Below are 72,089 nucleotides of genomic sequence, written 5' to 3'. Positions count from 1 at the left end.
AGGTCGTTCTGCCATCTCCATGATACGCGAGCCTTAACCTTTTCTAGTATTTAAGCCGAGAAATTTCTTCATTCGGGCAATTGACTTCCCAAGCAGCCTGAGTCCGAGGACTTTGCAAAACCTGGGTTTTGTTCAGAACGTATGCGTTTTATCTTATGTACTTGATTTTTCCCCAGAGGCTTGAGTCCGAGACTTGGGTTTTTATCGGTACTGGGTTTTACCTTTTAGCTTGGGTCCGAGGACCATGCGAGCCTTAGGTTCTGTCCGAGACCAATGTCTGCACTAGTACTTGGTTTTCCCTTTTAGCCTGAGTCCGAGGACCATGCAAGCCTTAGGTTCTATCCAAGACCAATGTCTGCATCAGTACTTGGTTTCCCCTATCTTTGAGCATTTCCCGAGGTGCCCAACAGTGATTGTCCTCGGCCATGGCCGCTGCTCGGCGTCGGCCAAAGTACCTGGGCCCTTACACAAAGCGGCCCTGGGGCCACGAACCCACCTAGCCCATGAATTAAGGGATATTTCTGCAACTTCTGGCCACGTGGTACTCTTTGATGTCACGATGACCGAAGTGCGCCTTTACGAGGCTCTTTAATCTTGTGGTTGCAGTTGATGTTGGAAGTTGAGCCAGGACTGTTTTGTCTGTAGCGTTTCTCGGGACGCCACATGAGTTGACTGCCATCACCTTGTCTTTTCCAATAAATGGGAAGGAGAGAAAGTTGCTTTATATACGCACAAATCCTTCAGATTTTCTCCCACATCACAGCTTCCATATCCGGAGTTCTCCCTTCTTGGCATAACATGTTGAAAGTGAGGGTTGGGAAGAAAGAAATGTCTCCGCCGCAGAAGCGCCGTGTCTTCATGAGGCTTATAACAGTAAGGTATGGGCACAGGAAGCACAAGTTCAGGAGAGTTTTCCATCTCCACCGAGGGAGAACGGCGTCTCTCCCTCTTTTAGCCAAAATCCGAAGCAGGCTCTGTTCATGCCAACACTTTGGTATGGCAGAAGAAGGGTTTTCCTCCATCAGCGCCTCTGCTTTGCGGTAGGTGTATATTTAGAGAAAGCCCCATCACCTTCAACTCCCTGCACCTTTTCTTCAACGGTGTCAGGTTTAAGTTGGGTCTCTTTGGCTGCCTGAGTTATGGGCATGTAAGGGTGCGGGGGAAGAATAAGGTCTCGGAGCTGTAGTCAACCTTTCCTCCGACATACCTCCTCGGCTTTCTCCAGCTTTCTTGTATTTTCTTTTCTTGCTTATGTAGTAAGCTTTGACGTGGGCTGATTCCAGCTTTTCATTTGTACACTGTACTATTTCTTCATCGTAATAAAAATGGAAGTTGATTTACATGTTTTAAGCGTTGATCTAATGGGCAACACAACTTTATGAACGAATGTGCTCTATGAATGTGTTGCTTTGAGAATATTTGTGATAAAGCTACTTTGAAGCATAATCTAATCAAATCTCATCTGTCAGCACTATCAGGCATTATACCGATAATTTGTAATAAATCAAACTTAAGAAACTAACCGGGATATCAGTTGGACATTCTGTGATAAGCGCGTGAATGTCGTCCAAGTCTGATGATTTATAAATAATCCATCCGAGCAGTCGACTGGGAGTTAGGGAGCTCCGATGGCGCTTTTGTGTAGTTGGTTTCCCCAGAGGCTTGGGTCCGAGGACCATGCAAGGCCTTGGTTCTGTCCAAAACTTGTATGCTTCTTTTTAGGTAGTTGGTTTCCCCAGAGGCTTGGGTCCGAGGACCATGCAAGGCCTTGGTTCTGTCCAAAACTTGTGTGATTCTTTTTAAGTAGTTGGTTTCCCCAGAGGCTTGGGTCCGAAGACCATGCAAGGCCTTGGTTCTGTCCAAAACTTGTATGATTCTTTTTAAGTAGTTGGTTTCCCCAGAGGCTTGGGTCCGAGGACCATGCAAGGCCTTGGTTCTGTCCAAAACTTGTATGATTCTTTTTAAGTAGTTGGTTTCCCCAGAGGCTTGGGTCCGAGGATCATGCAAGGCCTTGGTTCTGTCCAAAACTTGTATGCTTCTTTTTAAGTAGTTGGTTTCCCCAAAGGCTTGGGTCCGAGGACCATGCAAGGCCTTGGTTCTGTCCAAAACTTGTCTGATTCTTTTTAAGTAGTTGGTTTCCCCAGAGGCTTGGGTCCGAGGACCATGCAAGGCCTTGGTTCTGTCCAAAACTTGTCTGATTCTTTTTAAGTAGTTGGTTTCCCCAGAGGCTTGGGTCCGAGGACCATGCAAGGCCTTGGTTCTGTCCAAAACTTGTATGCTTCTTTTTAAGTAGTTGGTTTCCCCAGAGGCTTGGGTCCGAGGACCATGCAAGGCCTTGGTTCTGTCCAAAACTTGTCTGATTCTTTTTAAGTAGTTGGTTTCCCCAGAGGCTTGGGTCCGAGGACCATGCAAGGCCTTGGTTCTGTCCAAAACTTGTCTGATTCTTTTTAAGTAGTTGGTTTCCCCAGAGGCTTGGGTCCGAGGACCATGCAAGGCCTTGGTTCTGTCCAAAACTTGTCTGATTCTTTTTAAGTAGTTGGTTTCCCCAGAGGCTTGGGTCCGAGGACCATGTAAGGCCTTGGTTCTGTCCAAAACTTGTATGCTTCTTTACTTGCTTATTCTTCCGAAAGTTTTGCTCCTCGAATAAGGTGGAGGAAGTCGGCCTGATGTTTGAAGCCCCTAGGCTTGCCCATGTCGTTGACACCGTGGAACGTAGCCCCTAGTGGGAGCCTATGTTGGAATAGCAACAATGTGTCGCCGGTGATACGGGCGTCCTCATAGTCCCTTGTTCGACAGAAACTCAACCTCGCCACCGCTCGAGCTAACACGCAAGCCTCCCCACAGACGGCGCCAATTGTAAGCGCACGATTTGCGTGGAACCGCAGTTGGGTTGGGTTCGCACGTAAATGGGCCCATACAATATCATTTGTAGAGAGTGGGATCGAAAGGCTAAGTCATGTTTACCCGGCTGTGGTTTTGTTAAGATATTTATGCATGGTTCCAGTATATTTGCCTCTGAAACCCTTTCTCCTTTTTTGTAGGACTGGAGGAGCCCCCATCTTTAGGTTACATATTTTTTCTTTTATACTCGCATGCGTTCAATTTCCTTCGTCCACGTGTAGGGTCGACCCTTTCAAGACTGATACTTGTCCCATCAGTTTTAGACCTGAGTTGTTGGGGAGTGGTTAAGTAGGCTAAAGGAACACGACTCTATGAGAGGCAAAGCTCTGTCTATGACAGGTAGTATGGGCAGCCTTTCCTAGATATTTCAGATTTCTTACAAGATTATCCCTATGCCACTTTTGCCCCTTTCCTTAGTGTAGTTCTGGGCCAGTCGAGGGCTATACCCTCCTCGGCGGCTTCTCTGGCACATGGATGCTTTGCGTTATTGGGCTTGGACTACTATCTTCTTCGGCTTGGGCCTTAAGTCTTCCTGTGAACAGGTGGATCTGGTCCATCTGTTGTCGGGCCCCACAATAATATATTTATATCAAGAGATATTTACTTTACCTTTTTGTCAAAAAAAAAAAAAAAAAAACTATATATGGTATAAATAGATATTTATAAAACAAAGTACCTACATAGCCTGCAAGTAGAATGTCTTTTTTTGATGAACAGTAGAATGCCTATGCTTAAAGTAACTTTTCTAATAAATACTTCAAAAAAAAAGGCACCTACATGCTACATGGGGAGGTCCCGGAGAGTTTCTTAGTTGGCCACTATCAAACAATAATATCGGTTGACGATAAGATGGAGATGCTTGCCGACTAGGTGGCTAAAGTGCTAAACAATCCTTGTCATGAATTACGAGCATTATTATTTTTTAAAACAAAATTTATTACCCTTTGATAAGTTTTAATTAAAAAATAAGGGGGAGCTTTCTTTTTCTTTTTTGAGGGGGTGGGGGAGCTTTCTTTTAAGAGACACTTTATTACATTGATAAAAATTCTAATTCGTAAATCTTATAAATTAATACGTTAACTTTTAAACATTAAAAATAAATCCCTTAAAAAAAAAACATTAAAAATAAAATATTTTTTCATCCAGTATTATGATAGATCACATCAAATCATTAATACCATGCTAATAAGATTTAGGATAAATTGCAAATTATTTAAGATTATTTAGATTTTACATTCTGAAATTTCAAAATTTGAATTTTACTTCCTGAAGTTTAGGGGTGTTTGGATTTTATATAATGACATTTCAAAATTTGGATTTTACCCCTTAAAATTTAGGGGTGTTTGGATTTTACATCTCCAAATTCCGAAACTTCAAGGTATAAAATTCAAATACTCCCAAATTTTAGAAAGTAAAACATAAACACCACTAAAATTTATGGGGGTAAAATCTAAATTCTGAAATATCAAGGTGTAAAATTCAAACACCCGCAAACTTCAGGAGGTAAAGTCAAAATTTTGAAACTTCATGATGTAGAATCTAAACACCCTCAAATTTTAAGGGTGTAATTTGCAATTTACCCTAAGTGTCATATAAATTACTCTATATTGGTGTTTAAAACAATCTTCTAGAGTTTTTAGATAATGTCGTTGTTGACAAAGAGTCTTGTAAGTTGTAATTCAATTAGTTTGCACCTTATGCTAATTTTAATAAAAACATCCAAGGCTCAAATTATTCTTCCCTCAACTATCAAATTATCAAGAAAATGTAAAGTAGTTATTGCGTTCCAAAAATCCTGCTCATTCATTTTAAAATGAGTATATTGAATTTTACTATGTAATCAATAATGTAAATATATACCAATTAGTAATAATTAAATTTTCTTTTCTTTTTTTATACATTTTGATTGGTTAAAGACGTCTTCGTTAGAAACACAAAGTACCAATTAAATAAAAATTATATGTCGTACTTTTTGTGTTTCACTTTATGATCTACCAATTATAATATGTCATGTATTTGCATTTTTGTTCCTATTTTAAACTTTGATTATTTTATAAGGAATGTAAAAAAAAAAAAAAAAAAAAAAAATTATAATTAGTAAAATATAAAGTGGAATATAAAACATGAAACAAAAGATTTGTACTTGTGTCTATCTAAAGTTTATTGACAACATTAATCATATTCAATGTTTGTAAGTGTTTTTATGATAAAATTGATAATAATTTTAGTAATGCCCTTCTTTAAATCCGTGAATGAAATGCTAAAAATGGAAAACATCACTCTGTCTACCTGCCATTAGCAACTTCTTTCATGCCTGGCATGTGAGAGTGGAGCTGTGTAGTTTACATTTGCTACGAAATTTCACAGTAATTTCCAAGATAGTATCGATTACAGTCCGCTGAGATACTAACATGTAAAAGTAAAGTTTTCTATTGTCTTTATCCTTTTTGGCCAAAGAAAATCTTTTGTACATGCGTTTGTGGGGATTGAGGGAAGTTTCTCTATGAATTTGTAAGTTTCCGTTGAGGATAATTTTCTTTATGTCAACTCTCTCGTGACTCATGAATGCTTTGGGGATGCAAAGGCCAAATTTGACACATGGAAAGGCACTTTTTTATACCAAACTTTGACGGATCTGGCCTATTTTAAAATTTAAATTGATGGATTTGAAAGCAACCTTTTAAATTTTAATGAGTTATAGGGTTGGCTCTGTTTAGCCGCCCCAGCAAAAATTTTAATGAGTTATGTTAGGAGTATTTATTTTTAATTTGTTTACATAGAGCTTATAAATGAATGTGCCATTAATTACAATTTGAGAAGTACGGGCTATCCATTCATTAATTACAAAAAAAAAAAAAAAAAATGGTAGACTACTAATTTTGTACTTATCATTTATCCTATATTTTAATTTGGTTCCTAACATTTCAATTGCATCAATTTAGTTCTTAACATTTTCTCAAAAAAAAAAAAAAAAAAATTAGTTCTTAACATTTCAATATCGTATTAATTTAGTCCTTATCGTTATTTATTGGATGAAAATTGCTAATATGGCTAACGACCAAAATATAAAATCAATTTCTTGTCACATCAACAAAAACTAATTTTTTATTTTAACAGTTAGCCACATCAATAATTTCTATTCAATAGATAATGAAAGAGACTAAATTGACACGACATTGAAATGTTAGGGACCAAATAGACACAATTGAAAGGTTATGGAACAAATTGAAATATAGTATAAAGGATATAAACCAAATACGTAGTTTACCCTAAAAGAAAAAGTTCAAACATTTATGAATTTTGATAATGGATGCTCTAAGGGTACTTGTTTAGGAAATAATTTTAATATTTTTTTATGGGAAAGGAAAAAAAACAATTGATTTTTTTTTTTTACAAACTTTTATATTGAATAATGCTACAATTATTACAAGTTTTACTGCATTAATGCTCTGATTGTTTCGATGGAAAATCTTGTATAAAGATAGTTTTCTGTGTTTTATAGTGTTTTGTAGCATTAGAAAAAATGAGTTAAAGGAAAACTATCTTTAGTCAACATAAAATGTATGATTTATTTTTAGAAAGTGTTTGGTGTATTTTTAGTACTTTTTTAACTAGATGTCTCATTTTATTTTAAATACACAATCGTAAGTGGTAGTGGGTTTTAATTTCCACATTTTATTTAGTTAGTAGATAATGTGACAATTTCTCATTAAAATAAAAGAAGATTCTAGTTAAAAAATGACTAGAGGTAAGCCAAATCCTTTTAGAAATTGTTTTTCACTAATTTTTTTTGAAAAACAACTCTATCTCGCAGTAAGCTAAATAAAGGAAGTTAAAAGATTATTTTTCCAACTCATTTAAATTTGTTACCAAATATAAGAAAATGAGATAATTTTATAGAAAATACTTTTTGAAAAATGATTCATTTTCTATAAAACATTATCACCAAAACAAGCAGAAAATAAACTTATAAACTGGTATGTCACTAATCATAAAGAAGCAATTCAAATATTCATTTATGAATTATGAGGAGGTTGAAATGCATCAATTACATTCATTGTCACATCAGTTTGTAAGCCCTATGTGGTAAAATTTGTAATTTCTTTAGCATTTACTTTTTATATTTTCCATAAAAAAGATATTAAAATTTCCCTAAATGGTTTATAACTCATATTAACGGGTGCCTTAGGGTAATTTTTAATAAACTATATCAGAAACGTTTTGACATCATTTTTATAAGAAATCTAAAAAATTGTCAACAAAATTAATTGCTTTATCATTTTCCTATAAAATATTTCTAAAAATACCTCATAAACTAATACCTTTAGAGCATTTTTTAAGATTTCTCATGATTTATTAACTTAACAAATACTATTAGAACACTCGTTAACCAAACCTAACATTTATTTATTAAAGGGATAAAACCCTTTTTCGTCTCTATATTTTCACACGATTCTCACTTTGGTCCCTAACCTTTTTTTTTCATCATTTTTAGTCCCTATCCTAGAAAACGCTTATCATTTTCGTCCCTGTCGTTACATCAGAGATGGAACTTGCACAACTGGCAGACGGCTTAAGTTAAGAACATTAAAATAATGCCACATAAACCACGTGGCTTTCCATGTCAGCATCTAAATTAAAAAAAAAAAATTAAAAACAGAAATAAAAACCAAAAATTACATTAATTGAGATCTAAGCGTGTCTTGAACAAGAACACAAACCCAGATCAAATAACACAAAATTAAAATCTAAAAATCACAAACCTAGAAACACAAACACAAATACAAACCCAACAACATATATTCCTTGTCAACCAAACACAAAAACAACAAACACAAACCCAAACCCAAACCCAAACATTAGTAAGAAATGGGTACAAGGAGCTAACTATAATGGATTTCTCCAAATTAATCTTCTCTGAAGACCCAGACCAACCCCAAAACGACGACGCTCCCGAACTGAACTTGGCCCCAAATCCAAACCCAGATCCGGACTCGGACTCCATCGCGATTTGGAGTTTCGACGGATTGATCAAAACAATCGCATCAAAATTGGAGTCAATGATCTAGAACTACCGGCGCGATGTAGAGAATTTGGGTCTGGGTTGAAGAAAGAAACGTCGGTGATCCAAGAAGTCTCGTCACACGCCGTCATGGATTTCTCGGCTTCACTCGACGCCTGCACTTCCGTCCCTCAGGAATCGCTCGAGTTGGTCGATCAAGCCATTGACGATATCGGCTCTTCTATATGGAAATCGATGGCGGAGATCGTCACTCACGGCACGGACAAGCTCTTCATAGTCATCTCCACCAGCTCTGATTCTGATTCTGATTCCAATAACGATAGGCAATTGAGCAGTAGTAGTCAAATTTGGATTTGGGTTTGTGTTTGGACTTGGGTTTTCTAAAGATGGATTGTAGGTTTTTTGAAGATGGATTGTTGGGTTTGTGTTTGTATTTTTATTGATGTTTGGGTTTGTGTTTGGTGTTTTGGTGTGTTTGGTTGATAAGAAAAATCAATTGCTGGGTTTGTGTTTGGTTGACCAGGAAGATCTGTTACTGGGTTTGTGTTTGTGTTTCTGGGTTTGTGATTTTTGGATTTTAATTTTGTATTCTTAGGATCTAGGTTTGTGTTCTTGTTCAAGACACACTTAGATCTCAATTAATGTAATTTTTTATTTTTATTTCTATTTTTTATTTTTTTTTAATTTAAATGCTGACGTGGAAAGCCAGGTGGTTTACGTGGCATTATTTTAATGTTCTTAACTTAAGCCGTTTGCCAGCTTTGCAAGTTCTGTCTTTAACGTAACGATAGGGATGAAAATGATAAGCGTTTTTCAGGATAGAGACTAAAAATAATGAAAAAAAAAGTTAAGGACAAAAGTAAAAATCGTGTGAAAATGTAAAAACGAAAAATGATTTTATCCCTTTATTAAATGGTTGAAGTTCAGCCATCGCTTTTATTACAACATGAATTCGTAAGTTGTACAATCTTATCACTTTAGCACGTTTAAATTTTTTCGGCTTTGAGAGCGAAAGAAGAAAAAAAAAATCGATTTTAATTATTATTTGCGGCGGCTAGTATTTAAAGTTCTGGACTGCTAGGCTCCTTCTGATGTTGACAAAATTTTAGATTTTTAGAACAAGAAAATTGACCGAAGAACTTTGTTTGTTGGGGTGGATGAGTACGTAGGAGGTTGAGGCGGCAAATTTTGCAAAATAAAGGAATTGATGTGGCTTTCAAAATTTGTTTTGTTTTTCCCCTTCTATCTCTTGTTTTATTTTCATTTTGGTCCATCAAGTGCTAAAATCTAATATAAAAAATGAAAATCAAGTGCTAAAAAGTAAAATCAAATATAAAAAATCATTTTCTCAAAAAAAAAAAAATCAAAATAAAAAAGATGTAATGGAACATACTCAATTGTGACCAGGTTAATTAATAATTTGGTCTTATCTTATCAAAAGTCTTATAATCTAATAGTAAACAAAAAAAAAGTAGTATGAAAAATATTAAATGCATAATAAATTTACTACATCAACCTTATAAATTAAAGTGACAAAAAATGCAATTAGCTAGTAAGCTTCAACCTCCTGATAAATTAGTATTTAAATTATTTTTTATGATTGATGACGTAAGTTCTACAAAATAAAATTTGTAGTATCTTCAAATATAGGAAATGTTAACAAATGTCCTTAAGGACATTGGTTTAGGAACTATTTTTAGAAATATTTGATAGAAAAATGATAAAATAATTAATTGGGTAAATTACGTATTTGATCCCTATTTTATACACCATATTTCAATTTTATCCATAATATTTCAATTAGTATTTAAATTATTTTTTATGATTGATGACGTAAGTTCTACAAAATAAAATTTGTAGTATCTTCAAATATAGGAAATGTTAACTGTGGGGTCAGAGAATTTATGACCCCGGCCCATTTTATATTAAGGCCCAAGACCTAGGCCGAGGAGAGATATTGCCGAGGACGCACAATGGAAGTCCAGAACGGCCTAAGGATATGGCCGAGGACGATCTTGTGTTCGGCATCCCATAGTGCCCCTAAAAGAAAGGGCGAGCACAGTGCAGGAGCGGCCCAAGTAAAAGGCTGCCAATACTGCAATAAAGCACTCTGCACCTGACAGGACCATGCTTTTCAGCTTTTACAATCACCCCCAACCACTTTGGGTATAGGCTGATGGGACAAGTATCAGTCCTGAAAAGTCGAACCTACACGTGGACGTTGGATGAGGGATACAGGCTAATATAAAAGGAGAAGTAAGCAATCCAGATGAGGGGGCTGGGAAAAAAAGGCTAAGAACCGGAGCCTCCCAGGCCATACCGAGGAGAGAGACTTCTTGAGCGAACATAATTTATTTCCGTATGAACACCACGACCAACCATCGTCCGGTGACCAAGGCCTAGCCTTTCAAGCCCATACTCTACAAATTTTATTGTTTGGACCTTTTAACGTACGAACCCAACATCATTTTGGGGTCGTTACGAATTAAGTCCTTACAATTGGCGCCGTCTGTGGGAAGGCTTGTGTGTTGGCACAGGCGGTGGGTTGAGAAAGTCCTCCCATCACTTCCAACAGCTCGTTGTAGTGCCCTAACATAAAGTTCCATGCGGGGCTACACTTCAAATCGTCAGTAATGCGGATGGTTCTAGGGGCTTGGCCGAGGGGCTAATCCCTCCAAACCAATGTCCCACGCCTTGGCCGAGGGGCTAATCCCCCAAACTACCTAAAAAAGCTAAGTTTTGGACAGAACCAAGGTATTGTATGGTCCTCGGACTCAAACCTATGGGGAAACCAACTACTTAAAAAAGATAAGTTTTGGACAGAACCAATGTATTGCATGATTCTCGGACTCAAACCTATGGGGAAACCAACTACTTAAAAAAAGCTAAGTTTTGGACAAAACCAAGGTATTGCATGGTCCTCGGACTCAAACCTATGGAGAAACCAACTACTTAAAAAAGCTGGACAGAACCAAGGTATTGTATGGTCCTCGGACTCAAACCTATGGGGAAACCAACTACTTAAAAAAAAACTAAGTTTTGGACAGAACCAAGGTATTGCATGGTCCTCGAACTCAAACCTATGGGGAAACCAACTACTTAAAAAAGCTAAGTTTTGGACAGAACCAAGGTATTGCATGGTCCTCGAACTCAAACCTATGGGGAAACCAACTACTTAAAAAAGCTAAGTTTTGGACAGAACCAAGGTATTGCATGGTCCTCGGACTCAAACCTATGGGGAAACCAACTACTTAAAAAAGCTAAGTTTTGGACAGAACCAAAGTATTGCATGGTCCTCGGACTCAAACCTATAGGGAAACTAACTACTAAAAAAAAAGCTAAGTTTTGGACAGAACCAAGGTATTGCATGGTCCTCGGACTCAAACCTATGGGGAAACCAACTACTTAAAAAACCTAAGTTTTGGATAGAACCAAGGTATTGCATGGTCCTCGGACTCAAACCTATGGGGAAACCAACTACTTAAAAAGCTAAGTTTTGGACAGAACCAAGGTATTGCATGGTCCTCGGACTCAAACTTATGGGGAAACCAACTACTTAAAAAAAGCTAAGTTTTGGACAGAACCAAGGTATTGCATGGTCTTCGGACTCAAACTTATGGGGAAGCCAACCACTTAAGGAGAATTCTAGATTGCTCGGACCCACAGGAAGATTATTTACTAAAAATCGGATTAAGTCCTAGATGGAATGAAGATCCCGACCTGTCCTCAGATCTTCAGTTCTAAGGGAACTAATGCAAATGAGCATTTAAGTTCGGTACGGTCGTACCTCGATCCTCGGACCAGATGCCAAAAATGGCTAAGGTCGTGAAGGTTAGTAGGAAGGTGGCAAAGCACCTTAGTACTTGGCGACCCGAATGGGCAGTTCATTTTGGGTTACCCATCCTCAGATGGTTACCTCCTACATAGTATCGAGCATTCAGCTGTCATCTCGGTTAGTCTGGGGTATGTAATCTTTTTCAGGTCGGCATTATTGTGCCGAATAGTTTCAACAAGCTCAGAATAATATCTTTTTCTTAACAAGGGTTTCGGCCCTAAGTATCAGTCAGAATAAAAAAAAAAAAGGGTCATATAATAGCCCATCCATTCACAGCATAATTATTGCAGAAAAGAAAGAATACATAGAATAAAATAATGTCGACTTTTATTAATTTAAAGAAGTAGTACAGCGTACAATGAGGGACTTAAACAAGCCTATACAGGAAGTTAATTACAAAAACAAAAATAAAAAGATACAAGGAAACGACAAATCTTTCTAAACTCTGCTCCAGTAGCAGCTATGTATGAGAGGGTGACCCCCTTTGATGAAAGAGGAGAAGAAGAGGAAGAAGTAAAAGCACCAGGATGGATTCGATGATGGGAAAGAAGAAGAAGGGGAGACAAAAGGAGGTATCAGTGAAGGAAGAGAGGAAGAAGCAGAGATACTTAATCCCTGCGTCAACCCTGACTCCTACCACGCAGGTGCCATATTAGCTATGCTCGAAAGAGAGCAGATGGTACTGATGATGAGCAACCCCAACTCCGTTGCACCAAAAATTAGATGCTATTAACACCTGCTTCAAATTTTGGCTGAAGGAAAGGGAAAAATATCTTGAGTCTCTGCCTACCCTGCCCTGACCGAGCCATCTTAAGTTTCGGAGGAACCCGGTGCTTCTGGAGAGGATGTGGTTTCTTCACCCTCGCTTTTACCTCAAACATATCACACTCTAAGGTTTGATTATGCTGATAAGGAAAACTTTGAGCGTAGTTGAAGGTTCAGGATTTTAGAAAGACTACAGGGTCTGTGCGTAAAGAAAGTGACCTCCTGCCTTGCTTCTTATATGGAAGGCAGGTTTGGTGGCATTTAATCTATACATATTTCCAAGAGGAGCTGCAAGCGAGATAATATCCACTCAACTCCCAACGTCGTCTATAGCCGTCGGATTTGAGTGGCCTCGTGAAGGGAACTTATTAAAAACGCGCCTCATACACTGAAACGGCAGGAGCGCATCGTGAATAAATCTAAAAGAATGTCTCGTAACCCGGCGCATTTCCTAGGCAGATGAAGAGACACCGACATTAATGAAGGGCAAAACTAGACAAACTGTGATAAAGGCTTGGCATCACCAAAACCCTCCTCTCCGACCAAGAAGTCAGATAGCAGGATTTTGAGGGGCTATTGTGGGGTCAGAGAATTTATGACCCCGGCCCATTTTATATTAAGGCCCAAGGTCTGGGCCGAGGAGAAATATTGCCGAGGACACACAATGGAAGTCCAGAACGGCCTAAGGATCTGGCTGAGGACGATCTTGTGCTCGGCATCCCATAGTGCCCCTAAAAGAAAGGGCGAGCACAGTGCAGGAGCGACCCAAGTAAAAGGCTGCCAATACTGCAATAAAGCACTCTGCACCTGACAAGACCATACTCTTTAGCTTTTACAACCACTCCTAACCACTTTGGGTATAGGCTAATGGGATAAGTATCAGTCCTGAAAAGTCGAACCTACACGTGGACGTTGGATGAGGGGTACAGGCTAATATAAAAGGAGAAGTAAGCAATCCAGATGGGGGGGCTGAGAAAAAAAGGCTAAGAACCGGAGCCTCCCAGGCCGTACCGAGGAGAGAGACTTCTCGAGCGAACATAATTTATTTCCGTATGAACACCACGACCAACCATCGTCCAGTGATCAAGGCCTAACCTTTCAAGCCCACGCTCTACAAATTTTATTGTTTAGGCCTTTTAACGTACGAACCCAACATCATTTTAGGGTCGTTATGAATTGAGTCCTTACATTAACAAATGTCCTTAAGGACATTGGTTTAGAAACTATTTTTAGAAATATTTGATGGAAAAATGATAAAATAATTAATTGGGTAAATTACGTATTTGATCCCTATTTTATACACCATATTTCAATTTGATTCATAATCTTTCAGTACTCTGTCAATTTAGTCCTTACTGTTAATTTTTTGGATGAAAATTGATGACGTGTCTACTGGCCAAAATAAAAAATTAGCTTTTGTTAATGTGACAGTACACTAAAATTTTATTTTGGCCATTTAATATGTCATCAATTTTCATTCAAGATATAACAACATGAACTAAATTGACACGACACTGATAGGTTAATGACCAAATTGACATAATTGAAAAGTTATGAACCAAATTAAAATATGTTGTAAAGGATAGGCGCAAAATATGTAGTTTATCTTAATTAATTTTGTTGACAGGTTTTTATATTTTTTGTAAAAGTAGTGTCAACATTTTTCTATTATAGTTTGTTAACCATTAGGTATTGTTCAATTCTAGTAAAGAAGATGTGTTAGGGTCTGTAAGGACTCAATTCGTAACAACCCCAAAATGATATTGGGTTAGCACGTTAGGGGCCCAAACAATATGATTTGTAAAGCGTGGGCTTGAAGGGCTAGGCCTTGGTCACCAGACAGTAGTTAATCAGGATTTCCATAGCGACTTGCACAAGGATGAATCTGATGTGTTTAATAATAATCTATTTCGGTACATCATGAGTGGCTTCGGTCCTTAGACCTCATCCAAGGAGCTTCATCTCCTTATTATTCTCCCTTTTTTTAGGACAGGATTCCATCATCTGGGAGCCCCCCCTTTTTTGGCGCTTAAGCCTTCACGTTATATAGCCCCTCTCGGTTGATCTTGACCCTCCACCTGTTGATCCGGTAGGTACCTATCTAAATACCTGTCCCATCAGCCGCCTCCCCCTACTTTTTGTTAGTTACACTAACCGAAACCACACTGTTCAGACATCTTTTTTCATTAATATGGTTAAGACGTTTGTGGGCGCATTCAATGCAGAGGTGACGTATTTACCTTGAACCACCCCCACTCCGTACCCCCATGTGGGTCCCATTCTACTCGCCTCTTCTTCTGGGGGCATTTTGGAAGCTGCCTTTGACAAGATGTCACTCTTCCCTTTGAAGTCTTGGGATGCCGAGGACAGGGTCATCCTCGGCTGCGTCTCTAGGCTATTTGGCCTTTCACCACTTGTCCTCGGCAACTACTCTCCTTGGCTCGGGCCCTAGGTCCTAGTGGAAAGTGGGTCGGGTCATAAGTTCTCTGGCCCCACAATAGCCCCTCAAAATCCTGCTATCCGGATCCTCGGTCGGATAGGAGGGTTTTGATGACATCAGGCCTCTGTCAAAGCTTGTCAATCCTTGTCACCTATCGGTTCCCGAGACTCTTCGTCTGCCTGAGGCACGTTCCTGGAACCTTTGGAAGGCGAAACGTGTCCTCATTAAATGCGGGCAGCTTTATGCTTCCCACATTCAATGGCGCAATAGTGATCTAACGGTGGAGATTTCCTTGCCTTTATGGGGGGGAAAATTCGTGCAGTTACTTACGATGGGAGGTATAAATGATTTTTGGAACTGATTTGTCTCTTCACTTTTGCACTTAAGAGTTCTAGCGCATTTACCCTGAGTTCATCCGAACTTTCGTCCATATTCAAGTCCACCTCCAACACAAAAAGCCTGTCCGAGGCACCTTTCCTCTTTTCTGTAAGTTCTCTGCCTTCATTAACTCGTGCTTTTTCTTTTCTAGGTTTATTTTTCTCTTGTTCCCTTTCTTCTCCCGTCATCCACTGAGTTTGCTTAACAACCCTTAGAGATGGTTAAATTAAGACTGAGAAAATTAGTTGATACTGAAGAGGCGATGAAAAAGTTCATCGCCGATTATAGGATTCCCCCCAACGTGAGTTTGAGGCACTGTAAGATGGGGGAGTGGCATCTTATGAGAAGGACGGGCGAGGTGGTAATTCCTATTCTCGCCTTCGTAGAGGGGGGTATGAGAATCCCCATGGGGCCGGTAATGAAGGGTTACCTTAGGCATTTCCGATTAGCCCCCACCCAGTGCGCCGCCAACATGTTTAGGATTCTGGGTTGTGTGGATGCCTTAAACGAAAAGATGGGGCTAAGATTGACCCACCATGGCATGAATTGGTGCTATAATCTCCAAAATTTGAAGGGAAAATCATATTACATGAAGACGAGAGACGAGAGGGTTCGACTAATCCAATGCCTCCCCGATTCCAACAAGGGGTTAACCAAGGACTTCCTTATCATATCCGGTGAATGGCATGACGGCGTTCCCTGCCCAATGGTGGAGGGAGAACCAGGTGGGGTATACAGAATGGAAGGGTGCCGATCCTTTGCGCCATTTTAATTTGATGTGGTTCGGTTACTAACCATGTGCATGTCTTTTTTTGCAGATCCAAACGTCTTTCACCAACACTTTCACCTAGTTAACCGGGTGGACTTGGGGACTGTTCTTCAAGCGACAGTTTTTGTAAATGACGAGGATGGTCAAGTCAGAGCCGCTCACAAAATCTTAGGGTACGCTCCCCTTCAGAAGTCATTTGCCGACCCAAGGCACGTGATCAATGCTACCCATCCTCGGCTTCCAAAAATTACCGTAGTTGAATCAGGAATTTTAATCTCAGAAGGATCTTCTGTCCCAGAGGGCATCCCATTGGTGGACTCCTCCCTATCTCACCAAACAGCGGAGGACGAAGGCGAGTTGGGTCAGTCTGAGGAGGGATTTGGGGCATTTGACCAAGTCGACCCATCCGAGGATCCTTTTGGTGATCTAGGTGACCCAGCCTTGTCCGAAGCGGAACTGTTGTCAGTGGGAACATCCTCCCGAGCCGAGATGGGTCTTAAGAGAAAGCCCCCAACTAGCCTATTCGACCTCATTGAGGGCTAGCCGGGGAAGGGTGCACAGGGAAAACCGCAATCCAATGTTCCGTCTCCACCCCCTCAGCCCCAGACCATCCAGACTAGGTCATCCTCCACTAAGTCGCAGCCACAATCTCCCCACCCCAAACTTCCTGCTCCTCCTCAATCAGCTCTGCCTCCTTGGCCGGAGCCCAATGACTCAAAGAGAAAGAGGAGTCCCAAGGGGAATGAACCAATGGATGAGGGAAAATCCCAATCCTCTCAGGAGAGGGATGAAACCCCGCGAGTTCAGAAATAGTTAAAGATTGGGCACCAGAGCAAAGGTAAATGGATCGAAGCCCAATCCGCCCAAAGCAAAGGGAAGGGAATCGAAGGCCAATCCGCGCCGAGCGCTTGGCTTCCTGCCCCAATGCTCCACGGGGAGCCATTGCTGGAAACTGCGTCCATGAGGGACCTTGGAGACGGCGATTGTGGTTATGTGGCCGACGCATTAGGGAGAACCATGCTGCTTCCTACTGATGTGGAAGAGTTAAAAAGCGGATGCTGGAGGTTTTCCTTAGCGTGAAGAGGTACCTGGGTATGGTAAGACTCTTGAAACCCAAGGCTCTGTCAATTCTGGCTCCTAGACTTTCATTCATAATATACTTGTCTCAATTGGCAGGCTATCCAGGCCACCTATAGGATAGAGGATGAAGTGAAGGGGCAGAGTAAGGTCGCCGAGGATGAACGTGCCAAACGCATAGATGCTGCGCGGACCCTCAAAGCTTCCGAGGTTGACCTCACAAAGGCTAGGGAAGACTTAAAGGAGGCTACTCGAGAAAGGGATAGTGCCTTGGCAGGTTTAAATGCTGCCCAAAAACAGGCCGAGGAACAGACAAAGCCTCTACTCGAAGCCGAGGATCAATTGCAGATAGCTAAGGAGCAGATCAGTGATTTGAAGAAGAAACTGATCATGGCAGAGAATGCTAAGGGCGTGGTGGAGTTTGCCCAGAACGAAACCATGAGGGTCAAGCAGGAGGCTGAGTTTGCCAGAAACAAGGCCGAAGCTGCTAGAGATAAGGCCAAGGAGGAGGGCTACGAGACGGGGATAGCTGAAACCCAAGCCTCCTCTAAAGCTCAAATTCCTGGAGTATGCAGACTATACTGCTCCCAAGTTTGGGAAGAGGCTTTAAAACGAGCTGGGGTGGATGCTTCATCTGATTTGTGGAAGGCAGAGAGCATATTTTATCCTCCAGCCATCCGTGAGACGGCCTCCGCCAGCTCCGAGGCTGTGAGCGATCAACACGAGGCAGGGGTTACTCAGTTAGAAGCTGCACAGATCATCGTCCCTTATGGCGAGTCATTTGAAGGGGGAGAGCCTCATGATGCGATGGAAGCACCTGGAGATATGAATCCCGAGATGCCCAAGGAGGGTGCCGAGCCTACGGTCAGAGCTCAGATCCCCGATGCCGAAGAGCCAACCATCCTCGCTTAGCCCCTACAGGAAATTCCCTTTACTGAGGACCCCAAGAGCATCGAAACCGACCCTGCTCAGCCTTCCCAAAAGGGGGATGTCTCCAGGGCCCCAAGGCTAGTCCTACTCTGCCTTCCGAGGACGTGGACAAGATGACATCGAAGAAGTAGCAGCCCTGGCCGACCTTTGTATTTGTTTCCAGTTTAATTACTTAACTCGTTTCCCTTTTGTTTTGAAAATTTTATAGTCTGATTGTAGTTGAACTTATTAACCATATATATGAAATTCTTTTCTTTCTTTAAATCACATGTTAGTTGCCCTTGCTAATGCTTACTATTGTTGCAGATCTCCTGATTTTTGAACTAGTTATCTTAACATGTATGAATGGTTGTGCATATGATATATTTGGGATCATATTCCCGAATTCTAACTTACCCGCACCCATAGGACGTTGAATTTGTATCTGAACACACTTCTAGGAAGGTACAGGCATCACCCGAGATGTCATGCATATTGTGAGGCCAAGCCTGGTATCTAGGTTTCCTTTAAGTAGTTGGTTTCCCCATAGGCTTGAGTCTGAGGACCATACAATATCTTGGTTCTGTCCAAAACTTAGATATTTTCATTAAGTAGTTGGTTTCCCCATAGGTTTGAGTCCGAGAACCATACAATACCTTGGTTCTATCCAAAACTTAGATATTTTCATTAAGTAGTTGGTTTCCCCATAGGTTTGAGTCCGAGGACCATACAATACCTTGGTTCTCTCCAAAACTTAAATATTTTTAAGTAGTTGGTTTCCCCATAGGTTTGAGTCCGAGGACCATGCAATACTTTAGTTCTATCCAAAACTTAGATATTTTCATTAAGTAGTTGGTTTCCTCATAGGTTTGAGTCCGAGGACCATACAATACCTTGATTCTGTCCAAAACTTAGATATTTTCATTAAGTAGTTGGTTTCCCCATAGGTTTGAGTCCGAGGACCATACAATACCTTGGTTCTGTCCAAAACTTAGATATTTTCATTAAGTAGTTGGTTTCCCCATAGGTTTGAGTCCGATGACCATACAATACCTTGGTTCTGTCCAAAACTTAAATAATTTTAAGTAGTTGGGGGGATTAGCCCCTCGGCCAAGCCCCTAGAACCATCCGCGCTATTGACGCTTCGAAGCGTAGCCCCTAATGGAAAAGCGTAGCCCCTCATGGAACTTTATGTTAGGGCACTACAACGGGCTGTTGGAAGTGATAGGGGGACTTTCTCGACCCACCGCCGGTGCCAACACACAAGCCTTCTCACAGACGGCGCCAATTGTAAGGACTCAATTCGTAACAACCCCAAAATGATATTGTGTTAGCACGTTAGGGGCCCAAACAATATAATTTGTAGAGCGTGGGCTTGAAAGGCTAGGCCTTGGTCACCGGACGGTAGTTAATCAGGGTTTCCATAGCGACTTGCACAAGGATGAACCTGACGTGTTTAATAATAATCTATTCCGGTACATCATAAGTGGCTCCGGTCCTTAGACCTCGTCTAAGGAGCTTCATCTCCTTATTATTCTCCCTTTTTTTAGGACAAGACTCCATCATCTGGGAGCCCCCCCTTTTTTGGTTCATAAGCCTTCACGTTATATAGCACTTCTCGGTTGATCTTGACCCTCCACTTGTTGATCCGGTAGATACCTATTCAAATACCTGTCCTATCAGCTGCCTCCCCCTGCTTTTTGTTAGTTGCACTAACCGAAGTCACACTATTCAGGCGTCTTTTCTCATTAATATGGCTAAGACGTTTGTGGGCGCATTCAATGCAGAGGTGACGTATTTACCTTGAACCACCCCCACTCCGTACTCCCATGTGGGTCCCATTCTACTCGCCTTTTCTTCTGGGGGCATTTTGGAGGCAGCTTTTAACAAGATGTCGCTCTTCCTTTTGAAGTCTTGGGATGCCGAGGACAGGGTCATCCTCGGCTGCGTCTCTAGGCTATTTGGCCTTTCACCACTTGTCCTCGACAACTACTCTCCTTGGCTCAGGCCCTAGGTCCTAGTGAAAAGTGGGCCGGGTCATAAGTTCTCTGGCCCCACAGAGTCAAACTTCAAATCCGTCCTTATTACTCCCTCCGTCTCACTTTTTTTGTCTTGTTTAAAAAGTCAAACTTTTTATGGGAACATCATTTATTATTTTGTTTACATTTTAAAAATGTATAGGTTTTCAAAACTACCCTTAAAAAAATTTATCAAAAAATTGAATTAGTAAATTAATAGGGGTATAATAGGAACATTAGTAAATTAATGACTTTTATTTTTAGAAACAAGACAATATTTTGGGACATCTCAAAATGAAATAGAGGACAAAAAAAGTGGGACGGAGGGAGTACTTTTTTATGCATATGTTTAGTCTTTAAAATGAACTTCCTATTTTTTAACTTCAAAAATATCTATCAAGACTAATGAATAATGAGTTTCGTATCATTATAAAATATTTTATTTATTAATGAGGGATAAGGCTTTTGCTTTTTTTAAGCGTTTAGCAAATTATTTAAGGAAAATGCTAACGGATGCCCTTAGCGCAATAGTTAATAATCCATTTAAAGAAAGTTTTATGGGAAAAGAAAAAAAGTAATTAATATTTTGATAGCTTTTTCAATTTTCCATAAAAGTTGTGTCAAAATTTTCTTAAAATAGATTGTTAACCATTGTCCTAAGGACATCCATTAGCATTACCCATTATTTAATGACCCACAATTGTTTAAATCTATCTCGATCATATAGTCAGTCATTGTTTTCCGATAACTTAAACTTATCCAAATCGAAACTTAAACCAATGAAGCTATGTTATAAATACCAACACTAGACACTAATTATAAAATAATTTTCTATGTTATGTGTGTTAGAAGTTACTACTTACTATTCACTGAAACAGTAATAGAGTGGATTGTAGTTAGGCTTGTCCATGGGTTAGGTCAGTTCAGTTTTGGACCCAACCCGGACTCGACCTTCCGGCGTCGGGTGGAGGGTGGAAGCGATCGGGTTTAGGTTGCTCAGGTTTTGGAGAAGCAAACCCGCCACTCAACCCGCCGACATCAGTTCTTGGAATCGAAAACCCACAGCCGACTAACTAGAGCTTCGGTTCGGGCTAGAATTGGGTCGATGTCGGGTAGTTTGGTCGATTTTTCAGGCTCCAGTCGGGTCAAGACACCCCTAATTGTAGTGATTAAAAGTTATAAATCTTATCTACACCAAAAATCAATTGGTATTTTGGTCTAATGATAAAATGTAATCATCATAGAGCGGAGTAATTAAAAATCTCACATAAAAAAGTCTATTGATACATAACAAAATCTCACAACTTCTAATCTTTTATATTTAGAAAATAAAAATACAAATAAAAAACAAACAAATCTCACAACATTTTTATATAACCTTGTTTTAAGTTGTGGTGGGTTTTGTTGTACATGTATTTTCCCAGTGTTGACATTCCCTTAACCTTTTTGGAGTTTTCACTTGGCGATAGCGTATGATATAATGTAAAGGTGTGTGATGTGTATACATTACATAGGTGAGGTGTGCATATGAGTGAACTTCATTACCTATGATCATTTTTAGGAGTCTCCACCAACCATAAGAATTATAAGGAATGATTGATCACCTAAGTCTAATTGACTTTATTTTATAAATGAACTAATAAAAGCTAAAGGCCCCTAAGCTAAAATAGAAAAAAAAAATGTTTTGAATCTTAAGAAATGGATTTAGAAGCTCAGTTACACATGATGAAAATGTTAGACATCCTATGATGCCTATCCCAAAGGATAATACATTGTTTTGAAATTAACCCTAAATTTCACCATTTAAATAATAAAGAATTTGACATTTGGGTTTTGAAAAAGAGTTATTGTATATGTTGGCAGGTATAAATTGAACAAATGCAAATGCATAAGCATGTAAATGCATGACATACAAATCTACCCTAAAGTGATATGTGGATGCATGTGCATGTGAATCTATCATAGGATGACATGTGAATGTATGACATAAATGAGTCTATTTTAGGATGACATTTGAATACATAACATATGAAAATCTATATTATAGAAATTTACCCTAAGATGACTTGTGAATGACATAGGCAATTATCTCAAGAAATAAAAAGGCATGAATATTGAAGGAGTGTATGTCTAAGCAATATACATCACACTCTTCAATAAGCTAAGTAATTTTATATGGACAAAGTTTAGCTACAAAATTAGTTGTAGCCTAAAACTATAACCTTATTCAATAATTTTTTATTGGAAGTAAATTTTTACAAATTCACTATTAGATTACATTTTCTTTTTATACTCTCCTTTATTGCTTACCTACAAACAATAGGAAAAAAATAAAAGGGCTAAACACAGCCTATCATCCCATCTCAAACGCATAAAAAAAAAAAAAAATTAACTCCTTTTAAAAAAAATAGTTGTGTTTAAAAAAAGTTTTCAACAAGGAAAAAGTAAAAAATTAGAATTTTTTTTCTAAATAATATTAAATATCAAAAAATTTAGTTAGTTGTCGCGTTTCAAAACAATGTTGAAAACTAGCATCTCGAGTGTTTAAAACTCGAGTTCCAAGATAAAACTCGAGTTTTTAAGTATTGATTTGTAAGCAACTGGGTCTGATGTGGAATAAAAATCCACGTGGAACTCGAGTTTTTAAGACTCGAGTTCCACCATGTTACCAGCACTCAGGAATATCATTGGTAAAGAGATTACCTTGGAAGTATAGGTTGCCCAAGCAGCAAGATTAGAAGGAAGCGAACTAGTGAGAGCGTTGAGACGAAGACTGAGAGTGAGGTTTCCGAAAATGCCATTGGGAAGTTGGCCTGAGAGAGCCACACCAGGAAGTGGAGCACTGTGACTCGGTTTTGCTCACAATGGTGGGTGACTCTTCGTTCTTCTTCAGCGCTGTAGATCGTCCACTAGATCTTTGAAGCTACAGATCGTTTCGGATCTTATTTTCCAGATCGTGTCTTCTTCTTCCTGTGGATCTGTTTCCTCTGTTCTTCAAATACTTCTCGAGTCTAAGAAACTCGAGTTCCATGTGGCTAAATTCTCCATCTCAGCTCTAGAACTTGAGTCTTTGAGGGTCGATTTTGTCACTGAACTCGAGTTTCAAAGACTCGAGATGCTAGTTTCCTACATCATTTCCAAACCTTGCTAACTAATGATATTCTATCCCCTCCCTCCGTTAGTCTGCAAATTCCCTCTAAAAAATTAAAACTATTTACAAAACAGATACCAATGTGCCAATGGCTTTGGGCCGAACACCACTTTCTCTCCATAAATATGGGGTGGTTGATGAAGTTGGGGGCTGAAATTCCGACCCCTCAAACTGCATGGGTCATTAGACTGGTTACCTAACAAAGAATGATTGATTCTCCAAAAAAAAAAAAAAAAAAGCATGATTAGTTCAAGGAGTTCATTTTGTTAGGTAAAAAAAATCTTGAGGCATTCTTTGCCACCAAGCCAAGATTAAACGAGATTCTGACCCCTCAAACTGCATGGGTCATTGGACTCGTTACCTAACAAAGAATGATTGATTCTCCAAAAAAAAAAGCATGATTAGTTCAAGGAGTTCATTTTGTTAGGTAATAAAAATCTTGAGGCATTCTTTGCCACCAAGCCAAAATTAAACGAGCCATATTGCATTTTGATTTTGTTGCCTTTGCCTATTTTAAGATCACAATATCACATACTGTATCGTATTTCTTAAACCACATCATTACTTCATTCATTTCAATCTTGAAAAAAAAAAAAAAATCATTACTTTACATTTGAATAATGACCCGAATCATTACTTGCAAGAAAAAGTGTTTTCTTTTGGCTGAAAAGATTCCCGGTAATAATCCTCAATAAAAATCTGAAATGCGTATCTATATCAAATGTTTTGATCTTTATTTTATACTCCTACTCAGAAAAAGCTTCATATCCCCTTGTAACTTTCATTTATTTTTGTGAATGTAGCTCATCACAACGTGCCAAAAAACCAGACAAAGATCATAAGAATAAATGAATAATAGAATATGCTTCAATGGTGCTACCGACCCATGGAAAATAATTTTTAATTTCTGTATAGTCAATTGCAAGTTGCAGTCACGATATATAATAAAACCTTCACATACACATGGGGTTAAAAGCAGAGAAGTTCCATTTGATTCATTTGAATGCCAAAAAAAAAAAAAAAAAAAAAAAAAAAAACGCAAACAAATAAATGGTATGCAGTTATTCACAACTGCACAAGTCTACAATGTGACAAAACATACAAAATTATGAAGTTGGGATATTTATTTCTTGTTTTGTTTTATTTTATTTTTTTAAAGTAAGATTGTATCATGGCTATAAAAGGTACCATTATATTATGGGATGGGGAAGCCCGAAGAAAGAAGATCATCGAGTGGAATCCACCATAGGAGAAATTGGGCTCAACTATTCATCAAATCAGGCCTAGTATAGTCAGGATAACCCAGTTAGAGAAACCAAGGAGGGCGGCTCGCTTAAAGAGCTTGAGAAGTAGATACTCCTCAGGAGACTGAAGACAAGCCACCAAGGTCATAAGATTGAAGGTTGAGGAAGGAAGTAGTGATGTGCAAGTGAGGGAAGAAGGAGGTTTCTTGATAAAGCATCCATCATCTCTACATTTAATGCACTATACTAACTCAGCCTGCTGCATTAATGGCAGAATAACCCTTGAACAGTGCTCCCACAACTTACAGCCTACTCCACCACTATTAGCAAGGTAGTAATGAGACAAGTATCTAAGGAGAGATCAATGACCATCAAAGTGGAAGGTTGAGATGCAATTCAAGCAGCTATATATGGGAGAGAATATCCTCCCGAAAGGGGGATCGGAAAAACTCCAAAGGAAGAAATAAAGAAATATAGAGGAAAATTAAGAATTGTAAAACCGAAAAGTGTACATCCTAAGAACTATTGCTCCTCAGCTAGCCTGAGGAAAAACTTAAATAAGAATTTCTCTTTTCTTTGTCATAACTCTTAACTTAAATTGTTGTCTTTGCCAGCCTCCTTTCTCTAATTATTGAACCATGGTTGTTAGGGCAAAAATGTTTGACCTCGACTAACCACCTCTACAAAATTAGTTGTATTGGGCTTCCATTTCAGCCCATTCTCATCCAACTTGGGCAGGCCCCCTTACACACACACACGTGTGTGTGTGTGTGTGTGTGTGTGTAGGGGGACATGTGTGTGTGTAGGGGGCCCTATGTATAATCACATAAGTTAAACTAGCCTTTGCACCACTAGAGTGAATAATTTCTTCATGTACATGTTTAATGATAGAAATGAAAAACGAACTTTTTAAAGTTTAGAGACGGTAAACGAAATTCATGCAAACTTTAGGGACGGAAATAATATCTGATCATTTAAAAAAAATTATATTCCCATTGTGTAATGATTTTTTTTTGTTCAAATTAATATTTGTGAGAATGTGACAATAAGTATAGTTTCATAGTTAAGATATAGAGTTATATTTAAAAGTTTATATATATATATATATATATATATTTATATTAATTTGAATACTTTTTACACCTTATCCTTATTTCATCTAGGTTGTAATTGTATTTAAATATGAAAACATTTAAGGCCTATTTAGTAGGAGGAATTTGTTTTTTTCAAAACAATATGAAAATAATTTTCAAAAAATTGAATGTGAAACTAGTTTTCAAAGAATAATTTTTACATTATATGTGTTTGGCTTCCACTTTTAAGAACAATTTTCAAAATACTGAAAAAAAATGATATTTGAGAGACCATTTCAACTTTGAGATTTATTTTTTTAAATTTTTTATTCTACACAATGTGTTGTGTAGATTACTTTTTTTTTTTTTTGTTGATAATTTCTTCATATAACTAAAATTACATAGAATGATATTTTCAATCGTCACATGGATTGGAGGAAGATAGCTCCAAACTGATTTGAAACTAAACTTTTTTTAATGCTAAATACCATTGTGAAGTGTGTAAGGAAATATAATTAACTATATTATAACCTGTAAAGACTCAATTTGTAACGATCCCAAATTGATATTGGGTTTGTACGTTAAAAGTCCAAACAATAAAATTTGTAGAGAGTGGACTGAAAGGCTAGACTTTGGTCACCGGACAGTGGTTAGTCAAGGTATTCATGGTGGACGCACAGAGGTGAACTAAGTTTATCCATGGACCTTGTCCATTGAGCTTAATGTTCTTATTCTTCCTTTTACTTTCTGGGTACCATGGTCCCCCTTTTCTTGGTGCATAAGCCCTTACATTATATAGCCATTCTCAGTTGATCCTAACCTTCCATCTGTTGATCAGGCAGGTAACTACTCGAGTACCTGTTCCATCAGCCGCCTCCCCCTACTTTCTGTTAGTTGTAATAACCGAAACCACACTGTTCAGGAGTCTTTTCCTATCAATGTGGTTAGGACGTTTGTTGGCACATTCAATGCAGAGGTGACGTCTTCTCCTTGAACCACTCCCACACTGTACTCCCATGTGAGTCCCATTCTACTCGCCTTTTCTTTTGGGAGCACATTGGAGACTGCCTTTGATGACATGTCGTTCTTCCTTTTTAGGCCTTGGGATGCCGAGAAAAGGGTCATCCTCGGCTGCATCTCTAGGCTATTTGGTCTTTCACTACTTGTCTTCGGCAACTACTCTCCTCGGCGCGGGCCCTAGGCCCTAATGGAAAGTGGGCCGGGACCACAAATTCTCTGGCCCCACAATAGCCCCTCAAAATCCTGCTATCCGGATCCTTGTACGGAGAGGAGGGTTTTGATGACATCAGACCTCTGTCAAAGCTTGTCAATCCTTGTCATCTATCAATTCCAGAGACTCTTCGTCTGCCCGAGTTGGAAGGTGAAACATGTCTTCATTAAATGCGGGCGGCTCTATGCTTCCCATGTTCAACGGCGCGATGGTGATCTAACGGTGGAGATTTCTTTACCTTTATGGGCGGGAAAATTCTTGCAGTTACTTTCGATGGGAGGTATAAATAATTTTTGGAACTGATTTGTCTCTTCACTTTTGCATTTAAGAGTTCTAGTGCACATATCCTAGGTTCAACCAAACTTTCATTCAAATTCAAGTCTACCTCCAGCACAAAAAGCCTGTCCGAGGAACCTTTCATCTTTTCTGTAAGTTCTCTGCCTTCATTAACTTGTACTTTTTCTTTTCTGGATTTATTTTTCTCTTGTTCCTCTCCTTCTCCCGTCACCTCCTAAATCTGTTTAGTAGTTCCTTGAGATGGTTAAACTGAAGAAGTTGGTTGAGACCAAAGAGGCGATGAAAAAGTTCATCGCTGACTATAGGATTCCCCCCAACGTAAGTTTGAGGCACTGCAAGGTGGGGGAGTGGCATCTTAAGAGAAGGACGGGCGAGGTGGTAATTCCCCTTCTCGCCTTCGTAGAGAGGGGTATGAGAATCCCCATGGGGCCGATAATGAGGAGTTACCTTAGGCATTTCCGATTAGCTCCCACCCAGTGCGCTGCCAATATGTTTAGGATTCTGGGTTGTGTGGATGTCTTAAACGAAAAAATGGGGCTAAGACTAACCCATCATGATGTAAATTGGTGCTACAACCTCCAAAATTTGAGGGGCAAATCCTACTACATGAAGACGAGAGACGATAGGGTTCGGCTAATCCAATGCCTCCCCGAGTCCAACAAAGGGTTGAACAAGGACTTTCTTATCGTATCTGGGGAATGGCATGATGGCCTTCCTTGTCTAATGGTGGAGGGAGAACCAGGTGGGGTATAGAGAGTAGGAGGGTGTCAATCCTTTGCGCCGTCTTAATTTGGTATGGTTTGGTTACTAACCATGTACATGCCTTTTTTTTGCAGATCCACACGCCTTCCACCAACACTTTCATCTGGTCAACAGAGTGGATTTGGAGACTGTTCTTCAAGTGGTGGTTTTTGTAAATGAAGAGGGTGGTCAAGTCAGAGCCGCTCACAAAATCTTAGGGTACGATCCCATCCAGAAGTCATTTGCCGACCCAAAACACGTGATTAGCGCTAACAATCCTCGGCTTCCGAAAATCACTGTAGTCGAGAATGAGTTTTTGATATCTGAAGGATCTCATGTCCCGGAGGGCATCCCCCTGGCGGGTTCTTCCCCGTCTCACCAGGCAGCGGAGGACGAAGGTGATTTGGGTCTATCTGAGGAGGGATTTGGGGCATTTGACTAAGCTGACCCATCCGAGGATCCTTCTGGTGATCTGGGTGACCCTGACTTGTCCGAAGCGGAACTGTTGTCAGTGGGAACATCCTCTCGAGCCGAGATGGGTCTTAAGAGAAAGCCTCTGACCAGCTTATTCGACCTCATTGAGGGTTAGCCGGGGAAGGGTGCACAGGGAAAGCCGCAATCTAGTGTTCCAACTCCCCCACCCCAACCCCAGCCTATCCAGACTAGGTCTTCCTCTTCCAAGTCGCAACCACAATCTCCTCGCCCGAAACTTCCTGCTCCTCCTCAATCAGCTCTGCCTCCTCGGCTTGAGCCCATTGACCCAAAGAGAAAAAGAAGTCTTAAGGGTAAGGAACCAATGGATAGGAGGAAATCCTAATCCCCTCAGGAAGGGGACGAAGCCCTGCGTGCTTGAAAGCAGTTAAAGATCGGGCATCAAGGACAGGGGAAAGTGATCGATGCCCAATCCGCACCGAGTGCTTGGCTTCCTGTCCCAATGCTCCATGGGGAGCCATTGCTGGAAGACGCCTCCATAAGGAACCTTGGAGACGGTGAAGGCGGTTACGTAGCCGACGCGCTAGAGAGGGTCCTGCTGCTTCCCACTGATATGGGAGAGTTGAAGAATATGAGGATGCAGGAGGTTTCCCTCAGCATGAAGAGGTACCTGGGTATGGTAAGGCTCCTAAAACCTATAACTCCGTCGATTCTTGCTCCTAGACTCTCGTTCATAACATGTTTGTTTTAACTGACAGGCTATCCAGGCTACTTATAGGATGAAGGAAGAAGTTAAGGAGTAGAGTAAGACCGCGGAGTTTGAGCGCAATAAACGTATAGATGCTGCGCGAACCCTAAAAAATTCAGAGTTCGACCTTGCGAAGGCTAGGGAGGACCTAAAGGAGGCAACCAGAGCCAAGGATAGTGCTAAGGCAGGCTTGACTGGTGCCCAAAAACAGGCCAAGGAATAGACAAGGTGCCTACTTGCTGCCGAGGAGCAATTGGAGATTGCCAAGGAGCAGATCAGTGATTTAAAGAAGAAACTGATCGAAGCAGACAATGCTAAGGGCGTGGCGGAATTCGCCAGGGATGAAGCCGTGAGGGCAGGCGGAGGCTGAGTTTGCTAGAACTGAGGCCGAAACTGCTAAGGACAAGGCCAAGGAGGAGGGTTACGAGGCAAGGGTGGCTAAAACCCAAGCCCTTCTTAAAGCTCAAATCCCTGGTGTATGCAGGCTATACTGTTCCCAGGTTTGGGACGAGGCCCTCAAACGAGCTGGGATGAAGGCTTCATTCGACTTGTGGAAGGCGGAAAGCATATTTTATTCTCTAGCCATCCGTGAGACCGCCTCCATCAGTTCCGAAGCTGTGAGCATTCCACGGGAGGCTGAGGCTGCTCAGTCAGAAGCTGCTCAGCACATTGTCATTCCTGGCGAGTCGACTGAGAGAGGAGAGCCTCATGAGGCAACAGAAGCACCTAGAGGTCTGAACCCTAAGATGCCTCAGAAGGCTGCCAAGTCTACAGTCAGTGCTCAGATCTCTAGTGCCGAGGAGCCGGCCATTTTTGTTCAGCTCCTTCAGGTCATTCCCCTTGCTGATGTCTCCAAGGGTACCGAGGCTAATCTTGTTCAACCTTCCCAGGAAGGGGATGTCTCTCAGGGCCCAAAGGCTAATCCTGTTCAACCTTCCCAGGATGTGGCCAAAACAAACTTGAAGAAGTAGAAGCCCTGGCCAACTTTTGTATTTGTTTCTAGTTTAACTGTTAATTAGTTTCCCTTTTGTTTTGAGGACTTTAGAGTTTGTTTGTAATTGAACTCTTTGACCACATATATGAAATTCTTTTCTTCCTTTAAATTACATGTTAGTTCTCCTTGCCGATATTTACTATTGTTACGAATCTCATGGTTTTTGAACTAGTTATCTTAATATGTATGAATAGTTGTGCATATGATATACTTGAGATCATATCCCAGAGTTCTAACTTACCCGCGCCCAAGGGGCGTTGAATTTGTATCTAAACATACTTCTGAGGGACTAAAGGCATCATTCGAGGTGCCGTGCGTGTTGTTAGGCCGTGTCTGGTACTTAAATTTTCTTGGAGTATCTAGTTTCCCCATAGGTTTGAGTCAGAGGACCATGCAAGACCTTGATTCTGTCCAAAACTTAGATTTTCTTTAAGTAGTTGGTTTCCCCATAAGTTTGAGTCCGAGGACCACGCAATACCTTGGTTCTGTCCAAAACTTGGATTTTCTTTAAGTAGTTGGTTTCCCTATAGGTTTGAGTCCGAGGACCATGCAAGACCTTGATTCTGTCCAAAACTTAGATTTTTTTTAAGTAGTTGGTTTTCCCATAGGTTTTAGATTTTTTTTAAGTAGTTGGTTTCCCCATAGGTTTGAGTCTGAGGATCATGCAAGACCTTGGTTCTGTCCAAAACTTAGATTTTCTTTAAGTAGTTGGTTTCCCCATAGGTTTGAGTCCGAGGACCATGCAAAACCTTGGTTCTGTTCAAAACTTAGATTTTCTTTAAGTAGTTGGTTTCCCCAGAGGTTTGAGTCCGAGGACCATGCAATACCTTGGTTCTGTCCAAAACTTATAGTTTTTGCTTAAAGTTTCGAGGACTAGCCCCTTGGCTAAGGTGTGGGGCGTTGACTTGATGTTGGAAGCCCCTAGAACTGCCCGTGCCACTGGTGCTTCGAAGCGTAGCCCCTAGTGGAACTTTATATTAGGACAACAATAGCGAGTTGCTGGAAATGACGGAGGGGCTTTCTTAGGCCCTTGTTTGACAGGAGCTCGATCCACCACCTGTGCCAACGCATAAGCCTTTCCCACAAACGGCGCCAATTATAAGGACTCAATTTGTAACGATCCCAAATTGATATTGGGTTCGTACGTTAAAGGCCCAAACAATAAAATTTGTAAAGAGTGGGCTGAAAGGCCAGGCTTTGGTCACCGAACAGTGGTTAGTCAAGGTATTCATGGTGGACACACAGAGGTAAACTAAGTTTATCCATGGACTTTGTCCATTGAATTTAATGTTCTTATTCTTCCTTTTACTTTCTGGGTATCATGGTCCCCCTTTTCTTGGCGCATAAGCCCTTACATTATATAGCCCTTCTTAGTTGATCCTGACCTTCCATCTGTTGATCAGGCAGGTAACTACTCGAGTACCTGTCCCATCAGTCGCCTTCTCCTACTTTTTGTTAGTTGCAATAACTGAAACCACACTGTTTAGGAGTCTTTTCCCATCAATGTGGTTAGGACGTTTGTTGGCGCATTCAATGCGGAGGTGACGTCTTCTCCTTGAACCATTCCCACACTGTACCCCCGTGCGAGTCCCATTCTACTCGCCTTTTCTTCTGGGAGCGCTTTAGAGACTGCCTTTGATGACATGCTGTTCTTCTCTTTTAGGCCTTGGGATGCCGAGGATAGGGTCATCCTCGGCTGCATCTCTAGGCTATTTGGTCTTTCACTATTTGTCCTCAGCAACTACTCTCCTCGGCGTAGGCCCTGGGTCCTAATGGAAAGTGGGCCGGGACCACAAATTCTCTGGTCCCACATAACCCATTGCAAAAAAAACTATATTACAACCTAATTTTAAAGTGTGAACTTGTTTATAATGACATTACTCATAATTTATTTTAGCCAAAAACAAAATATATTTTTGACCTACTACATGTACAACATATATATCTCTTGAAAATTTAATATTTTTTCAATATCTCAAATGCTAGATATTTAGCATTTGACATACCTGTTGTTAATGCTTAGAGCATTCACATCCTAAAATTCTATTCCATCCTATTTTACTATCTCAAAAAACTACTTTATTAATTATATCATACAATTTTACAATACTCTCAGCATCTCAACTTTTATTTTACAATAGAACACATTAAAATAATATTTCTACACAATAAAATAATATATCTCAAAACTCAAATAAAAACAAAAACCCACGACCCAAAAACCCGATAAGAGAGAGAAGAATTGATAAAGTAAATGAATAAAATATTAATTTTTTTTTTTAAAAATGGAGTTGCAGTGTAATTCTACCTTTAGAATTGTATTGTAGCTGTAAGGACACGATTCGTAACGACCCGCAACGGTGTTGGGTTCGCATGTAAAAAGGCTCAAACGATATCATTTGTAGAGCGTGGGTTTGAAAGGCTAAGCCTCAATCACCAGACGGCGGGTTTCTCGTGGTGTTCATACCTAATTAAGTCGTTTTCGCCTTAGGAGTCTTTCTCTTGGAGGCGGGCTAGGAGGCTCTGGTTTTTTAGCCATTTTTCCCAGCCTCTTTTATGAATTGCTTCCCTTTCCTTTTATACTAGCCCGTGTTTTTTTATCCTTCGTCCACGTGTAGGATCGACATTCCAAGACGGATACTTGTCCCATCAGCCCATAACCAGAGTGGTTGGGGGTGGTTGTAAAAGCTGGAGAGTATGGCTCTGTCAGGTGCAGAGTATTGAATGGCAGTAAGGGCAGCTTTCCCTGGTCGTTTATACTTCCCAGCGTACCCTTTTCTATTGACACGGATATTTTAGATTTTTTCCCAAAGTTGTTTCTATGTCGTTTTTGTCCCTCCTTCCTGTGAGACCTCGGACATGTCGAGGACGGAATCGTCCTCGGCTGTATCCCAAGGCTATTTTGTACTTGCATTATCGAGCTTGGGCCATAACCCTCCTCGGCTTGGGCCTTTGGACCCCCATGAATAAATGGACCCGGCCCACAAATTATTGGGCCCCACAATAGCCCCTCAAAACCCTGCTGTCTGACCTCTTGGTCGGAGAGGGGGGTTTTGGTAATACCAAGCCTTTATTACGGCTCATTTATTTCAGCATTTCATTAAAGTTGGCGGTTCTTCATCTACCCAGGAAATGTACCGGTCTACGAGACATTCCTCTGAATTCACTCATGACGCGTTCTCGCCGTTTGATTATCCGAAACGCGCCTTTAATGGCTTTCATTTACGAGACTATTTAAATTCGACGGTTTGTTTGACGATGTGGGGAAGTGGAACGGGTACATTCTCGTTTACAGATTTTCTTGGAAATCTGGACAGATTAAATACCCTCCGTTTTACCCTTCATATAAGAAGAAAAATAGGAGGCTATTTCTCTTGTATAGAGACCCTTTTCATCCTTCTGAGATTTGAAACCCTTAGCCTCCTCCAGAGTTTACTTTACCCGCTAGTTACACCTTAAATTGTGATACGTTCGACATAGGAGTAAGTAATTAAGGAACCATACCCCTCCCAAAAACACTATGTTCTAATGAAGCTCGAAATGGCTCGGTTAGGGTAGGGATGGCGGAGACTCAAGATCCTTCTTACCTTCCTTTCAGCCAAAATCCAAAGCAGGGGTTCGTCACGTCAAACTTTCGGCGCGACTGAGCCGGGGACACCCATTATCAGTACCAGCCGCTCTCTCATGAGCATAGCTAACATGGCACCAGTGTGTTAGGAGTCAGAACTGACGCAGGGACTAAGTGCCCCCGCTTCTTCCTCTCTTCGTTCACTGGTGTCTCCTTGTGCCTCTCTTTCTTCTTCTTTCCACCACCAGATCCATCCTGGTGCTTTTCCTTCTTCCTCTTCTTCTCCTCCTTCTTTCTCTTCATCTCCTCCCTCTTCGTCTGAAGAAGGTCCTCCTCTTAATATGGGCGCTACTGGGGCAGAGTTTGGAAGGACTTCGGAGACGAGTTTAAAAAGGCATCTGACTGTTTATTTGTCATATTGTTGTTGTTGTTTTTTTTTTTTTTTTAATTTGTTTTTTTTTATTGTTTTTGTAATCCACCTTCTGTATAGGCTTATTTAAGCCCTTCTTTGTACGTTGTAATACCTCTTTATATTAATAAAAGTCATTATTGCTTTACTTCACATGTTCTATCTCTTTATTTCTGAAATGGTTACGCCGTGAATAGACATACTATCTTGTGAATTCTTTTTATTTTTACACTTTGACCGACGTCTAGGACCGAGATCTTAGTTAATAGAAAGATCTTACTCTGTGTTTATTGAAACTATCCGACTTAATAATACTGAATCGAACAAATGATACTTAGGGTTGAAACCCACATTAAGAAGAAAAAGACAGAATATTATGATGAGCTTATTGGGGCGGTCTGGCACAATACCGCCGACCTGAGAGCACAATACTTAGGACCGAAATCCCTTATCAAGGAAAAAGGTACTATTATGAATTTATAAGAGCTGTTCGGCATAATAATACTGACTTGAACAAATGATATTTAGGGTCAAAACTCTTGCTAAGGAAAAGATATTATCATGAATTTAATAGAGTTGTCTGGCACAATAATGCCGACCTTAAAGAAAACAACACTTACCCCAAAATAGCCGGGATGACTACTGAATGCTCGGCGCGGTGTAGGAGGTAATCATCCGAAGACATATAACCCAAAAATGAACAGCCCCTCCAAGTTGCTGAGTAATAGGGCGTTTCACCATCTTCCTTACAACTTTCATAGCCTTAACCTTTTTCTGGTATTTGAGCCGAGGATTGAACAACTTAAAATTTTTACTAAGTAGCCGACCTTTCCATAGGTTTGAGTCCGAGGACCATACAATACCTTGGTTCTGTCCAAAACTCAGTTTTCTCATCTAAGTAGTTGGTTTCCCCATAGGTTTGAGTCCGAGGACCATACAATACCTTAGTTCTGTCCAAAACTCAGTTTTCTCATCTAATTAATTGGTTTCCCCATAGGTTTGAGTCCGAGGACCATACAACACCTTGGTTCTGTCCAAAACTCAGTTTTCTCATCTAAGTAGTTGGTTTCCCCATAGGTTTGAGTCCGAGGACCATACAATACCTTGGTTCTGTCCAAAACTCAGTTTTCTCATCTAAGTAGTTGGTTTCCCCATAGGTTTGAGTCCGAGGACCATACAATACCTTGGTTCTGTCCAAAACTCAGTTTTCTCATCTAAGTAGTTGGTTTCCCCATAGGTTTGAGTCCGAGGACCATACAAGACCTTGATTCTGTCCAAAACTCAGTTTTCTCATCTAAGTAGTTGGTTTCCCCATAGGTTTGAGTCCGAGGACCATACAAGACCTTGATTCTGTCCAAAACTCAATTTTCTCATCTAAGTAGTTGGTTTCCCCATAGGTTTGAGTCCGAGGACCATACAATACCTTGGTTCTGTCCAAAACTCAGTTTTCTCATCTAAGTAGTTGGTTTCTCCATAAGTTTGAGTCCGAGGACCATACAATACCTTGGTTCTGTCCAAAACTCAGTTTTCTCATCTAATTAGTTGGTTTCCTCATAGGTTTGAGTCCGAGGACCATACAATACCTTGGTTCTGTTCAAAACTCAGTTTTCTCATCTAAGTAGTTGGTTTCCCCATAGGTTTGAGTCCGAGGACCATACAATACCTTGGTTCTGTCCAAAAATCAGTTTTCTCATCTAAGTAGTTGGTTTCCCCATAGGTTTGAGTCCGAGGACCATACAAGACCTTGGTTCTGTCCAAAACTCAATTTTCTCATCTAAGTAGTTGGTTTCCCCATAGGTTTGAGTCCGAGGACCATACAATACCTTGGTTCTGTCCAAAACTCAGTTTTCTCATCTAAGTAGTTGGTTTCCCCATAGGTTTGAGTCCGAGGACCATACAATACCTTGGTTCTGTCCAAAACTCAGTTTTCTCATCTAAGTAGTTGGTTTCCCCATAGGTTTGAGTCCGAGGACCATACAATACCTTGGTTCTGACCAAAACTTGATTTTTGGCACGGGGCCTTGGCTTTAGGGGAATTGGCTCCTCGGCCAAGCCCCTAGAACCATCCATGCGATTGACGCTACAAAGCGTAGCCCCTAGTCAAGAATTATAGCCCCTAGTGGAACTCTATGCTAGAACACTATAACTGGCTGCTAGAAATGACAAGAGAACTGTCTCGACCTACCGTCTATGCCAACACACAAGCCTTCCCCACAGACGGTGCCAATTGTAAGGACACGATCCGTAACGACCCGCAACGGTGTTGGGTTCGCACGTAAAAAGGCCCAAACAATATCATTTGTGGAGCGTGGGTTTGAAAGGCTAAGCCTCAATCACCAGACGGCGGGTTTCTCGTGGTGTTCATACCTAATTAAGTCGTTTTCGCCTTAGGAGTCTTTCTCCTGGAGGCGGGCTGGAAAGCTCTGGTTTTTTAGCCATTTTTCCCAGCCTCTTTTATGAATTGCTTCTCTTTCCTTTTATACTAGCCCGTGTTTTTTTATCCTTCGTCCACGTGTAGGATCGACATTCCAAGACGGATACTTGTCCCATCAGCCCATACCCAGAGTGGTTGGGGGTGGTTGTAAAAGCTGGAGAGTATGGCTCTGTCAGGTGCAGAGTATTGAATGGCAGTAAGGGCAGCTTTCCCTGGTCGTTTATACTTCCCAACGTACCCTTTTCTATTGACGTAGATATTTTAGATTTTTTCCCAAAGCTGTTTCTATGTCGTTTTTGTCCCTCCTTCCTGTGAGACCTCGGACATGTCGAGGACGGAATCGTCCTCGGCTGTATCCCAAGGCTATTTTGTACTTGCATTATCGAGCTTGGGCCATAACCCTCCTCGGCTTGGGCCTTTGGACCCCCACGAATAAATGGACCCAGCCCACAAATTATTGGACCCCACAGTAGCATTATTGTAATTTTATTTGCAATAGTTTTTACTAGTCCATATGCGTGCTCAAGATACATGTCATTTAAAAAATCAAGTATTTATTTATTTTTAGAATCGAGAATCTTGATACTAAATACGAAAAAGTAACACAATCAGTAATTAAAAAAAAAAAAAATCTCATGAACTTTGAAAAGTGTAAAGAATCTAAATGTTTAATGAAAATATATACATTCTTAAAATAGGCCACAACAGTTTAAAGAAGTCAAAACATTTAATTTATTTACAAACGTCCAAAATAGAAAGCTGTAAATTAATAAATACTTTCTCTCTATGCTTGTCACTTGGCAAACATACTATCAAAAGAATATTGCTTCTGCCACCTAAAGTTGAATATCTTGTGATACAATTCGCTCACGTGAATGATGGTAGATGTATATAGAATCACCTCTTTACTGCTCACAATCCGCTATATACATGAGTTGCTATATATGAGTTGTGGTACAGATTGTGCCACTTTATAGCCTTTCACATGTTTTGTGATTCTCATTCAAGCCAAAAAAAATAAATAAATAAAATAAAAAATAAAAAAACCAAAAGCTCAACAAAGAACAGTGTGTTTTTTTATTTTTTTTTTCGAGAGAGAGTGAGAGAGTGATGGAAGATGGAAAGAGAGGCACGGTGGAGGAAAACATTGAGAGCAGAAGGGAGCCTCTTTTGCCAGCAGACGTGTCATGGAGGCTAAACCTGCAAGAGTTTCCTGTACTGCCTCAAAGAAGAGATGAACGTGGCTCCTTCATTCTGCGCCGCTTTCGTCGTACCACAGGTCAGCCCTCTTCACAAATCCTTATGTATATATGTATAATATTTTTGATACTATTTTCAAAAGGGTTTTTGCTTTTTTGTTTTTTTTTGTTGTTTTTGTTTTTGTTTTTGGTGAGTTTTATAATGGCCAGGCCATATGTTAATATAGAATGAAAGTTTTGCTTTTGGTATTTGCTTTTTTTTTTTTCTTACCAAGATTCAAGACCCAGATGCAATTTTGTTCAAAGATGTTATTTTTGCTTTCAGAATTTTCTCAGTCAAGCAGCTTATGTATATACTTATATATGTGTTTATTATATATTTGATATTATGCTCAAAAAGGTATTTGCTTTTTTGTTTTTGTTTTAGCTTGTATAAGCATAAAGTTCAATGAAAAAGGGAGCAAAGTTAAGCACCAAGAGTTTTATGATGGCCAGGCAACGTCAATATAAAATTAAAGTTGCTATTTTTAGTTTATTTTTTTTTGGCTTTTTTCTGTGCAAGATTCAAAACCCAGGTTTTTATTTTATTTTATTTTTATTTTTTTGACAAGTAAAAAAAAAAAAAAAACCTGGGTTTTGAATCTTGCACAGAAAAAAGCCAAAAAAAGTTGTGTTTTTACTTCTTCTTCTTCTTCTTTTCATAGATGTTTTTCAATCTCTATTGAGAAACAGAGATGTTCTTTGTTTAATGAAAGCTGATTTTTTGGGGTTGTTAACTGAGTCGACTCAGCCGAGTTCTGATTTAATTTTTATATGTTTAATGATTTTTGGCTTTAGGGGAACACTTTATATAAAACTCTTATATAAATTAAACAACGAAATTAAATAAAATTTCTTAGATGCAGTGAACAATTTACTGTAGTGTTTTGAAAAGTTTTGTTCTTTTTAAGAAAAGGTATACAGAAAATAAAGTATACCTAAGCTTTTTCCTTTGGCTTATGTGACTTAACCTTTTCTTTTTGGTCTGAGGCGGCATCAATTGTAACAACTTTTTCACAATTATTTTATGCCGACTGAGATTTACTGTTTATCACTTTCACAGAACCCAATATTTTTCTCTCTTCATCCGATTGTGTACATAAGGTTATGGCACTAGATTTTTTGTTCTTTTTCATGGTTTTGTTTTTTCTGCCACTTGCGTAGTGGGCTTGGCTCACTCTGCAAACCATTCATGGCAGTTGTCAGCTTCATATCTGAAGTGTCAAATTCATATTAGGTGCCTAGTATATGGAGTTTTAGGTAAGGATATGGAGATCTGTGCACCAAAAAAAGCAAGTGTGTTTTTTGATAATGTGGAGGTCGCTTTTGCTTGAATTTTGGACTATCTTCCATGTTTCTTTAGGTGATCGATCACGTGGTAGGTTCATTTGTGTGGCACAATTTACATAAAAACACAATAGATGTGTATGTGGTCATTACTGACTACCTTTGGGAAGATTAAACATTACGTGGCGCCCATTTATGGAATGGAATTCTTATGACAAGGTCTGTAGATAAGAAACAAGTCACGGGCACGCAAGTACCACATAAATTAGCTGTTTGTTTTGGTATCAAATATGTGATGCGTTCACTTAAGCTTAGGCATGTGGAACAATTGGTCCAGCAGAAAACTAATGCTCTCTTACACAATAAGAAAGGTTCCTTGCCTCTTTAGTTAGGTACTAGTGGTCCCTTTTAGATGTTATGGAAGTCTAATGCATTTTTTTTAAGCCTAGTGTTTGTTAATTTAGTTATTGATTGAAATGGGTTCTTTAATTGTAAATTATTGGTTGAAAAAGTTTCAATAGTAGTAAGAAAGTTAAATAGTTGAAAATCATCAAAGAATTGTTAAGTTATATGACTCTGGTTTATGAATTGGAAAACTGCAGAAATAGTTGTAAAAAAAGGAAAAAAAAAAAAAAAAAAACTTGATTCAAATTGTGAATGTTCAGTTTTTAGGTGTTTTTTTTTTTTTTTGGGTGGTGGTGGGTGTAAAAAGTGGAAGTTCCTGACTGCTAGAAAAAGAGGCATGTTGAATTTGGTGATTGCTTCTTGTGTCCTATTTTAATCAAAGTTTGGTGATTGTTTTACTTTTAGGTGGGTATAAACTATGCCTAAACCTGGTTGGTAGTGTTGAGATTTTGCACTGCAGATGTTTTGTCACACAATAATAAATTTTATTGGAGAGGTTATTCTTAACAAATAATTGATTTCACCACTCTCAAGCGAGATCTCGGGGAAAGAAAACTGACTTTGCTACACACTTCAGACACCTCAACACTCTTTCACTTCCACATTTGTACTTTTGTTTGCATGGAACACAAAAATGCTTAACTTCCTCTACTAGACTTGTAACATCACATTACAAAAGGTTGAACTCATAGAAAAGATAAAGTCAACTCTTTCTTATCTATAATGTCATTCTCATTTAGCTAATGTATTCCTCACATATTGAATTGTCAGAAAAGTGAGAAGTTGTCTCCTCCCAATTTGTAATCTACCATTCAAACCTAAGAGCTTTAAGCTCGTACAAAAATTCTTGTCTATTTTAGCATAAAAATTTACTTTTTATATTTTACATACTTACTTTTTAAAACACCACATATTAGATTATCTATTTTACATTACATTTCATTAAAATATCATTTTTTCTTGATTTAAAATTTTTTTTGTCTTTCTTCACACACAACCACCATCCATTTTCTTTCTTCATCCTTGGGATACGTAAAGAAAGAATAAAAAACTAAATGCAAAATGAATAGTTTTGGTGTAAATTTATACAGTTATTATACCAAACTTGTAAATTTACACAATTATATACTAATTGATGTGAGTTATTTTTAGGCAAAATTGAGTAAATTTTACACATTTGTCTACCATATGCCTACCGATTTGAGTGCTCTAAGCTAGCAAAGACAAGCAAAACACACCAGATATAACACATGCAATTCTACTTGATTTGGCTTTGTTCGGGGAAACACATACAAAATGTTTTTAAGAACAAAGCACCAGTCTATTGCTCGAGTCAGCGATGATTCTTATAGGGAGTTTGATCTTGTTTATTGCTGTTTTGTTGTCATTTAAAAAAATTATTAGAACCCTCAAGCTTCTGTTGATGACTTGAACTGGTTAAAAATTGGCGCATCTTATTCCACATATCAGTTCTAATTAACGGGGTGGTTTTATCAGTTTTGGTTAAAACTTGCTACAACTTATTCCTTCCATTGTGGTTTTTAGATCTTCAAGTATGACAGCAGTTTGCTGCAAAGAAATTTAATGGTCCTGCTGATGCATTGAATATTGCTTTGGCATTCATATGTGCAAAGAAGCATTTAGATGGAATCTGTTAGCTATACTCTTCAGCTGTTCTAAAATCAGGAAATAGTATGTGGTTGGTGTGGTTTCCCATATCTTCTGAAAATATACTAGTTAGCTTAGTTTGGTAAAGCAACTTTCTGATTTTGGCCTTCAAAATAGCTGACATGCATGATTGCCATCAAATCCAAAACCTTCACCAGGGAATCTTGTACAAATAAGATGAAATTATGCAAATGAATTGATTTTTGAATGTTGACCAGCTATTCCGACTTTATTATGATTACAATTGCTTAGCCCTTTAGGGGTGAATGCCCCGGATTAGCCAATAATTGGTTCTGGCAAGTGGGGTCAATTGCCCGTAGTTTTTTTTTTTGGCTAAAGGCAAGTCCAAAAAGCTCTTCTTTAGAAAGGTTCCATATGTTATTAAAAAAAAAAACCGTACTTGGATAAATAAATTGAAAAAATATTTTAAATGATTGAATTTTTTGTGTAGTTGGTTCTTCCATTTAACAGCAAGGGCGTTCCATATTTCTTTTGCTTTAAATTTCTGAATAACCCCTTTCACATTCTTAAGAGATGATACCGAAAGAGAGTAACTATAGATAACCTGACAGCTTTGAACTTCCTATTGGAGCTTTGGCAAGGCACTTCACATATTGCCTTTGTTTTCAGTCGTTATGCTTATAGTTATAATCATAATCAATCAATGTTTTCTTAATCTTTAACATATAAAAAAAATGTTTTCTTAATCTTAACATGTGTGATGTTTAAAAAAAAAGAGTGTGATGTTTAGTTCTTTTGGAAAATGAAACATAAATAAAAATTTGATGAATTTGGATGCTTTAATTCATCTTGTTGTCAAATATTAGTGATGAATGTAATGTAAAACTTGTACTCTTGACTGCAGGGAAACGATGCAAGGTTGCTGATTACTACAAGAAACAAGAAAGGCTCCTTGAAGGGTTTACTGAGATGGAGGCTATGACTGCATCAGGTTTTGCTCCTGGAAATCTAACTGAGGTTGGTTGTTCCGCAAGGTTGCTTTAATGATTTTTTTGGTTGTATAGTAAGAAGATTTTATTGAAAAGAAAAAGGGCGAAGCCTGAGTACACTGGAAGTTCTTTATGAATAAGATTTTTTATTCATAAACATTCTTTAAATGCTGGATGCCATGCCCAATTCCTGAGTACAAACAGAGGTTTCAAGCTCTGCCCCCACCCCCCCTGGCCCAAAAAAAAAAGAACTATATCCTTTCAACTAAATCTGTCTCATTTCCTGGAAAACAGAAACTGATTTCTTTTGTTGATCCATTTACACTTTCTCAGGATGAGATGAAGCAGCTTGCAAAGAGTGAGAGATTGGCTATCCGGATATCAAATTTAGCTAACGTTGTGCTCTTTGCGGCCAAGGTTTTTGCTTCTATTGAGAGCAGATCATTGGCAGTTATTGCCTCTACCTTGGATTCACTCTTAGATCTCTTGTCGGGGTTTATATTGTGGTTCACTTCTCATGCCATGCGAAACCCAAACCAGTATCATTATCCAATTGGAAAAAAAAGGATGCAGCCAGTGGTAAGTCATTTAATCCAACAATTGTGAGGGTGCATTTGGAAATAACTTAATGTATATTTGAATTTTTGACTCAACCTTCCTGCAATTACTTGAATAAGTTTTACTGCCATGATAAAAAATAGTCTTCTCTTTTCTGTCAGGCCATTACCGTAACTCCAACTGAGTAAAGCAGAAAAGACTACTGTTTTAGTTTCCTTAATCTTTTGTATTTCAGATAATTTTAAAATGCAGATTCTGATAGATTTAAGTTGTTAAGGCTGATAATGAGAATTCAATTGTACTTGGTTAGTGTTGCACCTTTGCCTCATTTGGTTGCTCAGAAGTTGGTGGAGAGAAATTGTGCATCTTAAACTAATTAACAAGTTAGCCCCAAAGAAGTCAAGGAATGTGCTTTTCTTTTTTCCATTTTGCCAATCGTTGGCATTGTTGTGATAAATGAGGGAAATATACTGCAGTGCTATTTCCACCATTACTGCTGGTGCCTCAACTAGATCATAATCCACAAATGCTTGAGGGAAAAGCAGAAAAGCAATAAAGAGAAATGTAATGGTGTTAGGTGTTTAGGCTACAGATTTATTCCATTCCAAGAAGTTTAAAATTAATTTACTACACATCTAAAGATTTCATCAGGTCATGCTTTAGACACTCATTATGTTATCAAAATATTGAGCATGTCATATTGAGTTTGCCAAAGGAAAAAATAGTGGTTTTTTTTACAGAGTTTGTTAAATGAGAAAATGAAGGGACCATTGGCTTTTTCCTTCTGCATATCAAGCAATGAAAAGAAACTCTAGAATAATAATAACTTTTTTTTTATAAAATGGAAAAGCAGTCAAACAATCTTCTTTTGGGAATAAAATTAAATAGCATTGGTTTTGGGAATAGTTTTTGAATGTAGGTTAGGTTCAAGGGTGACTATGACTTATGGGGATGCGGACCCAAGGCATGCTAATAATCACATCACATATGCCGAGACTGTGCTTGAACATTTTGTTACAACACTTATGCTATAACACAACAAATATTTTACTAATTTATATTGAGCTTGCAGGGAATCATTGTTTTTGCATCAGTAATGGCAACTCTAGGATTACAAATACTGCTTGAGTCTGGTCGACAATTCGTTAATAAGGTATGCAACTTTAATCATATTTGCTTTGACTTAATTTAAGGGTATATATGGCGCTGAGTCGGTGAGCACAGTTGGACTTGTACACATGTTAACCAAAGTTGGATTTGAGAAGGGTTTGTAGATTAGCACCCTTCTTGATGTTTTGTCAGAGCTCAGAGCTCCAAGGTTTCCTTAGTTATTAGTGCTTTAGGATGACATAGGTTTTGAGGTACTACCCAAATGCATGAGATCCTAGTTAGATCACAGTCTTAGTTGGTGAATGCAACACTTGTGCATGGTTATTCTAAAGTTTGCGCTGATTAATATAATCACAGTCTTTTACAATTATCAGTGATTAATATAATCATCATTTCATGTGCTGATTACAGACTGAGCCTGAAAAGGATCCTCAGAAGGAGAAATGGATGATTGGAATAATGTGCTTCGTAACTGTAGTGAAGTTTGCGCTCATGGTCTATTGTCGAAGATTTAAAAATGAAATTGTTAGAGCCTATGCACAAGATCATTTCTTCGATGTTATTACTAATTCAATTGGTTTGGCAGCAGCTGTCCTGGCCATTCGATATAAATGGTGGATTGACCCTACTGGAGCTATTATAGTAAGTTCATATGCAACTGATCCCCCCCCCCCCCCCCCCCCCCTCCCTTTTTTTCCCTTTTTACTGTACTGTATGTAATAGGGTTCAGCTACTCTATAAGTTTTTAGTTCCTCAATTACCAGCAACCAATTTTAAATATAACAAAATATTGGTTTTTCCACTCTTATGACTCAATTAAACAGAAAAAAAAAAAAGTAAAATGCCACTTCATGCCTTGACATGGTAGAATTCCTGTTTGGTATGGCTTCTTGTTTCAGCTTTTAGAAAGAGCTGTATCTGGAAAAAATTGACGTTTAAAAAACCTGTACATATTAAATTCCACTTCAAATCGGGATACCAATTGGGCACCAAGTGGCCTCAAGATGGAATTTTTGGGTTCTTGGAGTTGAATCTTACTCTTATCATGATGATATCTTTTAACCTGTGATGCAGATAGCTTTATATACAATGAATACATGGACAAAGACGGTCTTTGAGAATGTATTTGCACTAATTGGAAGGACAGCACCACCTGAATTTTTGGCAAAGTTAACATATCTGATATGGAACCACCATGAAGATATCAAGCACATTGACACAGTAAGAGCATACACTTTTGGTTGTCATTATTTTGTGGAGGTTGACATAGTTTTGCCACAAGACATGCTTCTGAACAAAGCACATAATATTGGTGAGACACTGCAAGAGAAGCTGGAGCAACTCCCTGAAATTGAGAGAGCTTTTGTGCATATAGACTTTGAGTATACTCACAAGCCTGAGCACAAGACCACAGTTTGATGACAATGGTAGTAATTGTCAGATCTCAGCCTTTCCAAATCACGAGGGCTTTCAAATGAGTTTCTGATTCACTTAGTATTGATGCAGTTTTATTGTTCTCCCAAACAGACTGAATAGGATTTTAACGTCGCTAATCCTTGGGATGCAAGCACTTTTTTTTTAATGTAAGATGATAAAAATTTGGACATTTTATGATACAATCTTATGCTGCAAGCATTCATTTCATTGTTCTTGTCAAATTTAATCGTGGAAGTTATTGAAGCATTAACCTCTAATTATACTTGTCGAGGAATTCTTTAGTATTTACAACCATTGATTTTCCATTTTGTATCTGCTAAAAGCCTAAACTGTTGTAGTGCCACGTGACTTGAAATGGGTGTCAAAACTTCTTATTGTCAGCTAAATTCTTCTGTGGCTATCATAGATTCATAGTGTTCAAGATGTTGGCTAATATATTCAGATGGTGGGAAATATTTATTATATATTCAACAGCTAGCCTCTGTGCACCTTGATTAATTGGGTGTATATCCTAATCTGATATGAGGTAGAGTGAAGTGTTTTTCTTAACTCGGTTCCTTAATATATTCAGGCTAGGTCTTCTCTACATCTCAAACGTAAGATGAAACCATGGTTTGTCCTATGAAAAGTAGTCTTGTAAGGATTCAAGAAAGCAGCACATAAATGCTTGTGTGTTCAATCACACCCACATTTTTTTGGGGTCCTTTTTTGAATTGTTCTTAGTGGCACTGCTTTTATTAGCCTCAATTCAATTGGGTTTTTATTACAATTCACAATCATTAACTCAGACACACTGAGTTCAGTAGTTTCAGTGTCAACATTTCAAAAGCTTTGGATATATATATATATATTTTTTTTTTTAATTTTTTTGAATGAATGATTTTCCCCCATTTTATTTTTGTCTTTCTGTTGTGTTGCAGTGTCAAAGCAAATTTCCTTTTAGCATGCTTAAACCCTATTTTTGCTCGGTTGTGTTTAATATTTGCATCAAGATCTTCTAGAGTTCTTAGCTAGAAAACTCTACTATGTAGAGTTTTTTAAATCCTTAACTTCTTATAATAAAAGGGTAAAGATTATGTGAAATCATCAATCTACTAACATAATCTTAAAAGATGACACAGGAAAAACGTGAAAAAAAGGAAATCACAACCTTGGATGTCAATGGATTTGATGATGTGGCAAAAAATAGCAAACAAAGCCCTTTGCTTGAGTAATAAAAAATCAAAGGCTAAATTTCAAATTGTACTCTCTAACTTTACCTAAAATTCAATAATATAAATATACTTTCATTTAATTTAGTCCTATAATTTTCAATCTTGTTCAATTCAGTTCTCATGTTAGTCTGCATCAAAATTGAGTTGTTAAAGTCTCCCCAAAACGATGTAGTTTTGTATTAAATAGAGTTGAAAGTTAATGATGCAATTTTAATCGAGACTAATGGAGGGACAAAATTGAACAAAGTTAAAAGTTAGAAGACTGAATTAAATGAAAGAAAAGTTAAAGGACTAAATTAAATCTTAGAAAAATTTAACGGGTGTAATTTTAATTTAGCCAAAATCAAACTAAACGCCTAAACTGATATAAGTGTCTTGGTCACGTGCATCTCACCTAACTAATTTAACTCAAACATTAATATCGTATAGACTTTAGTTCTCCATCCTCTTCTCTCTTTCTCTCTAGAGGAGAAAATTAATCATGAATCAGATGCATGTTATACCACCTCCTGTTTTAGCCACTAAACCTCTTCTGTCTCTCCTCCATTAATAAATAATAACTAGAAACAAATCATTCAAATCCCATTACTCTGCTCCATTAATAACTAGAAACAAAAAATCATTCAAATCCCATTACTTTCATACAAAGCAAGCACAAAGTAGATTCATAAAAGCAACTTCATTTAAATAGGAAGATGACTGAGGCAATAGATTTGATGGCGATGACTCTTGAAGAGGATAAAATATGAGCTTGACGGGCCTATGGTAATGGGCCTGACGGATAGGAACTGTTGGGCCAGTGTAAAGATGATCCAACACTCTTTGAAGGCCCATCGCCGAAGGGCACAGTAAGGGCCCATGATCTAAGATCTCTATCGCTCATTGCCTAGAAACGCCCTAGAATTCCAATATGGAAATCCGAGCACAAGGGTGATTCTAGAAGACACGCACACTGAAAATAGATCTCCTCTATAAGGAAAACCTTGCTCACCACGCTCAGAAAGACTTGAAGTAGAGTCCCATATGGAAAAGACTTGGACACCAAGAAGGAAAAGCCGACTCTCTACTACTATAAAAGCCCTAATACCCTCGCAAATCAAGGTACGCATAATTTACCCTCTCTAACACTCTAGAGTTGTGAGAATAGTTCTAACTTGACCTTTGGAGAGTATTTGCCCGGCACCACACCGGTGCTCTCTAAGGTTTTCTTTCGATCATTTTTGTTGTGCAGGTTCGCTTCGAGTCGTGAGTGCTGTGTGACCTATTGGTGATATTTTCGGCATCATCAGTTGGCGCCGTCTGTGGGAAACGTAGCACATTATCGCTTCCTAGACAAAAGAGTTACATGGTACTCACTCGCTCAATGGCGACCACTAACGACGTTCAAGAAGAAGAAGCCCCTACGACTGCTCTTAAGAGACAGGTCAGGACGCTCGCCACAGCCGTGGAGCGCCTCACCAAACAAAACCACGACCTAGAAGAAAAGCTGAACCAGAAAAATGCGGCAACCAATAACCAAGGAGCGGATCAAGAAGGGACCAGCGCTGAAAGAAGGAATCACGAAGGACCACAGGAGAGCAAAGCCCCAAGCAGACCAGAGCGACAGGACACTAGCATTCCTTCTCTGGCAGATACTGCTCCACCACCCATCATCACGGAGATGCAGGTGATGAAGGAACAGATGGAAGTGATGATGAATACTCTCAAGGGACGAGTGTCCAGTGATCTTGACGACCATGTCAACCGGACTAACCCGCCATTTACGACAACCGTCAACTCCTTCCCCCTGCCAAGTAAGTTCTGCATGCCAAATATGGATAGTTATGACGGGGTCAAGGACTCTCTAGATCACCTAGAGACCTTCAAGACCCTGATGCACCTTTAGGGAGTGGCAGACGCGATTATGTGCAGGGCCTTTCCTACAACCCTAAAGGGCGCAGCAAGGATTTGGTTCAGCCGGCTAGCACCCAACTCCATCAGCACCTTCAAGGAGCTAAGCGCTCAATTTACTACGCACTTCATTGGAGGACATCGGTATAAGAAGTCCACAGCTTGTTTAATGAATATCAAGCAGCGAGAGGAGGAGACATTAAGGGCCTACATATCACGCTTCAATAAAGAGGCGCTCTCGATTAACGAAGCCGACGACAAGATACTGGTAGCAGCATTCACGAATAGGCTGAAGGGGGGGGTAAGTTTTTGTTCTCACTATACAAGAACGACCCAAAGACTATGTCTGAGGTGCTTTACAGGGCCACCAAATATATGAACGCTGAAGACGCGCTATTAGCCCGAGAAGATAGGCCCAAGAAAAGAGACAGACAAGAAGACCCCCGACAGGACCAGGGGCGGAAGAAAGGCAGGATGGGAGAACGAAGGGAGGAGAGACACCCTAAAGCCATGGGCGGAAGGTTCACGAGTTTCACCCCGTTAACAGCCCCGATAGACCAAGTCCTAATGCAGATTAAAGACGAAGGGGCCCTGACGTTTCCGGGAAAGCTGAAGAGTGATCCTAACAAATGATCCAGGGATAAATATTGCCGCTTCCACCGTGACCATGGTCACGACACAGCCGATTGCTACGACTTGAAGCAGCAAATTGAAACCCTTATCCGACAAGGAAAGCTGCAAAAATTCGTCAGCAAGGAGAGAACGGATCCACCCCCGCAAGAACAACACCCTTGGCGAGAGAACGAGCGACCAAGACCTCCCATAGGAGACATAAGGATGATAATTGGAGGAACAGTTGCAACCGGGTCTTCAAAAAAGGCCCGCAAAACGTACCTCCGGATGGTGCAGAGCGTCCAACTGACGGGCACCGTGCCGAAGATAGCAAGGAGAGAAGGCCCCATTATCGGGTTCTCAGAAGAAGGTGCACGACGCCTACACCATCCACACGATGATGCCCTCGTCGTCAGCATGCGGGTAGGAGACTACAACATGCACCGGGTGTTGATTGACAACGGCAACTCGGCCGATATCTTGTACTATCCGGCATTCCAGCAAATGAGGATTGGCAAGGAGCGATCGATACCGACGAACGCCCCGCTCGTTGGTTTCGGAGGGAGTCGGGTATTCCCTTTGGGCGCGGTCACGTTATCAGTGACGGTAGGCGATTACCCCCAGCAAATCACCAGGGACGTAACCTTCCTGGTGGTCGATTGCTCGTCCGCTTACAACGCTATCCTCGGACGACCCACGCTCAACTCGTGGAAGGCGGTGACATCAACTTACCATCTGATGATCAAGTTTCCTACGGATTATGGAGTAGGAGAGCTCCGCGGAAGTCAAATGGCCGCACGGGAATGCTACGTGGCTATGATGGAGATGGAAGACCAAATCCAGACCTTGAACATAGAAGAGCACCGAACGGTTGCAGAACCAACAGAGAAGCTAGAGGAGATAACACTCGACAGCTCCAATCCGGACCGAACAACCAAGATCGGAACGCTCGCCAAACCCACAATCCGTCAAGAGCTCATAACTTTCTTGAGGAGCAATCAAGATGTGTTCGCCTGGAGTCATGACGACATGCTAGGAATCGATCCCTCAGTCATGGTACATAAGTTGAATGTATTGCCCTCCTTTCCACCCGTTCGACAGAAGAAGAGAGTGTTCGCCCCGGAACGAGACCAAGCAATAGCGGAAGAAGTCCGCAAACTACAAGAGGCAAGCTTCATTAGGGAAGTCTATTATCCCGATTGGCTGGCGAATGTAGTAATGGTGAAAAAAGCGAACGGCAAGTGGCGGATGTGCGTGGACTTCACCGATCTTAACAAAGTGTGTCCCAAAGATAGCTATCCCCTTCCAAGGGTCGACGTCCTAGTAGACTCGACGGCTCAACACCAGTTACTAAGCTTCATGGACGCTTTCTCGGATTATAACCAGATCCGCATGCATGAGGCTGATCAGGAGAAGACTTCGTTCGTGACCAGTCAAGGACTCTTTTGTTACAAAGTAATGCCATTCGGCCTAAAAAATGCGAGGGCAACATACCAAAGACTAATGAACAAGATGTTCGCGCAGCAAATTGGGAGGAATGTCCAGGTCTATGTCGATGACATGCTAGTGAAGAGCCGGAAGGAGGAAGACCACCTGGAAGATCTTAGGGAAATATTCGGTACGCTTCGATCCTATAACATGAAGCTCAATCCGGGAAAGTGCGCATTCGGCGTAACGGCAGGAAAATTCCTAGGATTCATGGTATCTCAAAGGGGGATTGAGGCTAACCCGGACAAGATCCGAGCCATAATAGAGATGGCCCCTCCGCGAAATGTGAAGGAAGTACAAAGCCTTAACGGCAAGATAGCGGCGTTAAATAGATTCGTGTCGAGAGCCACGGACAAGTGTTTGCCCTTCTTTCGCACGTTAAAGAAGTCTTTCGAGTGGACGGACGAGTGTCAGCGAGCATTCGAGGAGTTGAAAGCATATCTATCTTCACCACCCCTACTGAGTCCCTCGCAACCAGGTGAAGAACTCTTCCTCTACTTGGCTGTCTCCCCTGTCGCAGTCAGCGCAGCCTTAATTAGAGAAGAGGATAAGGTACAGAAGCCCGTATACTACGCCAGCCGGGCGCTCCGCGGTGCCGAGGAAAGATACCCACCTATGGAGAAACTCGCTTTTGCATTAGTCACGGTGGCTCGCAAGCTCAAGCCCTACTTTCAAGCCCATACCGTGAACGTAATGACTGATAAACCCTTGCGAAGGGCATTGAGTAATCCTGAAGCTACAGGTCGACTGACGCTGTGGGTGATAGAATTGAGCGAGTTTGATATTAAGTACCGTCCACGTGCAGCCATTAAAGGACAGGTCGTAGCCGACTTCATAGCAGAATTTACTCGTGACGAAGACAAGGGGGCAGAAGGGTCCCCTCAATGGAGCGTGTATACCGACAGATCATCCAATCGGCGAGCCGGGGGGGTCGGCATCGTATTGCTGTCACTTGAAGGAGACAAGATTGAATGTATGGTCCGTCTCGACTTCCCCACCACCAACAATGAAGCGGAATACGAAGCAGTGGTGGCAGGCCTCGACCTAGCCAAAGCCGCTGGAGCCAAAAGCGTAGTCGTTTACTGCGACTCTCAGGTCGTGACCAATCAAATAAACGGAGATTATGAATGCAAGGGGGAAAGGATGAAGAGATATCTTGATCAAGTAAGGGCGAGAATCGACGGGCTAGAAGCTAAGGTCATCCAAATCCCCAGGGGAGAAAATGAGCTCGCCGATCGGCTAGCCAAAATCGCTTCAGCAGAACATATGATAACACTGGGTAATGTACTTTCTTTTGTTCAACTTTCTCCACTAATAGACCCCGGCGACATGCAGGAGATACGCTCCGAAAGTAACTGGACTACACAGATAATTTCATACTTGAAGGACGGGTTACTGCCAGATGAGAAGGAGGCAGTAAGAAAGCTAAAGGTCCAAGCAGCAAGGTTCGTCTTGATAAAAGACATCCTGTACAAGAGAGGTTTTTCCCGTCCATATCTAAGATGCCTGGGTGCCGAAGAGGCAGACTACGTAATGAGGGAAGTATACGAAGGGATATGCGGGAACCACTCTGGATTGAGGTCGTTGGTGCACAAACTGGTACGAGCTGGGCATTACTGGCCAACCATGCAGAAGGATGCCGAGTCTTACTTTAAAAGCTGTGACAAATGCCAGAGATTCAGCAATGTTATTGGACAGCCAGCTGAGGAGCTAACCCCTATGACGGCTCCATGGCCGTTCGCTCAGTGGGGACTAGATATCATGGGAGCTTTCCCAATGGCGGTAAGGCAGCTGAAGTTCTTGGTAGTGGGTATTGACTACTTCACAAAATGGGTAGAAGCGGAAGCCTTGGCCACCATTACAGAGAAGAACATTAGAAGTTTTGTCTGGAGGTGCATCATATGCAGGTTTGGTATTCCTAGAGTCCTTGTCTCAGATAACGGGAGGTAGTTCGACAACGGCTACTTCCGGGATTTCTGCTCACAGCTAGGAATAAAAAACCACTACTCATCACCCGCCCATCCTCAGGCTAATGGCCAGGTTGAAGTCACGAACCGATCCCTGCTTAAGATTATCAAGACTCGGCTCGAGGGGGCAAAGAGCATATGGCCCGAAGAATTGCCGAGCATACTATGGGCATATAAGACAACGACGAGGACCCCAACAGGAGAGACGCCATTCCGACTAACGTACGGGAGCGAGGCGGTCATCCCGGCAGAAGTTGGGCTCACGAGTTACAGGGTTCACAACCATGACGAGAGCAGGAATGACGAAACTATGAGGCTACCGCTGGACCTGATAGATGAGGTTAGGTCGGCGGCGGAGCAAAGGATCGCTAGATACCAGGATCGCATGGCCAGATAGTACAACTCCCGGGTCCGACATAGAGACTTCCAAGTAGGAGACCTCGTACTCAGGAAGGTCATGGGTGTGACTAGAGACTCTACACAGGGAAAGCTCGGCCCCAATTGAGAAGGACCTTATCGAGTTACGTCATGGAAAAGGAAAGGAACCTACCACTTGGAGACAACAGACGGAGAGAAGCTGCCGCATCCATGGAATGCCGAACACTTGAGAAAGTACTACCAGTAATAGTAACACGGCGAACGGCAACCAGTTTTTTTTTTTTTTTTCTTCTTAAGTTTTTTAATTATTAGTTTTTCTTCAGCTATTTTTTGCTACAATCTAGTCGTGCCTTTTTAAGCCCAAGGGGGCAGGCACATTTCCCTTATGCATTTCTATTAAGAATAATAATCAGATACGATTTTGATTTTCTACATGGATGTGTTATTATAATTTCCCACAATGGACGGATACAAAATAAAGTCCACAAGATGGGCGGATACAAAATAAAGTCCACAAGATGGACGGATCATCCTACATAGATGATAAAATAAAGTCCACAAGGTGGACGGATCATCCAGAAGGGTGACCACTTGAAGTCCAAAATGGACGGATATAAAATAAAGTCCACAAGATGGACGGATCATCCTACATAGATGATAAAATAAAGTCCACAAGGTGGATGGATCATCCCAGAAGGGTGACCACGTGAAGTCCAAAATGGACGGATATAAAATAAAGTCCACAAGATGGACGGATCATCCTACATAGATGATAAAATAAAGTCCACAAGGTGGACGGATCATCCTAGAAGGGTGACCACTTGAAGTCCAAAATGGACGGATATAAAATAAAGTCCACAAGATGGACAGATCATCCTACATAGATGATAAAATAAAGTCCACAAGGTGGACGGATCTTCCCAGAAGGATGACCTCTTGAAGTTCAAAATGGACGGATATAAAATATGTCCACAAAATGGACGAACCATACCACGAGGATGACGATTGGAAGTCTAAAATGGACGAATCCAAAATGAGTTTACAAAGTGGGCGGATCGTTCTACAAGGGTGACGAGCCTAGTCCAAAGTGGACGGGTAGACGGGTTTCCAAAGAATAAATTCTTAGGATTAAAAATATACCTATACATGCCGGATCCAATAAGTAATTAATAGCTGGACGAATGTAAATAGGTCAAACAATGACAGAATTCAAGAGCAAAATTAGAAAATTCAAAAAATTAAAACATTTAACATATAAAATGAAGTGAACGGATGCATTTGACAAAAAATAGGCCATTAAAAGGCAATGTTTACATATCATCAACAACAGATGAGAATTGTTCCCAAAGTACATGAAAAAGAAAAAATCTAGCTACTGAACTTTGTCCGCATTGACGACGGACTGAGGAACCGTTTCCGTATCAGGCTTAGCTTGTTCAACTTTTGCTGGTGCTGACTCCCCGTCACCAAGGGCATCGTCATCAGCAAAGAGGTCATCTGTATCCTCTGAAGCAGAAGGCACGACGGATGTCTGAGCTGGGTCTTCAACTTTGAACTTCGAAATGTCCAAGTCCGGATAAGCTTGCTTGACCTGACGGAGGGCATCCATGAAGCCTTGATGGAAAGAATCACCTAGCTCAGTAATTAGGGCGTCGGAGTCACGGTACTCACGAACCGCAACGTCCTTAGCCTGACGGACTTCATTTTTCAGATCTTCTATCTCCTTGTCCTTGCTCTCTAGAGCCTTCTTCGCCTCTTCCGTCACCTGTTCAAGGCTTTTCCTTGCCTTCTCTGAAAGTTCAAGCTTCTTCTCCATCTTGGGTTTCCAGTTTCGCAACTGAAGAAGTTCTTCCTCCGTCTGCTCCGCTTTCGCCTGTACACGATCCAAGGCCGTCTTATGGCTGAGGCACCGTCCCATCAACCCCTTCATCATGACCATTGCCTAAAAAATAATAAACGATAGTTATGAAACGAACAATGGGCAAAGAGGATGTAATTTGCATTTGAATAGTAGACGGGCTGTCTTACCTGTGTAATTGCAAAAAGGCCCGTCTCACCCATGGCCTCCGTCGAATGATTGCCTATGTCTTCATAATCCTCCGCCGATATGATGGAGGAAATCTGTTCTAAGGCGTGCTTAGAATCCTCTCGAAGAAGGACGGGCGGCTTCTCTTGATCCTTCGACGGTCCATTCATTAGGCCCTTGCCAACCCCGTGCTTGATTGGAGTTGCCGTCTTCGGAGGCTCCGCCATAAGTCCCACGACGGGTTCCAAAGACATTTTGGCCTTCTTGGCCTGACGATCCACTTTGGGCTGAGTTTTCCTCTTGGCAGACGGATTGCTTGGGCCCGTCACAGGGGGAGCATCATCGCCGGTCTTCTTTGCGGCTTTGGCTCTGATCAAAGCTCTTCTCTTGGCGTCATCCATCTCTGAAACATGGACGGGGGTATTAATTATCAAAATAAGTTACGTAGCTTACCAAGAATAGGGTGACAAACTTACGCCTCCTAATCTGTGCTTCGTATTTGACGGCAGCAGCTGTTGGTTCTGGTCCGTCGCAATACCAATGAATGGTCTTAAGTGTCACGAGCTTCGCCTAAGTCCTTTCCTCCGGCTGGGTCTTTGAGAAGATTTTCTCAAGGAAGGCGAACTCCTTAAAATTGACTTGGGGGCGTCGTCTAACTGCAAAGAAGAGAGGACGGTTAGATTGTTTCAAACATACATAATAAAAATAAGTTAAAATTTTGAGGACGGTCCATACTAGACGGGTGTAATATGCCCCAAGTAGTGTCGACGGGCATGAAATCCGTGTCCTCTGGACGACACATCCAACCGTCACCTTCTAGGAAGAAGTAACGGCTCTTCCAATCCCTATTTGAGTCCGGCGTATCATAGATGACTTTCAATAACGGACTCCTGGGGACGAAGCTATATATTCCCCTAGACCTATCTATTTCGTCCGGACGGTAGCAATGAAGGAACTCCTTAACCGTCAGCCTCTTGGCTCCGTCGGACATTGCGCCGTACAAGATCTCCATCGCTATGAAGACCCTCCAAGCATTAGGGGAAATTTGGTTTACGGATAATCCCAGATGACGGAGGAGCTCATGGTGAAGCGAACTCAAGTGGAACCTGAGTCCGGCCTTTAACATTTGCTCATAAACCCCGACACCATCTACCCCTTCATAATAACATTTCTCTGATTTATAGGGTAGACGGATGGAAATATTTTCTGGAATTTGATAGTTATCCCTAAACGTCTTAAAGTGCTTCTCTTTGATGATAGACGAGAAGTAATTCACCGTCCATTCTGGTAGCATGACGAACTCCCTGAGCCCATCAGCACCAATGACGAATCTAACAATCTGTTCCTCACCGTCATCAGATCCTTTGTCTTGTTCAACCACCTCCATATCCTCATATGTTGAGGACGAGGAGGAGGTGGACGGACTCCTATCATCACCAGGACTATCTTGTTCTCTATGACCGGACGGATATACTTCCTCGTAATCCAGCCCGTCACGAACAACCGACTGATTACTGGACGCACTAGACATTTCCTACATAAAAGGACAAGAGCCTAAGACTCTGACGGGGTTTATGTGTCCATAACGGGTGTGGATGGTAAGGAAAATTAAAACAAGATTGACTTTGAGAAGAGCACTTACCAATTTTATAAACGAAATGAGGAAGTATAGCACTGATGGTTGAAGCAACTGGACGGTTCAGCCCCTGACAAAATGTGACGGGTATGCTCTGACAGGTGTGACAGGTGAGCTCTGACAGGTTAATTTTTGCTGAAACTGGAAGAATGTGAGGGATAACTCCCCTTATTTATAAGGGAGACGCACGGAAGTCGAAGCGTCGCTTCGATCTGAGATAAAACCCAATCAAATTATGACACATGTCACCATCATTAATGACTTTCGTACAGCCTGTCTGTAGTTGGTATGGTCGACGGACTCCTTGTTTGCATCGTCATCCTAGCTTGCATGAATCCGTCAACCCATTGTCACCATAACCGTTAAACCTCCTTTTTGTTTTATTGGCCTCATTCCGTCATAGAAAATATCCGTCACACCCTTTACCTTAGGATCGTCACCCCATGGTTCCTTTGTCCTGAAAGCTGACAGATCCTTGGGGTGAAGGGGGCAACTAAAGAGGATAAAATATGAGCCTGACAGGCCTATGGTAATGGGCCTGACGGATAGGAACTATTGGGCCAGTGTAAAGATGATCCAACACTCTTCGAAGGCCTATCGCCGAAGGGAACAGTAAGGGCCCATGATCTAAGATCTCTATCGCTCATTGCCTAGAAACGCCCTAGAATTCCAATATGGAAATCCGAGCACAAGGGTGATTCTAGAAGACACGCACACTGAAAATAGATCTCCTCTATAAGGAAAACCTTGCTCACCATGCTCAGAAAGACTTGAAGTAGAGTCCCATATGGAAAAGACTTGGACACCAAGAAGGAAAAACCGACTCTCTACTACTATAAAAGCCCTAATACCCTCGCAAATTAAGGTACGCATAATTTACCCTCTCTAACACTCTAGAGTTGTGAGAATAGTTCTAACTTGACCTTTGAAGAGTATTTGGCCGGCACCACACCGGTGCTCTCTAAGGTTTTCTTTCGATCATTTTTGTTGTGCAGGTTCGCTTCGAGTCGTGAGTGCTGTGTGACCTATTGGTGATATTTTCGGCATCATCAACTCTGTTCAGGCCAGCGTCGTTGCTACTTGGAGGCACCGCCAGAGGTTGGCTGAACAGAGTAGTCGACACAACCTGTTTTTCATGGGCTTATGGGTTCGAGCAACTTGTACAAACCCATTTGTAGGATTTTACATAACTTGATTTTTTTGATAATCACATAACTAGATAGGTTAGAAAAATACTTTTATTCAATAAGTCAATGTGATTCTCCGTGTAACTTAAACTTGTGCTATACCTCTCACGGGCTTGCAAGCATTCCAAGTTTATTATCAATGCACTAGTTGTCAAAATGCTCTTTTATGCTCTCCAAACCACAACTCGAATATTTGATATCTAATAAAATATTGATGGACTTTGTCCATGCGTTTGGGATTCACCTATTTATTTTTTGTAATGAGTATTTTGACAGTACATAGTTGGGAAAAAAGTGTCATAGACAACATTTTGATAAGAACTTTATATAATTTAACTAGTATCTCTTAGTATTTTTAAAGAAGATATTCATATTTCAATTCCCTCTCCTTACTATTATCAAATTATTTTTTTTTTCAAAAACATTATCTTACGTTTCTCTAAATATATTCTTTTATACATTTTATTATGATTTTTGACACAAATTTGCTGAGTATATGCGTAAATAATTAAAGGGGGTTGAGCACTTGATGTCATTTGTTTGGAAAAACAACTCCCACCGGCCATCATAGTTCGAGAAAGGTTGGTGCCGTACAATATTTATTACCTTTGATGGGTACCTTTTTTTTTTGTTTTTTGGTGACCATCTTTCTTTTCATCTAAGAGTATTTGCATTTTAATACATATCTAATGAATTATGAAATCTAACATATCATGAATTGGTGTCTTTGTTCCGTAATAAAAAACAATTTTCATGAAGCGGATATAATAGGAACATGTTAACATTTTTTCTTTTTGATAATTCAATAGTTGTAAGATGAAAGATTTGAATTTGAGATGTCTTTATTGGAAATATTGTTAACTAGTTGAATTACAAAACTTTTGTCTCTCGGCAACAATGTTTTTAATATTAAAAAAATATCACAAATTAGTATTTACACATAAAAAACACACATGACTAGTTTCAATAGTGGAGGACTATAACCAAACCTATTTCTAACAAGCCTTCCCCAAATCAAAACTAGATGGAATAAAATTCCTATATTGAAGAGAGAGAGAGAGAGAGAGAATATTCGAGCCCTAAACTTGCACCATCCTCCTCCCCTTGCAACATGGTCCTCGCAAACTAAACTCCACAAACTAAGGGCTTGTTTGGTTAAAAAAAATGGTCACTCATCACTCAATTTTCGTCACTCATCACTCGTCACTTGTCACTCATCCCTTAAAATACTCAAACTCCCTACACCCCACCCGTTTGGCACCATCACTCACTTGTCATCACTCAATATTTTTCAACTGTTTGTGGGCCCCATACCTATCACTTGATGCAGGTTTTATTTATTTATTTATTTCCTTCAACCCCCAATACCCAAACTCACCGAATCTAGTAAGAGAGAAAAAAAAAAAAAAAAAAAACCTCACCGAACCTGATGAGGAAAAAAAAAAGAGTCAAAAGTTGTGGCTGACTTGACTAGTGGGTCCCTCAATGTATGTTTAATTACAGAAATATCATTGAAAATAGAGTTATGGAAACTGAAAACACCTAAAATGTGTTTTCAGTTTCTATAACTCATCAATAAAAAATCAGAGAATTGAGTGATGGAAACAATAATCCAAAACTCATCCAAACAAGTGCTCTTCTGTGAGACCCACATAATTTGGATGATGAAAACAGAAAACTGAGTAATATCACTCAAAACACACTACATCCAAACAAGCTCTAAATAACCAAAGAACCCACTTAATTTGCTAATTATCTGGTTTGGTGTCAGTGGCGGAGCCACTTGATGACCAAGGGGGCCTGGGCTCCCCCAAAATTTTTGAATATTTTTTTTTTTTTGAAAATATCCTAAAAATTTTGTAAATTTTTAAATAACCTTATCATTTTGGCTCCTCATACCTGTTAATATACATATATATATTTAAGAAAGTCTAAAAATAAACTTAATTTTTATTTAAATAAAATATAATCCATAAATATATATGTCATCAAATTACAATAATTAAACATTCATCATTTTAAAATGAACACATAAGTATTTTAACAATTATCTCAACAAATAAAAGGGAAAAAATTGAGTAATAAAGTATTGTATATTATTATTTTACATTTCACACACACACACAAATTTATATATGACCCCCTAGAAATAAATTCCTAACTTCGCCACTGTTTGGTGTCTACATAGTATACATACTAATTTGATAATTAATTGGTTTGTTGTCTACACAACTGAAAAAACAATCTTTCTTTCCTCGAAAGACAATGTAACACTGTTCCAGATAAGACTAAAGCCTCCCAGGAGTCCACGCTCAGACATAAATATATGTCATGGCTCGAGCCATTAAATTGGGCCGCATACCACTTTCAACTTTTTGCTGTAATCGTGTAATTGGGAATCTTAAAATTAAAGTAGGGAAAAGTTAAGATATTTAAAGGGTATAGGATTAGAAAATATTTTAAAAATTTTTAAGGGTAAAGAAACAAATAATTAATTTTTTGATAATTTTTTATATTTTTTATGAAAGTAATATTAAAACTTTTTAAAAATTATTTATTAACAAATATTTTAAGAGTACACGATAACCAGATCCATTAAAATATTTTAATTCAATTCACTTTTATAATGGGAAATTGGGAACTGTCTTAGGATGAATGGAAAAATGATTATAGACGCATCATGCCTGCGATGCTGATGAGGTATGATAATCTAAAAAAATAGTTAGTAATTGCTTTACAAATTGGGCAAATCTACTCGTGAGCTACAGTCCATTTTCAAGATGCTTTCGGTTTAAATGGTCGAAACAAGAAGATTGTAAATATTCAAAGTCAAAAACCATTAACCTAATGTATTGGGGTTTGGAGTAACCGAAATTGTTTCAAAAATCACGATTTCAATTACATTTAAGAGTGTAAAACTGTGTAAAAAAGTTGTGTGCAACATATTTAACATTTCAGCAAAGATATACAAACACATTTTGCTTTGTAAAATGAATGTTATCTTAGGTTTCTCTTTATATATTATGGGTCTGTTAAGAATTGCATCGGTAAAGATTGAGTTTCTTTATTGCAGTTGAGTGAGTTTTTTGCCAAAGACTTTGTAACTAAATTGACACCTTCTCATGTACAAAGTGCTTGTGGATTTAGGAGGGAAAATGTTCGAATTGCGGGGTTAGCAGCATATTGTAATTATTTCTAAAAAAAAAAGAAGTTGAGTGAGTTTTTTTAGAGAGTCAAGTCACTTTGAATTAAATGAGTATTTGTTTATGGGTCCGATTAACAGGTGCCCTTAAAATGTTTGTCAAAAAACTATTTTAGGAAGGTTTTAATATCACTTTTATGGAAAATATAAAAAAAATTTCAAAAATAATTAATTACTTTTTTTTTTTAATAAAAAGTTTCTAAAAATATTTTTTAAATAAATGCCCTTAAAATATGCGTTAACAAAATCTTTTATTTATTAGATTTCTCTTTAAAAAGTGTATGCCCGTTAATAAAAACCTATATTTATTAGGATATAAAAACCTAAATTTATGAGGATTATTTGCACACATCAGTTAAAAAAAAGCAGAATAAAAAACAAACACGATATATATAAAAGAAATTTGCCAGTACATAATTAAAGGATGTTTTTTCTCCAAAAAAAAAAAAAAAAATAAATAAATAAAGTTTGTTAATTAAGCACAGCATTGTCATCCAATGTTTGACTTTGTTGTCACTTGGGACATCAACAACCTCCACTGGAGTATTATTTAAACAATATTTATTACCTTTGATAAAGGTAGCAGTTATTTTTAGAAGTTTAGAAAGAAAAATCATCCACAGTATGTGTAAGTTGTTGTACGGGCATGATATTATTATTAAGGTTTTTTTTTTTGGTACAACAAAGTATAATACAAATCTAAAGAATTTTGAATTCAATCAATCTAGTGGTTCCCGTTAGTTTAGTTGCTAAAATCCTTTGTTGTTGAATATTAATTGGTGTTTTTGTTATATAATAAAGAATAATTATCATCGCATAAATAAATAAAAAGAGAATAATTATCATGGAGCAAATTGAGACACCACAAGTTCAAACCTTATTGTATTTATAAAAAATAAAAAAAGCTACCCATCTCATTTTTACAAGGCAAGAAACTGTCATTTGATTTAAATTGTGTACTGTGCAATCACCCAAAAAAATTACCGGAGCATCTCATCTCCCATTGTCCCTTCACAGATTGGCCTACTAATTTCTCTAAGCTAGGGACCTCAAGCCATTGTAAGCTGGCAAAATGTTTGTTATATCCCACTAATTCCCTTAAAAGATCCCAAAGGAAGACTCAAAACTTTTCATTCTCTTTTGCTCCTTCTTGAATTTTGCAAGCATGAAGGATATAATAAGAAAATGCAATTTAACGGTAGATTTGTTAAAATTTACTTTTAATAAAAAGATATAAAAGGAGTATGAAAAGTTTCTCTCCAAATATACTTGAGGAGAAACTTTGTCCATATAATTAAGCACAACTAGTCGGAAACCCGTGCGATGCACAAGAAAACTTTGCCTAAAAGTATGTTAATCTCAAGCTTTCCATAAAAAGTATAATTAAATTATATTGGTCTCAAATTGAAACAATAAATACTATAGGAAGACTTAAAAAAAAAAAAAAAATTTGGTGTGCATCTAACTAAAAGTTTTCCTAGTCCTCTCTAGTTTCTACCGTGAGATACCAAAATTATTTTTGCAACATCGATTTTATGCCAAATATTTGTGGCTAGAATCCTATAAATTATTTAGATTTTCAGAAAAGACAAATGCTATTAGAATCTATAGGGACACAGTTTTTGGAGCCCAAACCCCAATTGTGTGAAGTCTTGATCCAAAAAGCCTAACACAATGAATTTTGTAGAGTATGGGTTAAAGAACTAAGTTTAGATAAGTTAGATAGAAGCTTGTATGGGATAAATGTACACATGGACAAGAACAAAAGCCATTACGTTGAAAAATCTCATAGTCCGAGGAGATTCAAAATTTAATTTATGTATACAGACCAGTACATTAGGGTTTCTTTGCATGCCACAGTATTCTGCCTTACTTTTTCTACCTACTTTCCTTATGGGGGTTTCTATACATTATATAGGCTCTTCCTTATCATCTGGGTTTTACACTTGTTGATCATCCAAGCCTCCACTTGAGCACCCATCCCATCAGACACATCTTTCAATCTTTTGTGAGTTGTGGTAGCCAAGGTAACACTATTCAGGGGTCTTCTCCACATTAATGCGGCCAGGAAAGTAGCTGTAGTGCATTCAATGTGGTGGTGGCAGTTTTTGCTGAGATATTTTGTGTTTCCTTCTTTTTCACGTATTTAGGGGATAGACTTCAGTGGCTTGGACGTACCTCTGCTCCGGATTTTCAGTGTCCAAGGAGGAATTCCCCCTCGGACCTTTTTTCTTTGTTTCCCGTGATAGGCTTAATACAGATCGGTTAAGCCACTTTGTCTCCTCAGATGGGCTGGCGTCCTCAGACGGGCTCAAGGCCCAACTCGTTATTTTGGGCCATAGTCCCCCACAGAATCTATTACCGTAGTATCTCAATTGTTTGTCAATATTTGAACTTATGAACATTTTTATGCTTATGATGGACCTACCAGTCTACCACTTTCATGCATTTGTGTTTAAAAAAAAAAAAAAACCTGCAATTCGAAGGCACACAAATAGTTTGATCCAACTTGTGAATTTCTAAATCGGTTGTAGGAGCATATTAAAAGTCGTTAACAAATTGGTTTTCAAACCTATTATCATAGCATCATAGACGACTTAAAATTTAATACGAATATAATTGAATGCAATATGACTATTGGTGACTATGCCATATCACATAGCATTTGACTTTTTCTTTAACACGAAAAATTTTTAGGTACTCTCGGAGTATAGTAAAATGGAGCTCCCTCCTCTCACATTCATGATGAACCTCACTATAAATTTAATGAGTGGACCTTACCATAAATGTGAGATAAGATAGCACTATTCACCGTTCTTTGGGATTACTTAAGAATTACTCCTGTGACACAGCAAGAGAAACACTCATTATCTTAGTGGACAATCCTTCCAATGTGTAACTCATTTGTAAGATTGAATACTATTTTCAATTTGGGGAATCCTAATATAGCACTCAAAATATGTGAGAGAGAGAGAGAGAGAGAGAGAGAGAGAGAGAGAGAGAGAGAGAGAGAGAGAGGTGAGACTGTTGAGGTTAAATTGTACATTTCCTTTTTATTATTATTTTTTGAAGTAATTGTATATCTTTCTTGACCATACATCTCCATTTGTTTACACATAATGGTTGAATTAAGACTTGAAAAATGATTAGAAAAGTTGGTTTGGTTAGATAATATCAGTGAATCCGAACTACAAACCGTTGTTTGTAAAGAAGTTGAAGAGTGTATGTAGTTGAAGGGAAGCTTGTACAGAGGAAGAGAGCTTCTAAGTGAGTCAGGGTCTTGGCTTTCAAGTTTCATCTATGCATGAGGGAGGAGAAAGATAATTTTCAAGTGGGTTAGGGTCTGGACTTTCATCTACACATGGGAAAAGATCTTGTTTAGGTCATAATATGTAAGGAATAAGTGGTTTTGGGCTTTTTATAAGGTTTGGTTTAATTTTTAATAACAACCCATCTTTTAGGTAATAGTAAAAAGAAGTTAACATGATTTTTTGGGTAACAGTAAAAACAACTTAATAAGAAGATGTTAAAAATGCTAAATGCAATATTAGAGCACCACATGACAGGAGCTCATACACTCCCACATGAGGTCTCTGCATATTTATATATATATATATATATATATATATATTGATTCTACTAAGGAGTGGAGACACAACAGGTTTGATTTGATAGACTATGCCTATAGTCGAATAATAGGAGGGAATGTCAAATTCAAGTCTATCATCAGTTCAAATGATTTTCTTAGTGGTAGAGAATTGAGTTTCAATAAGTTGTACAAATGATTGTAAAAGTGAACGAGTATCTGATTTATATATTTTATTAGACAAACCCATATACATCATATGTAATCATCAACAATGGTTACAAAATAATGAGCCCCACAAATCAGGGACGGACCCAGGTACAAGGCAAAGGGGGCCCGAGCCCCCCCTGGGCCCAAAAAAAATTTTTTTTAGCAAGTAAAATTTTTCCAAAATAAAAAAATAGGGGCTTGGGCCCCCCTGAAATTTTTGCTCCGGCCCCCCTTCCCCTAGCCCATCATCCGGCCAGCTCAGAGCAGAGCAGAGCCCATAAGGCCATAACCCATGTCAATCCACAACAAAAAAAAAAAAAGAAAAAAAAAGAAAAAAAAGAAAAAATCTCAGCCCTCAGCAGTCCAAAACCAAACGGAGAAAGCAAAAACCAAAGGAAAAAAAAGAAAAAAAGAAAAAAAGAAAGGAAAGTGAGAGACCGAGAGGCGAGAGCTACGAGCGAGAGTGCGAGACGGAGAGAGACAGAGAGGCAGCGCCAGCGGTGTCGCCGTGACGCCGTGACGCCGTGACGGAGAGAGACAGAGAGCGAGACGAGAGCGAGAGAGTCCCTGAGTGTGAACCCAGCTTCGAGCGAGACCCACGCCGGCGAGAGCGAGACCCACGCCGCCATGCGAGACGAGATCCACTTGCCGCTGCTGCCGCCGGTTGCCGTTTCCCGATCTGCCCAGCCCAGCTTCGAGCCTTCACAGAATCACAGGTATTTACTCTTTAACTCTTATCTTTTCCTTCAAATTTAAAAACCTTGTGAATCTGTGATCTGAGATTCTGAGAATCAAAGAAACTGTGCATGTGGTGTTTGAGTGTTTCTTGTTTGTGTTTTTAGTTTTTACTGATAACTGATTTGGTGATTTGGTGCTTGTGCTGCGGCTGAACTGAACTGTTTGTGTTTTTTTGTTTTTGTTTTTTTTTGTTTTGGGTTTTTGGCTTTGTGACTGTGTTTGTGGCTCTTGCTGCCTTGCATTATATAGATAAAAGAAATAGAATGATAGATAGAGTCAGATGCTTTGTTGACCGGTAGTTGGAGTGTTGGACATTAGTTGGACATAATAATAGGGAATAGGGAAAAGTGGTGTGGAGTTGCTGTTGGGCAAAGACAAGCGACAGGGGAGAAAACAAAAAAAAAAAAAAAAAAAAAAAACAAAAGGTAAAGTTAAGAAAAGTTTTTGTTAGTAGTGCTTGACTGTCTATAGTGGGATTCATTGGATATTTGGGTTAGTGGGTCAGAATTAGGAAGATGAAGACAAGAGACAATACAAAGATACAAAAAGCATAAAAGATATAAATAAAGGAAGAGACAACACAGAGACATAAATTAAGGCAGTTTAAACACAAAGATATTAAAGGCAGACAAAAGACAAAAAGAAAAAAAATAAATCATATAATATAAGAAATTATCACACAAATTTAAAAAAAATAATGGTAATTCTTATATAATTTTTATTTTATTTGTAGATCATGAAAAAATCAACTACAATGCTTGATTTTTTCAAAAGAAAATGTTCAACTTCAAATTCTTCTGAAGTCAACGTGGAATTGCCAATAACTAATGTTGCTATTCCAATTCCGGAAAATGCGGATGTTCCAATTCCGGAAAATGCGGATGTTCCAATCTCTCAAACACAATTTCAAAGAATTGACCTTGATTCTTTGGATTATGATCCTGGAACACGCAAACAAATATGGGAATATCATGTTAATCAACGTGATGAAATTCGACGGGCTTACATTAAAAAAGGTCCGCACCAACCTCCTCTAGAGACATTCAAAAAAAGTGGAAAGCAGAATCGTAGTTTTCAAGCTTCTTGGTATAGAAATAATTCAAAATGGCTTGAATATTCTCCTACAACAGATGCAGCTTATTGTCTACCCTGCTTTGTCTTTCATAATCCAAATGTGGTTGTGGGACAAAATACATTTATTGTTGGTGGATTTAGAAATTGGAAAAAGGTGGAGGGCAAAGATTGTTCTTTTCAAGTTCATATAGGAAAAGATCCTAACTCAGCTCATAGAGTTGCTGAGCAAATGTGTAAGGATTTGATGAACCAATCGCAGCATTTGCAATGAGTAGTTGATCTTTTCACTACTGAACAAATTGCAAATAATCGGTTGCAATTGAAGGCCGCAATTTTTATTGTGCGATATCTTGCCTTTCAAGCTATAGCTTTTAGAGGTCAAGATGAAAGTTTTAGTTCATTAAATCGTGGGAACTTTCATGAATCATTGGGTATTGTGACTTTTTGGAATGAGAAGGTTGCTGAAATAATAGAAAAAGCTCCAAAAAATGCAACCTACACATCACCTAGGATTCAAAAGGAAATTCTACATGTTTTCTTAGCCAAAGTGAAGAAGGCCATTTGGGAAGAAATTGGTGATGCAAAGTTTTGCATAATGGTTGATGAAGCTCGTGATGAGTCCATGAAAGAGCAAATGGCTGTGGTGTTTAGATATGTTGATGCAGAAGGCTTTGTGAAAGAACGCTTTTTTGGGCTTATTCTTGTTGTTGACACTGCAGCTTTGACTCTAAAGAAGGGGATATATTCTTTGTTATCTCAATATTGCTTAGATATACAAAATATTCGAGGGCAAGGATATGATGGAGCAAGCAACATGCGAGGTATGTGGAATGGATTACAAGCTTTGATTTTGAATGATTGCCCATATGCTTACTATATCCATTGTTTTGCACATCACTTACAATTGGCATTAGTAAAATTATCAAAACAAGTTGTTCCCATTAGTCATTTTTTTCTTACATTGCTTTTTCTGATCAAAATTGTTAGTGCTTCATGCAAGCGCAATGAGCAATTGAAAGTTGCCAATGCTAATGAAATAGCACGTTTGATTGATCTTGAAGAGCTTGAGACTGGAAGTGGACTTAATCAAATTAGCACTTTACAACGACCTGGAGAAACACGTTGGAGTTCACATTTTAGATCAGTTTCTAGCTTATTAAGGATGTTTAGTTCAACTGTTGAAGTTTTACAAAATATAATTGATGGTGCAATTGATGGAGAAAATCGGGCAGAAGGAGAGTCAGTTTATGAAGGTTTAACTTCATTTGAATTTGTTTTCATCTTGCATCTTGAGAAGGAAACTATGGAGATTACTGATAAACTTTGTCAAGCTTTGCAAAGCCAATCTCAAGACATTTTAAATGCCATGCATTTAGTTTCATCTACTAAAGCACTTATCCAAAAATTTAGAGATGATGGATGGGATGGCTTACTCACCACTGTGATATCATTTTGTGAGAAGCATCGCATTGATGTCTTGGATATGAATGCTCGTTATGTTGCGAGGCGAGGTCGAGCTCGTAATCAACCAGATAACGTTACAAATGAGCATCATTATCGAGTAAATATTTTTTATACTACAATAGATTCTCAACTACAGGAACTAAATTATCGGTTTAATGAAGATGCAATGGAGTTGCTTAGGCTTAGCTCAGCTTTAGAACCTCGAGAGGCATTAAAATCTTTCAGAATTAGTGATCTTTGTTTGTTGGTAAAAAATTTCTATCCACAAGATTTCACAGATTATGACAAACAAGTGTTGGAGAAGGAGCTTTATCATTTTGAGCATAATGTAGTCCAAGATCCAGAGTTCAAAAAATTGAAAAGTTTATCTGAGTTGTCTCAATGGTTAGTGAGAACTGGAAATTTAGAACACTACAAACTTGTTTATAGAATGGTGATACTTGTGCTTACTCTTCCAGTTTCTACTGCTACTACAGAGCGAGCATTTTCAGCTATGAAACTTGTCAAAACTGAACTTCGAAACAAAATGGAAGATGACTTTTTGAATGACTCTTTGATGTTATACATTGAAAAGGATATAGTTTCGACATTTAGTTTGGATTCAATAGTAGATGATTTTGAAGATTTGAAAGAGCGTCGAGTTCCCTTTTCATAGATGATTGTATAAAGAAACAATAGTGTTTCACATCTTTTGTTTTTGTTAGTAGATTGTATCTTAATATATTAAGAAACAATAGCGTTTCGCATCTTTTGTTTTTGTTAGTAGATTGTATTTTAATATATTAAGAAATAATGATTTTTGGGTATTTGTCTTGGTTGATAATTTATTAATACTATATGGATACGTATTTGAAAATTTTTTTTTTTGCTTATCTCTGGCCCCTCCCGGCTTAAAATCCTGTGTTCATCCCTGCCACAAATAGAGGTATCCTTGTTAGTATGCAATAATTCAAAAGCTTGGATAGATAAAATTGAAGTGGAAGGAAAACTAAGTCTGGTTTGATTAACTAAAGAGAAAATTAAACAATGATCATCATTTAAAGACTTATTATCAGGAACATTATTGGTAATAAAACACATTACTTTTTTTGACAAATGATCGAAGCAACTATATATGCTAAAGTTGGCTATGATATTATGTTAAAATTAAAATAAAATGAAAAAATACTGTAGTTAAAATTAAGCAGAAGCAAAGGAAAGGAGAAAGAGAAAAGAAACAAGAACACAATAAAAATTATGTGGTTTGATCTAATGACCTATGTCCATGGTGTAAAGCTCTAGATGACTACATATTTGACTTTAGATTTGTGTATTCTTTTGATACATGAGTTTTTTTATATACACAAATATTACAGACAACATCTCTAAAATTATGCAATTTGCTTTTAAGTAAATAGTCATTACTTTCCTTGTATATTTGATTCTCCTGATTGTTTGCTGATGGAGTTGGTATACATGCTATGAGTTTGGTCTTCCTCAGTTGGCGGGGGTTTGACATATTTTCTTTCTTCTCAACTTTCCCCCTTAAACTTAAGGTGGTAACTCAATAGAGCCTTGAGTTTGGAATAATCTTGAGGAGATCCCTTGAAAATGTCTTTGAATGATGCCTAGAAAATGACCTTGAAAGTGAATGGATTGGGCACAACGGATCCGGAGGAAGACACATGCAAATTGTCAATGTTAGAATACTGCCGGAAGAAGGCTGCATTGGCCTAAGAATGGTTTCATCAATGGCCGAGGAAGGCCGCTTTGGCCTAAGCACGGCAACAAGGGCTAGAGAATGGCTACTCTGATGGCCTGAAGAGACCGGTGAAGGACATTGTGATGAGCACGTAGAAGTGGGTTGACAAGTTTCGTGTATACAAGACCCAAATAGGTCAATTAAGTGATTTTGGGATAGATCCTAACAATAGAATATGTGCAAAAAACAAAATGAGAAAGTGGCCTATCAGGGGGGAAATAACAATGGTTGAAAGTTAGATGATCTGGCATATGATATGGCCACTGCATGACGGGCTGACATGCGATTGGTTTTTTTCTTTATAATCCATGATGACATAATTTATGTCACAATAATTGAATCGGCAAACAAATCTTGGAATTCCCATCTCCTTGTTACCATACTCTGAAGTTGGGCTACGTTAGTATTAGAAAAAAGAAAATGCTAACGGATGTTTTTAGGGTAATGGTTAACAATTCATTTAAAGAAAATTTTTATGAGAAAAGAAAAAAAAGCAATTAATATTTTAACAATTTTTTCCATTTCCCATAAAAGTAGTATTAAAACTTTTCTAAAATAAATTATTAATCATTACTCTAAGGGCATCCATTAACATGACCTTTAAGAAAAAAAAAAAAAAAAACCCTGAAGTGTGGGCACTTGAACAAAACACCTAATCATGCACGGTGTTGCCTAATGCGTGCAAGATATTGTGAAAGAGGTGGGTTAAGGAGATGACGAGGGCAACCCCATGAGTTCATTGAAGAAACTTTCATATTTTGTTGTTTGGACTGCAAACAAGGTAAATTGAACCTCATTGTTGCTCTGGTGCGTATAAGAACCCAACTAATTTGGACTTGTAATCATGAGACACCAATCAAAAAACTTGAATATATAGACATAAAAAATGCAAATAATTTAAGTTTTACCATTTTTTTTCTACTAACAAAAAGAAAAAGAAAAAAGGGACTGATGAGAGATAAAGTGCGAAATAAGAACATTGAGATGAAAGTATGAAAGAGAGAGAGAGAGAGATGATATCTACTGTGACTACAAAGTCGAGGAGAGTAGAACTACTGGTGTCATTAAGGAGAACTCACGGCAACAATATTTCCCTTGGTACCAATTTTTAGGGAAAAAAATGAAATTAAGGATTATTTTTATGTAATGGGTTGAATGAGTTAAAAATTTGAATAATTAAGGGTTTTCATTTTTTGTTTTAGAATAGATTTTTTTAATATTTATTCATTTGTTGTTTGAGTTATTTTTGTTGTTATTTGGACTAATTTTTATTGTTCTTATTTGGGTTTTTATTCTTTAAGGGGTTAAAGATTATATTTGGGGACCAAGATTATTTTTATGAGTAATACAGGGAGACAACAAAATGTCACAATAATTCCACTAAATTATTAACATGCAAAAATTTAAATTAGAGATTGTGGTGGGTACATCATCCATAAAAACAACATGGCATCACTATCAATTGCATGTGATCTTGATTGGAATTCAAATAGTTACATGTGATTGTGTGTGCATAGTGAAAAAATAAAATAACAAACATGTCTTAGGTTGGAATCCATAACATCCTAGGATCTGGCTGGGTTGTATGCACGAGCATGTGAAGAACATCATACAAACAAGTGAAGAACATTCAAAACATATTCAAGCAACGAACATGATTTTCTAACGCTAAAACATAAATAAACTAAACTACATAAAAATCTAGAAATAATAAAAATAAGAACAAGGAGTAGGGGCAACTGCACATTGAGTTTAGGGTGTTCAACTGAACACCCTGACACGCAAAAAAAAAAAAAAAATATATATATATATATATATATATATACACATAATTTTTTTTAAACTAAGCCATCTTGACTACCCTAAAAGTAATATTAAACACCCTAACTCGAGAATCTCAAAAATTTGGATTCAACAAAAATAATATTGACCCTACAAAGATAATCCTTACCTCTTAAACAAAAAAAAGTTAAAAAATTTAAATAATAACAATAAAAATTAGCTCAAATAACAGCAAAAATAGCCATAACAACAAATAGAAAATGTCAAACAAAAACAAATAAAAAAAAATATACCACGGCTTTTAAGTGGAGTTTGTAGAAAACTTTTGTGTTAGAACCTCATTTTCTTTCCCTTGTGTGTGTGTGTGTTTGTTTCTTAAAAAAATAACAACAACAACAAAAATAAAGTTAATTGTCCCACATTGCTTAAGAGAGTGTGTTGTGTATTATATTACTTGTCACAACCTCCCTAAAAGTTGCTATGATTTTTGGGTGGAGTTTGTGGTGTGAATTTGTATTAGAATCTCATTAATTTCCTCTCCTTTGTGTATGTGTTTTTTTGTCTCTAAAAAAAGGGTTAAAGTAGAAGGTAATTATCATATAATTTTTTACTCTCATTTTAGCATCCTTGGCTCTCCCTTTATCTCTCATTAGTCCCCTTTTTGCCTTTTCATTTTATTAGTAGAAAGAAATTGTAAAACTTCATGCATTTGTATTCATGTTTTTTTTTTTTTTTTTTTTTTTTTTTTTTTGGTAATGCAAATTTATTCAAGTTATTTTTTTATTAAATTTTGTATAATTTAAA

At 39.0% G+C, this 72,089-nt stretch overlaps 2 protein-coding genes across 2 annotated transcripts; both read left to right on the top strand.

Annotated features, from left to right (window-relative positions):
- The first annotated feature begins 37,399 nt into the window (after nucleotides 1–37,399).
- Nucleotides 37,400–45,297, top strand: LOC126720386 (metal tolerance protein 10-like). The gene is made up of 6 exons (XM_050422813.1): nucleotides 37,400–37,716; nucleotides 41,901–42,013; nucleotides 42,319–42,564; nucleotides 43,616–43,696; nucleotides 44,065–44,295; nucleotides 44,728–45,297. Exons 1-6 carry the CDS (start codon nucleotides 37,548–37,550, stop codon nucleotides 45,070–45,072), a joined length of 1,185 nt encoding a protein of 394 aa, XP_050278770.1. The 5' UTR covers nucleotides 37,400–37,547; the 3' UTR covers nucleotides 45,073–45,297.
- An 11,026-nt stretch (nucleotides 45,298–56,323) lies between these two features.
- LOC126721220 (uncharacterized) lies at nucleotides 56,324–68,417 on the top strand. The gene is made up of 4 exons (XM_050424270.1): nucleotides 56,324–56,345; nucleotides 66,028–66,531; nucleotides 66,574–67,087; nucleotides 67,286–68,417. The coding sequence occupies exons 1-4, from the start codon at nucleotides 56,324–56,326 to the stop codon at nucleotides 68,415–68,417; spliced, it is 2,172 nt and encodes a 723-aa protein (XP_050280227.1).
- The last annotated feature ends 3,672 nt before the right edge of the window (nucleotides 68,418–72,089 follow it).

Source organism: Quercus robur, chromosome 4, assembly GCF_932294415.1.
Source record: "Quercus robur chromosome 4, dhQueRobu3.1, whole genome shotgun sequence".
Taxonomy (NCBI): Eukaryota; Viridiplantae; Streptophyta; class Magnoliopsida; order Fagales; family Fagaceae; genus Quercus; species Quercus robur.
The sequence above is the reverse complement of the archived record's forward strand: the minus strand, read 5'-3'. Positions and strand labels throughout refer to the sequence as shown.

Excerpts from the sequence above, each read along its gene's own strand:
- LOC126720386 (XM_050422813.1), top strand. The coding sequence starts at position 37,548 with ATGGAAGATGGAAAGAGAGGCACGGTGGAGGAAAACATTGAGAGCAGA. Across the intron at positions 43,697-44,064 it reads GTCGACAATTCGTTAATAAG|ACTGAGCCTGAAAAGGATCC; the intron begins GTATGCAACTTT and ends TGCTGATTACAG. Across the intron at positions 44,296-44,727 it reads ACCCTACTGGAGCTATTATA|ATAGCTTTATATACAATGAA; the intron begins GTAAGTTCATAT and ends CCTGTGATGCAG.
- LOC126721220 (XM_050424270.1), top strand. The coding sequence starts at position 56,324 with ATGAGGAAGTATAGCACTGATG. Across the intron at positions 56,346-66,027 it reads GAGGAAGTATAGCACTGATG|TCAACGTGGAATTGCCAATA; the intron begins GTTGAAGCAACT and ends ATTCTTCTGAAG. Across the intron at positions 66,532-66,573 it reads TAGAGTTGCTGAGCAAATGT|TTGATCTTTTCACTACTGAA; the intron begins GTAAGGATTTGA and ends TGCAATGAGTAG.